This window comes from Cupressus sempervirens, chromosome 8 (genome assembly GCF_028749045.1).
Source record: "Cupressus sempervirens isolate cs-2001-9-10 chromosome 8, ASM2874904v1, whole genome shotgun sequence".
Classification (NCBI taxonomy): Eukaryota; Viridiplantae; Streptophyta; class Pinopsida; order Cupressales; family Cupressaceae; genus Cupressus; species Cupressus sempervirens.
Window position 1 is genome coordinate 377,997,974 of NC_143125.1, and position 72,089 is coordinate 378,070,062.

The 72,089-nt window shown below is 34.3% G+C and overlaps 2 protein-coding genes across 6 annotated transcripts; one reads left to right on the forward strand and one right to left on the reverse strand.

Annotated features, from left to right (window-relative positions):
* The first annotated feature begins 13,751 nt into the window (after positions 1-13,751).
* LOC149542885 (GPI-anchored protein) lies at positions 13,752-58,099 on the forward strand. Of its 4 annotated transcripts, none has more exons than XM_089797800.1 (8): positions 13,752-14,103; positions 43,479-43,727; positions 44,016-44,621; positions 56,196-56,441; positions 56,570-56,584; positions 56,825-56,965; positions 57,053-57,097; positions 57,714-58,099. In XM_089797800.1, the coding sequence occupies exons 1-8, from the start codon at positions 14,079-14,081 to the stop codon at positions 57,788-57,790; spliced, it is 1,404 nt and encodes a 467-aa protein (XP_089653926.1). In that variant the 5' UTR covers positions 13,752-14,078; the 3' UTR covers positions 57,791-58,099. The 4 variants fall into 4 exon arrangements, with proteins under 4 accessions (XP_089653926.1, XP_089653925.1, XP_089653928.1 ...); XM_089797799.1 differs by having other exon boundaries at positions 13,753-14,103; positions 57,050-57,097; XM_089797802.1 differs by having other exon boundaries at positions 13,753-14,103; positions 57,720-58,099.
* Positions 18,766-22,961, reverse strand: LOC149542886 (uncharacterized). 2 transcript variants are annotated; one of them, XM_089797803.1, is made up of 2 exons: positions 19,933-22,961; positions 18,766-19,822 (listed from the first exon to the last, which is right to left on the reverse strand). In XM_089797803.1, exon 2 carries the CDS (start codon positions 19,393-19,395, stop codon positions 18,925-18,927), a length of 471 nt encoding a protein of 156 aa, XP_089653929.1. In that variant the 5' UTR covers positions 19,396-19,822; positions 19,933-22,961; the 3' UTR covers positions 18,766-18,924. Both variants share the same exon structure in this region; 1 of them encodes a protein (XP_089653929.1).
* Positions 58,100-72,089: the final 13,990 nt, after the last annotated feature.

The window sequence follows — 72,089 nt, forward strand, 5'->3', positions numbered from 1 at the left end:
TGCTTTCTCTAGATAAAATAGTATCATCAGTGAATTTCTGGTGTGTGGTATTTTCCATATTTTTGGTGACCTTTACTCCTTTAATTTTATCTTGAAGTTGTGCAGATTTGATTGCTCTTCCAAAGGATTCTGCCAAGATGATAAAGAGGAAAGGTGAAACAGGATCACCTTGTCTGAGCCCCCTAGATATACTAAAGAAACCTTCCAGGTACCATTGATGAGAAGTGAGATTTTGGGGTGGAGATGTATTGAAAGATGATGTTGATCCATTGTTTCAAAAAATTGAAAGCTTCGAGAGTTTTGCAAAGGAATCTCCAGTCTACTTTGTCATAAGCTTTTTGAATATCTAATTTTAGTAGCATACATGCTTCATTGTTTTTTATTTCTAAATGAATCGTTTCTTGGATGATTGAAATACCATCTATGATAGATCTCCCAGGAATAAATCCTATTTGTTCTTCTAATATTGATTTAGGCAAGAATTTTTTTAAACAATTTGTTAGAGTTTTTGAGAAGATTTTATAGATTGTATTGCATGGAGCAATAGGTTTGAAATCTCCTAGTTCATCACACTTATTTTTCTTGGGTATGAGAGTCAAGAAGGTGTGGTTGATTTATGCTACTAGAGTTCCTCTTTTTCTTGATGCTTCCAATGCTTTCCATAAATCTTCTCCTATTATCTCCCAATATTTTTGGAAGAAGAAAGCTTGAAATCCATCTGGTCTAGGTGATTTATTGGGATTAATATTAAAAAGAGTTGTTTTAATTTCTTGCAAGGTAAATGGTTTATTGAGGATTATGTTGTCGTCAAGTGAAATTACCTTATGTATAGTTTTCAACATTTCTTCTTGTTCTAATCTATTAGAAGAATCATAATTGTTAAGGATATTTTTAAAGTATTCCACGAAGACTTTTGCTATATCATTTGGATTTTCTATCGATTCACCTTGCATATTTTTAATTTTTGAAATGTTGTTATGATTTCTATGAAGGAGGGTGCTTTTGTGAATTTTTTGTGTTGCGATCTCCTTCTACCAACCATTTTTCTCTAGATTTTTGTTTCCAGTATACCTCTTCTTTAGCTAGTATTTCTTCTTGTATTAGTAGATATTTTTTTTCTAGTTGATAGGTTTCATTATACATTCCTTTTTTGATGAATTCTTTGTTTAATGTTTCCAGTTTCTCTTCTATGTCTAACTTTTCTTTAAATATATATTTTAATTGTGTATTATTCCATTTTAATATATTTTCTTTTATGATTTTTAGTTTGGATACAAAGCAAAACATCTCGGATCCTTGAAATTTTCCTTCTTGCCACCATTTTTGAATATTGTTCATAAAGTTTTTGTCCATAAACCACATCTTTTCATATTTGAAAGGATTCATGCTTGGCTTAGTCTGTTCCATGATCTCCATTTTAATTGGGAAGTGATTAGATCTTTGCATAGGTAGAATTTCAACCTTGATTTCTTTGTTCAGTTTGCTTAAATCTCCCTTAAAGAAAAATATGTCCAATGTTTCTACTATGCAACTAAAATATTTTTTTCTATTATTCCATGTATACACTCCATTTTTTGTTGGAATGTCAATGAGAGAATTCCTTTCTGTCCATTCTCTAAATATTTCTATAGCTCTAGATATTGTTCTTATCCCTCCATATTTTTCCTCTCTACTTAATATTGCATTAAAGTCTCCCCCAATAATGATGTTCTCATTTTGTAGTGTATTCAAGAAAGGGTTGATCTCTCTCCAAACTGATAATTTGTTTGCTGCTTGTGTTGGCCCATAAACATTAATAATTATCATTTGTAGATTGGTTTTAGTACTGGAAACTCTACTTCCCATCTAGTTTGTGCAGGAGGTTATGTCTTCTATATTGACTTATCGTGAGTTCTAGATAATACCCAATCCTCCTGAGGCTCCTTGTGATGGTTTGAATTCTGATTTCCAATTTCCTAATCTCTAGCCTAACTTTAGACCTTCTTTGTTTAATTTAGTTTCTTGGATTAATAGAATCTCTGTATCAATAGGTGTTAGATTACACTTTAATAAGCATTTTTTGCTAGGGGCGTTTGGGCCCCTACCATTCCATGTAGTGATTTTCATTATTCCTTGGGAAGGTTCTTCCCCTTCCCACCTTGTAGAATATCTATGATCCTAGTTTGTTCCTTTGCTTGTCGTGCTACCTCCCTTAACTCTTTTAATAATTTTTGTCCTTGTTTATATTTTAGTTTACCACAATTTGGAGTCTTTGTTCCTTCTTGGTTCATAGATAAACCCAAAATTTCCAAATTTGTTTGATTATTTACTCTTTTTTCAATTTTAGATACTATTGTTACCTAATTGTCCTCTGCTAAGATTTCCTTGATTAAATGGTTATCCATTTGGTAGTTTTCTGCTTTTGTAGGACTGTACTCATTAGGCTCATTTCCATGTGATGTTAGTAATATATGTTCTTGCCTTTTGAGGGTTATACTATTCTTTTCTTCTTCCTCGATTAACCTGAAGTCCTTTTTAAGATCTTCATAAGTATAGTTGTCTCCACCTAGATTTAGCACTCACTGTATAAGATCCTCTTTCTGTGATTTGCTGCTCTTATCTAGATTCTCATAATCGAATACCTAGATCAATTCTTTACATAAAAATTCCAAATATTCCTTCTCTGCCTCATTTAACACTACCATTTCTTGATCTTCTATCTTTTCCATATCTTTATTTAAAAAATTCTAAAGATCTTGAGTTAATAATCCTTTTGCCTCACTTTGTCCATTATACTTTGCCTTACATTTACATAGTTATGATCTGGAGAATCTATCCTTGTAGAAGGAGTTTACCAAAATTTAGTAAACATGTTTATTGCCTTAATATCAGAGATTATGTGGTCCTTCATAGATCCTTCTAGCTACTTTTGCAAGGTCTTCATGTTTCCTTCCATAAATTTGGTATTTTCATTATTATAGGTTCTAGCAGAGAATAATAGACCATTTTCAATCTCTTTTATGCTATTAGTTTTGTTGCCAAAGGATTTTGTATTTTGGCTCCTAAGCTCAGCATCTAAAAATGTCTTTTCTTTTTTGAGGCCTTTTGGAATTTTACCCTTCTTTGCATACTTTGATTTAGTTTTACACTTTTTACTGCTGATTGTTGAATTTTTTCTTCTTATTTTGGCCATAGCTTGGTTGGTTTCAGTGAATCCTCCACTAGGTTCTTTGCAGTTTATCTCATCTTGCTTAGGCTGGAATTCCTTATTAGGCCTAGTGTCTTTTGATTCCCTCAAGACTATCATATCACTGGAACCTATATTCTTAACTGATAAAGGGGGATTCTCTAGCTCTATATTTTGACTTTTTCCCTTTATGTCCTCTTGATAATGCTCAAGATCTAATCTTTGAACTCTCTTGGCAGTTTGTAGAGGGCAATTGGTATCCTTTGAAATAAGGATTGGTTTAGTTGGCTTGCCTCCTCTTATTTCTCCCAACTCTTTTTCTAAAATTACTTTCTCTGCTATGTTTTGATGAACCTCCATCTTATTAATCTCCATAATGGATTTCTTTTTCTGTAATCTTTGATTTCTAATATTCATCATGGAGAAGGTAGAAGTGAGATTTGTAGTAGATTGAAGCTTTTTGAATGTTATTTTCCTCTTATCATCTAGTTTGATAATTTTTGAGATTTTGCCTTCCCATCTTTGAAAATTTAGTTTATAGAGAGATCTATTGGTAATTATTTTAATGGGATGGATCTCTGAGGTGTTTGCTTTGTATTTAATTAAAAGTTTAATGTTATTATAGAAATTAAAAGAGTCATCTAAACCAATCAAGTCTCCAATTGAAAAATCTATTTTCCTAATAATTTCTATATGCATTAATTCTGGTGGAGTGGATTGAAGGGTGATCTAGGTGGGAATCATGAAATCTAAATTATCTTCCTTACAATCTGGAAATCACTCAAAAAATCTAAGCACATATCCTTTGAAGAAGCAATCAGATACATAGAGGAAATATTTTTTAATAAACTCATCCCTATAGTGAATGTATAGAAATTTGTCAGAATGGTGAGAAATACTTACCTAATCTTTGTAGAAAACTTCAAGCCAAGTAGTAAGATTGAGCATTTCTGATCTAGGCCCATTCACTGACATTTGAGCACTCTTGCCATCATTTTTCACTATCTTGATTGCTGATAATGATGATCTTTTCTTCAAGTTTAGCTGGGGTAGGGGTAAAAGGAGAAAGGGGCAAAAAAGTAGAATGGGGTTGGGGATTGGAGCCCACAATCCTTTTGTGTGGTGGAACATATGATTTAGGGGTTGAGGGGGGAGGACTGATGCTAGAGTTCTCAATCTTCTGGGGGTTACTCTTGAGAAAGGAATCAAGATCCGCAAGGGGATCTGCTAGAAAGCCTGTCGGGTATTTTTATTAAAAACTACATATTTGGCGAAGTTGAAGAAATGGATTTCTCTATCTAGACTAAATGTTGAGAAGATAATCGGGTGGGGATCTCTATTTGCAATCTGAATTGTAGGCAAATGTTTAATAGAATAAATCTTGGCATGGGAAGAAGGAGCCAAAGAAACCTAACTAGGGCACCATTTGGATCGAGTGCTAGCATTGTCATTTGGTGTCTTCAATGTTTGATGCCCTACTCTTTCTTCATTGTTTATCGGATTTACTCCCAAGATTGACTTCACTTTGTGATTATTTTGTTGCTTGTTTAGATGTTCCAATCTGCATGATCGTCTAGGATAGCAAAAAAATTTAACGTTTTAACAATGAAGTTGATTTTTGCTGGATTTTTAGTAGAGGTTGGGCAAAGATTAGAGTCCTTCCTTGCCCTACCCTGTCCGTCGCTAGGTTTTTTTGGCTATATGAATAGGAGGTTCTTTGGAATTCACTGTAAATCCTAATTTATTTGGTTGCCATCTTTGGTTTCTTTGATACTCTTCTTTATTCGTGATGGTCAATTTTTTCTTTTTTTCCTATTCTGCTATGTTTGTCATTTTCGCTCATAGCATGCTTTCTCTAGGAAGACTTGTGAATCCCGCCTATGTATCCTCCTTTTATTAACTAGCAAGCAATGAGAATGATGATTTCTGACAATTTTTGTAACTCACACTCACGAAAAAAATCTCAATTAAAGGGTTTCAACTTCTTCGCTACTCGCTTGCTTGAATTTTACTCTGATTCAGCTTTAGTCTGCTAAAATATAACGATGGTCTTCCCACAAGAACTTTCCACTTCAACCTTCAATAGATGTTCTTCTCTTGGGTTTCAAAATTCAGAGCAATTACAAACACCAAATGAAGCTAACAATTCTCAATAGGCGTAGTGAAAAATGAATCGTGCAACAGTGAATTCAATCTTTGTTCATCTTTACATTAATTTCTAGTGAAGTTTTGCTTGTTTTGTACAAACTTCTTATCATGGGTTTGTTGTGATTTTTAGTTATAATTAAATCAAATAAAATATTATTAAATGATTTAATTTAATGAAAAATTTATAAAGAAAAATCATTATTTAATTATATTTAATTAATTGAGAAATTAATTAAATAAAAAAATTAAATTTAAAAGATTTAATTAAAGTTCTAATGTTGATGTAATTATATTTATTTAATTTAATAATAATTTATTTATGAGTTTCATTTTTATAAAAAACTCTAAATATTATCATTAGTTAGATTAATAAATATTTTATTAAAGACATCTTGTGATTTAATAAAAAAGAGAAAGAAATTTTTTAATAAAGTTTATTTTAATTAACTTGCAAAAGCTTGCACATGAAATTAAAATAATAAAAATAATAAAGAAAAAGGTTTCGTGTATTGCAAAACCAAAACCCTAAGAGGGAGAGAACTCTTTATTAAGAAATTAGAGCACATTTCTCCACACACAAGTTTGAAGGAGCATATTTTAAGAAAGATGGCTTTCAAAAAGACGAGAATTTCTTACAAGCTCCGAGCATTTGGTTGGTTAGCATCAAAGTGAGGTAGGATCTTGTTGAGTTTTGTAAGTACTTTTCCCCTTCAAATTTCTCTTTGTTTTCTTCATACTTGTTTGAGAATCTTGTTTTAGAAATGGTTTTATTTGAAACCCTTATGTTGAAATTTACTGTTCTTGAAATCATTTGTGAAAGTATTTGAGATTGAAAACCCTCATTCGATAAATTTTAGAGATTCGTAATTTGATTGATTTCAATTCGAGTAAAAGACATCAAAATTTATATACAGAATTCAATAGGTTGTTGGTATTAATCCTATCAGATCTATTATAGAGTTCAATATATATATATATATATGGTGAATTATATTATGTTCTTTATTGTTTTTTATGATGAAAAAGGAATATTTTATAATATGGTGGGGGTGGGGGCTTTATGTTTTAATATTCTTAATAACATATTAAAAAATATATATATATATATATTTTTTAATGGGGGATTGAGGTCATCACTTCCTCGTCCCCAGGCTATGATAATAGCTTGGTGCAAAGGCGACCAAAGTTGTCATGAGCAATCAAAGCTGCTATGGCAAGCAAGGTTGCCTTGATGGCCAAGGCTGCTTATCGCATCGACCTTCAAGTTTTCATAAGCATGCGATTAGTTTTTTTTTAATTAATTATTTAATAAATAGAATTTATAATTATGGTTTTTAATACATATTAATATTAATATTATTAATATTAATAATTTAATTATCATATTATCTCATTTAATATTTATTATTATTAATATATATTATTTTATTAATAAGTTTATAAATATTATAATTAATAATTAATGATTATTATTAAATTTTTTATAATAATATTTAATTAAATAAATTTGTTTAATAATATTTTATTTATTTATTTATTTTATATATAAATAATTATATATTAAAATAAATGAATAAATATTTTCTTTTGTAATTAAGAATAATTTTTTATGAAGAATGTTTATTCTAGGAATGATTAAGTTGTTATGAAATATTTGTATAGAAAAGAAATCTTATTATATTTGTGGACTCAGGAAAACTTAGACAGACTGAACACTTGAGGAAAGCAAAATTGGAACCCTGTATGCAAATCAAACCTTTATGATTTTAAGAATGAATTGTGAAAACACATGTTTAAATACTTGATGAGATGTATGTTGTATTGTATGATTTGGGGTTCGGGTTTCGACTTAGTTCATTGACCAGTCAAGAAGTTTACCAAAGGTTTGGGGTTTTTATTCTGTGATGATGTTATGGTTATATTTTTAGTCACGATCTTTTATACCCGACCAAGGTGATGTGTCACGTGTTTTCTATGATGAGTTTTGATCAGTGGCTTGTTAGTGCTTTCTAGTTACTTGATTAGAATTGAGGTGAATGGTATGATTTTTCCTAGTGAATACTTTGAGTTTCGATCAATTACCTTGTGATGCTTTCCAGTTACTTGTATAAAACTAGTGTGATTATTGTGACTTTCTTGTTGTAACCTTTGAGTTTTCAATCAGTTATCTTCTGGTCCTTTCCAATTGCTTGTACAAGACTAAGGTGATCATTGTGATTTATCTTTAGGTGCTTTTCAGTTGTTTGTAAAGGACTAACGTGAATATTGTGTTTTATCCATAGGTGCTTTCCAGTTGCTTGTAAAGGACCGAGGTGAAAATTGTGATTTTATAAGTTGTACTTTTTATGAGCTTAGGGAAGTAGCTTGTAATGGAGGCCACAACCCTAAAGAGGCTGCCCGGGTAACCTATTATAAGTTGTTTTAATAAGTGATAACATTTCATTAAATGAGAGTAAAATGAATTAATAAGAGTCAATGTTTTTCTTCGTCCATGCCTTGAGCTAGTACAGGCTAGGATGGGAGTAGGGAGGACGTTTGTTTGCGACCTTGCCTCGTTAGTATACCTTGTCTGTACAAAAGGATATTGATGCTACATAGAGACACTAGGGGGCCGGAGGCCAGATAGGCTGCCAGGGTAACCTTAGAGTTGGCTCATGTGATGACACTTACCCACTTACATAATAGATTTCCTGCCTGTCTTTGTTGCCTCTAGGTTTAGATGTTATTTGTGTCTTGGTACCTTTGCGATAGATGACTATTAGGTTTTCCTTGACCTAGATGTTGTTTCAACTTTGGGATTGATACTTGTATGGGACTTGAGACTATTTCCTCAACACGATGGGAATGGGCCATTTAGGTTCCACGAGGTCGGGTGGTAGTGCATTTTTCTTACACCGTTGAGATCCGACAACTGGATGTCCTTGTGCAGTTATTCCTTCATTCTAATTGTGTGTTTCTGATGTATGGTTTAATTATGTTGTACTATATCTGATTTTCAAAGTTACTATGACATGATGTATTTTATCCTTGATGTATATTCTTTGAGCTTTTCATACCCTATGACTTGTACAGTGGATGATTATGCATTCTGGTTATGCCAAGTGGCATATTGTGTAATTGTTTATTATTTAATTAGAATTGTACTTGTAATAATTCTTTGATGTGGATTTGTTGTGTATTGGATTTAGTGTTAATAAAACTTATATATATATATATATATATATATATATATATATATATATGGTGAATTGTATTATGTTGTTTGTTGTTTTTTTTGATGAAAAAGGAATATTTTATAATATGGGGGGGGCTTTATGTTTTAATATTCTTAATAACATATTAAAAAATATATATTTTTTAATGGGGGATTGAGGTCATCACTTCCTCATCCCCAGGCTATGATAATAGCTTGGCTGCAAAGGCGACCAAAGTTGTCATGAGCAATCAAAGCTGCTATGGCAAGCAAGGTTGCCTTGATGGCCAAGGCTGCTTATCGCATCGACCTTCAGGTTTTCATAAGCATGTGATTAGTTTTTTTTGATTAATTATTTTAATAAATAAAATTTATAATTATGGTTTTTAATACATATTAATATTAATAATTTAATTATCATATTATCTCATTTAATATTTATTATTATTAATATATATTATTTTATTAATAAGTTTATAAATATTATAATTAATAATTAATGATTATTATTAATTTTTTTATAATAATATTTAATTAAATAATTTTTTTTAATAATATTTTATTTATTTATTTATTTTATATATAAATAATTATATATTAAAATAAATGAATAAATATTTTCTTTTGTAATTAAGAATATTTTTTTATGAAGAATGTTTATTCTAGGAATGATTAAGTTGTTATGAAATATTTGTATAGAAAAGAAATCTTATTATATTTGTGGACTCAGGAAAACTTAAACAAACTGAACACTTGAGGAAAGCAAAATTGGAACCCTGTATGCAAATCAAACCTTTATGATTTTAAGAATGAATTGTGAAAACACATGTTTAAATACTTGATGAGATGTATGTTGTATTGTATGATTTGGGGTTCGGGTTTCGACTTAGTTCATTGACCAGTCAAGAAGTTTACCAAAGGTTTGGGGTTTTTATTCTGTGTTATGGTTATATTTTTAGTCACAATCTTTTATACCCGACCAAGGTGATGTGTCACGTGTTTTCTATGATGAGTTTTGATCAGTGGCTTGTTAGTGCTTTCTAGTTACTTGATTAGAATTGAGGTGAATGGTATGATTTTTCCTAGTGAATCCTTTGAGTTTCGATCAATTATCTTGTGATGCTTTCCAGTTACTTGTATAAAACTAGTGTGATTATTGTGACTTTCTTGTTGTAACCTTTGAGTTTTCAATCAGTTATCTTCTGGTCCTTTCCAATTGCTTGTACAAGACTAAGGTGGTTATTGTGATTTATCTTTAGGTGCTTTTCAGTTGTTTGTAAAGGACTAACATGAATATTGTGTTCTATCCATAGGTGCTTTCCAGTTGCTTGTAAAGGACCGAGGTGAAAATTGTGATTTTATAAGTTGTACTTTTTATGAGCTTAGGGAAGTAGCTTGTAATGGAGGCCACAACCCTAAAGAGGTTGCCTGGGTAACCTATTATAAGTTGTTTTAATAAGTGATAACATTTCATTAAATGAGAGTAAAATGAATTAATAAGAGTCAGTGTTTTTCTTCATCCATGCCTTGAGCTAGTACAGGCTAGGATGGGAGTAGGGAGGACGTTTGGTTGCGACCTTGCCTCGTTAGTATACCTTGTCTGTACAAAAGGATATTGATGCTGCATAGAGACACTAGGGGGCCGGAGGCCAGATAGGCTGCCAGGGTAACCTTAGAGTTGGCTCATGTGATGACACTTACCCATTTACATAATAGATTTCCTGCCTGTCTTTGTTGCCTCTAGGTTTAGATGTTATTTGTGTCTTGGTACCTTTGCGATAGATGACTATTAGGTTTTCCTTGACCTAGATGTTGTTTTAACTTTGGGATTGATACTTGTATGGGACTTGAGACTATTTCCTCAACACGATGGGAGTGGGCCATTTAGGTTCCACGAGGTCGGGTGGTAGTGCATTTTTCTTACACCGTTGAGATCCGACAACTGGATGTCCTTGTGCAGTTATTCCTTCATTCTAATTGTGTGTTTCTGATGTATGGTTTAATTATGTTGTACTATATCTGATTTTCAAAGTTACTATGACATGATGTATTTTATCCTTGATGTATATTCTTTGAGCTTTTCATACCCTATGACTTGTACAGTGGATGATTATGCATTCTGGTTATGCCAAAAGGCATATTGTGTAATTGTTTATTATTTAATTGAAATTGTACTTGTAATAATTCTTTGATGTGGATTTGTTGTGTATTGGATTTAGTGTTAATAAAACTTATTTATATATGTTTATTGGATTTATATATGGATTGCATTGGATATATATATATATATATATATATATATATATATATATATATATATATATATATATATATATATATATATATATATATATATATATATATATATATATATATATATGGTGAATTGTATTATGTTGTTTATTGTTTTTTTTGATGAAAAAGGAATATTTTATAATATGGGGGGGGGGCTTTATGTTTTAATATTCTTAATAACATATTAAAATATATATATTTTAATGGGGGGTTGAGGTCATCACTTCCTCATCCCCAGGCTATGATAATAGCTTGGCTGCAAAGGCGACCAAAGTTGTCATGAGCAATCAAAGTTGCTATGGCAAGCAAGGTTGCCTTGATGGCCAAGGATGCTTATCGCATCGACCTTCAGGTTTTCATAAGCATGCGATGAGTTTTTTTTTAATTAATTATTTTAATAAATAAAATTTATAATTATGGTTTTTAATACATATTAATATTAATAATTTAATTATCATATTATCTCATTTAATATTTTTTATTATTAATATATATTATTTTATTAATAAGTTTATAAATATTATAATTAATAATTAGTGATTATTATTAATTTTTTTATAATAATATTTAATTAAATAATTTTTTTTAATAATATTTAATTTATTTATTTATTTTATATATAAATAATTATATATTAAAATAAATGAATAAATATTTTCTTTTGTAATTAAGAATAATTTTTTATGAAGAATGTTTATTCTAGGAATGATTAAGTTGTTATGAAATATTTGTATAGAAAAGAAATCTTATTATATTTGTGGACTCAGGAAAACTTAGACAGACTGAACACTTGAGGAAAGCAAAATTGGAACCCTGTATGCAAATCAGACCTTTATGATTTTAAGAATGAATTGTGAAAACACATGTTTAAATACTTGATGAGATGTATGTTGTATTGTATGATTTGGGGTTCGGGTTTCGACTTAGTTCATTGACCAGTCAAGAAGTTTACCAAAGGTTTGGGGTTTTTATTCTGTGATGATGTTATGGTTATATTTTTAGTCACAATCTTTTATACCCGACCAAGGTGATGTGTCACGTGTTTTCTATGATGAGTTTTGATCAGTGGCTTGTTAGTGCTTTCTAGTTACTTGATTAGAATTGAGGTGAATGGTATGATTTTTCCTAGTGAATCCTTTGAGTTTCGATCAATTATCTTGTGATGCTTTCCAGTTACTTGTATAAAACTAGTGTGATTATTGTGACTTTCTTGTTGTAACCTTTGAGTTTTCAATCAGTTATCTTTTTGTCCTTTCCAATTGCTTGTACAAGACTAAGGTGATTATTGTGATTTATCTTTAGGTGCTTTTCAGTTGTTTGTAAAGGACTAACGTGAATATTGTGTTTTATCCATAGGTGCTTTCCAGTTGCTTGTAAAGGACCGAGGTGAAAATTGTGATTTTATAAGTTGTACTTTTTATGAGCTTAGGGAAGTAGCTTGTGATGGAGGCCACAACCCTAAAGAGGCTGCCTGGGTAACCTATTATAAGTTGTTTTAATAAGTGATAACATTTCATTAAATGAGAGTAAAATGAATTAATAAGAGTCAGTGTTTTTCTTCGTCCATGCCTTGAGTTAGTACAGGCTAGGATGGGAGTAGGGAGGACGTTTGGTTGCGACCTTGCCTCGTTAGTATACCTTGTCTGTACAAAAGGATATTGATGCTGCATAGAGACACTAGGGGGCCGGAGGCCAGATAGGCTGCCAGGGTAACCTTAGAGTTGGCTCATGTAATTACACTTACCCACTTACATAATAGATTTCCTGCCTGTCTTTGTTGCCTCTAGGTTTAGATGTTATTTGTGTCTTGGTACCTTTGCGATAGATGACTATTAGGTTTTCCTTGACCTAGATGTTGTTTCAACTTTGGGATTGATACTTGTATGGGACTTGAGACTATTTCCTCAACACGATGGGAGTGGGCCATTTAGGTTCCACAAGGTCGGGTGGTAGTGCATTTTTCTTACACCGTTGAGATCCGACAATTGGATGTCCTTGTGCAGTTATTCCTTCATTCTAATTGTGTGTTTCTGATGTATGGTTTAATTATGTTGTACTATATCTGATTTTCAAAGTTACTATGACATGATGTATTTTATCCTTGATGTATATTCTTTGAGCTTTTCATACCCTATGACTTGTACAGTGGATGATTATGCATTCTGGTTATGCCAAGTGGCATATTGTGTAATTGTTTATTATTTAATTGGAATTGTACTTGTAATAATTCTTTGATGTGGATTTGTTGTGTATTGAATTTAGTGTTAATAAAACTTATTTATATATGTGATTCAGCGTCATGGGACTCTTAAGAGATGTAATTTGTTTATGATGGATGTATGCATGTGAGTTATTGCTTCCATTATTTTATCTCTTATTGTTGTTATCTTTTAAAAAACAAAAAAATGTTGGCAAACTTAGTGAAACTTTAAGTTAATTTCTTTTGGGTTCCCTGGCGGAGCGTTACACAACTACATTATTCTACATTGTTATTTTAAACTTGCACTAGAAATTTGCATCGTTGTTAATGACTTTGAAGCCCTGGATAAAATTCTAGAGGTTTTTAAATAGTTGAAAAGTATTTAAAGAAAGTTTATTTTTTATATCTATAAATAAATTTTACCTAAATGGTTTAGTTTAGGATTTAGTCAATTCCTAAAATCCAAAAATTAGAAATTAATGACTAAACAATAATTTTAAATAAATCATTTTTTTTTAACTTTAGAAATTTAACAATATCAAAAGTAATTGTACTTGGTGAATGAAAAAATTAATTGCATACAAATATACCATGCATAGATTGCATAAAAGAGAGACCAATAAAAAGTGTGTAGCATTTTGGGCGGAGTCTTCAAGATAGAGTTGGAGAGGGTCTTAGGAGGACAAAAACAGTGAGCACGGTCGGTGTGGGGCGTACATGGTCGCTAACCGGACCAGTGGCTAAGTTATAAAATAGCGTTAGGTAGAGTTTCAAGTCCGCATCACAGCAACGACATTGCCAAACATGGGACAGCTGTCTAAGGAAAGCTGTGTGTCAAACCTTTCTCACATCTAACCAGACTTTACAGATCTGCGGAGTGAACGGGAATCGACCCCGCGACATTTGCCTGCCTTTCTCTTAGCTGTTCGGTTCCTCACCTGCTCGAATCCCGCCACGGCCTCGCAAGGAGGGCTTATTTTCTTCTTCCTCTTTCTCTTCCTCACGCAAATGTTGATATCTGCGTCTTTCTTAGTCCATGATAGATGCTCGTGTTTTCCCGAGTAGTAGCTTAAGTGATGGCCACTCTGCTCGTTCCCCACGGTAAGAAATATTTCGTTTTATTTCTGTTTAACAGCTTCGCCATGTTGAAAACACTGCACTATCAAAACCTTTTACTTTCTTGTACGGTCAAAACTAGCGTTTCTTAGTTGAGTTCCAGTATATATAATATGGACAATTATATGATAACTGTTTTGTTATCAATTATTAACATTAAGATTGTGCGTTGAAGAAATGGTATGTGAAAAAGGGTTCGTGATAGTAGCCCGAGACGAGGATTGCAAATTAGGGGCACTTATAAAGATTAACACTTTGAAAGTAACCGAGGTGTTCATTGATTTATTTGTTAAACTGCGCACAATAATGCTCCTTATACTTCATCGGAAGAAGTATCCGCATTGAGTACTGTCATAAAGCACCCAGTCATAGATGGTTCGTGATATTAAAGTCAGACCAATAGTTCTAACCATAAACGAGGACGAACGATTTCCAGCGGAGCAGCTAAAGCTTTTTTTGCAAGAACAAATTCTAAATTTTGAACAACGGAGTTTCATGCCAAGCCTTCAATTAGTGGTTTCATTGAAGAACTCTCGTCTACAAGTAGTTGGTTCTGGGCCATATAAAAGACTTAGATCTCAATTGCAAGCAGGAGGTTCTAGCGTCTAGTCCAAACTTTTGCTTACTAGCTTGTCCTTTGAAAATCAACATGCCCGATCCATCATTAACATGAAGAAGACCTATTATAATTCTGCATTGCAGATCCTTTTATGATTACTTCTCACAAGTGCACGGATGTCTTTGTCTTTTTTAAATTTCCACGTCAAGTGTTGAAGCCATTTTCTTTGTTACTGTTATGTGCCGCAATCAATGTTGGGAGCGACTTGTACAATTTAAAGCTGCGCTGTATGATGTTGTGTAAACATAAAATCAGGCTTTATTTTATTAGTGAATGAATGGTTACAACTTACGGCTATCCACTGGTTAGCAATTTTTCGCAGAGTTGCTTCCTTGTCTCAAACCTATGACCAGCGATGTTTAAGCTATCTTTCAATACCATTGAACCAGAGCTGCCAGGCATGAAATCAAGTTTTATGTTATGGTCCCTATCTCTCACACATATTATAGCCATAGAAAACAGGCAAGGATTTTTAAAATGAACCTTGACAAGCAAAGGTTTTGATGATCCACCTTTTACTGAAGATTAATGAAAAGAAGCTAACAAGGTTTAGCTCCACATACATAACTTTCTGTAAGGAAAAGACAACGTTATTTATTTTAAAGCATTGCATAGATAACCTTTTATAAGGTCAGAATGACCTTATTTATTTCGCAACTTTGCCTGCAATATTTTGCTAATTGTTTTTATAACATCACACAGACAATAAGTTTTACACACAAACCAGTTTAAGTTTTATATGAAAGATAAAATATTCACGGTTTTTCTGTGACATATTTTAGAAAGTATAAGCACGTTTATGTATGCTAAGGACTGCCCAAATCAAGTAGGTACTTGGCCAAGCAAGTGATGATCCAAATGACTGCTAAGCATATTAGACAAATTGAGAACCCATAATTATACTGACATCATAATTTACTATGTGTCACCTATTTGGCTCCGCACACACTTATTTATCTGTGTATCGTCTTCAAGAGAAGACAAAGGGACAAAGAAGGAATGATGAAATGGACAGTTAGACTTCACATACATCTCCCACTTGAAGCTCAATTCATGTTGCGACTTCATATTTGAACAACTTCATGACAAAGCTTGGGATTGCAATAAAGGAGAAATGAAGATATCAAATGTGGATCTGGTGTTTGAGTCTTCAAGGTTGTTGACTATCCTCTTTGACATCTTAGTGTTCCTTTGAGCTTGGAGGATGGATAATTAGGGTATCTTACCAGACTTGTAACATGCTTATCACGATACCATGAATAACTTGGTATCACACTTCAGTGGGAGATTTTGATATGAGAGTTCTTTTCTCATGAAATAGTTATCTATAGTTGGAGATGTTGATTCTTGCTTATAAGATGTTTTTATTTTGTCATGGTGGACTCTTGACTCTAGATTAGTGTGTTGGCACAATACAAATTCTCTTAATAGGCTGTGCTTTTTGGAGCATGCAGTCTTCCTTTGTGGAGATGTTAGATCATGTTGTGTTTGCAAGTCATGCAAACGTGTCGTGGAAGTTTTGGCCATGTTGATTCTCTTGGTATTGAGTACATTTGTCATTTACTTGTTAAGCTCATGATGGTTTAGTGTTGTCTTTTGAAGCTTACCGTAGATCAATCATGGAGGTGCTCATGAATTCTAGAAGACTTGGGTGAAGATGGACTTCTCTTGGAATTAGAAAACAGTTGTTGAGATGGTTCCTTTTTGGAGGTTTCAGCAAGAAGATTGAGTAGCCTACACCTAGTGATGGACACAAGGAGATTGTTTTTAGAGAGAGCCATCGTGACTTGGTGTATCCTACTAGAGCATTCTCACTTCCCACTCTTGGTCTACTTGGCAGATTTATCTTCTAAAAGGAGATGTTGATTGGGTTGGTGCCTAGTTTTGGAATGATTTTGAGTTTGATCTTGCTTGTTTAGAGAGGCTTACATGTATGTTGGTTGGTCATTGTTAATGCCTTCATTTGGAGAGGCAAAGGAGATCATACTTGTCGCAACCAAGTGTGATGGTCTTGCCAAGGACTAGGCCCATAAGCTATCTAATGAAATAACCCCTCTTATTCAACAAAAGAAGCATGGGTAACAACTTATTCAAAGGTGACTATTGAAAGAGTAAATCAATCAACGAAGGATTTAATATGATGAATGGAGGTCAAAAGTCAATAAAACACCATGGAGGGGTTTATTCATTGGTTCTCATACAATAGTCGGTGTGGCCAAATATACACTTGAAAACATAAGACATCCATTCAAGTAGTGATGAATATTCCAACAAAAGGCATATTAAAAATTTATCATTGAGCGACAAGAATAGATTTCCACAATCAGATAAAGTATGAAGATGCACATTCTGGATTCGATTGTGTGCCATTTTTTTTGCATCAACGTTTCGAATCACACTCTGTGATTCATCATCAGGATATGAATAGCTGGAGGAGAAAAAATGAGCGTTCATCTTGGTCATATGCTATTCACAATGAAGAGGAATATCAGTCATGGAAGACTGTAAGTGTTGTAAGTGCTAAGAATGCCAGTCTAGAAGCTAGAAAAAAGTCAGCTGAGATCTAGTTGATTGGTTAGTAGACATTATTAACCATTAACTAATGCTTTTTAGGATTATGTCAATACCAATAAGCATGTTATGAAGTAAAATGACAATCACAATAAAGACCAAGATCATCATTAAACAAACACTGCTATAGTTCTTACTTGATAGTGATTGTTGTCAAGATAGAGATAGCTATTCAATAGTTACAATGTAACCAACAATCTAATTAAAGAAAGTAATTATTGGTATATAAGAGAGGTACGATTTATTTGTTATGAAGAGATATGATTTGGAAAGGATTTGCCCCATCAACCTTAAGGGTTCAATCCCTTTTGGTTTTACAAGATATATAAGGACCAACTTCAAGGAATCGGAAGGCATGATTGATAGAAAGAGAAATAAATATAAAGGAAAGAGGAATGGTTTTTAGACTACCATTATCCTGGTATGCGTACCATTTGGTGCAAATACTTGATATGAAGTGTTTTGATGATTATTATTTGGGCTTTGTATATTAGATCAAAATTATAATGAGTATCTATCTATCTATCTATGTATCTATTTATATATATTTATGAATTTCATAACTTAATGATAAGCATATTATTGGTGTAAAGATGTAATATAAAAAGTATGTATAAAATGTTATTTTCTTGTTGTTGTATACACTATACAGTCATGGTAAGGAAAGTGTGGTAGTCATGATTGGGAGAACGATGATGAGACCACCTTCTAAATATCCCAATGTCTAAGGAGGACAAAGTGGACTTACTTTGGGCTTAGGAAGGATAGATTTTTGGGGCAGTTTATTGTGAACACTCCTTACATTCCCTACCATGGTGAAGGGGTGCTCAATCATTAGATATAAGCTAGGAATGGCAAGATGAAGGAGAACAATGATATGACCCCACATTAGGTAGCCTACCTCATATGCATGGCAAGGGCCACATGAGGCCAAGGGGGAACAATGTATCTGCCCTTGGGTCTAGAATATAGGAGATTTTTGGGGCACCTCATCAAGCCACCCTATTTTGTCAACTATATAGTTGGGTTATCCTCAAGTTAATTCCAACCCCTATTGAATTGATTTACATGTTTGAGTTATCTCATGAAATCTAATTATGATATTTTATGAACCCTATTGTGTTGTATGGGATTGCATATCTAAAAAAACCCTATTTGCTGTAAACCCTAACCCTAATTTTGGTGCAATTGTCATTTTAGAGTAAAATTGTAGGGCAAGGCAGAAAGGGACATTACACTTAGCACTTGGTGGCATAGTTGGAAAACTCGCCAAATGCAAAAACTCGCCAAGCCCCCCAAAAGTTTAATCGGGGAAAACTCGGCGATTTAAAAAAAAAACTTGGGAAAAACTCGGGAACCTAAAAAACCGCTGAAATTTAATTAAAAATACATTTATTTTGCAAAATTTAATGAGAAGATGCATCTAATAAGTTAATTAAAGACAATACAAAAGAAAGAAACAAAGTTTAGATATATATAAATGCATAATGCATACAAAATTGCATTCTCATGCAGAATGCTCATGGTAGGAAGCAAAATAGTAAATTACTAAATAGTTTCAATCTGTCAAACTAGAAGTAAATACTAAAAGTCTAAATACATCAATACAATGTTAATCACATCTTCCTCTTTCCACTTGCACTAGCAAGAAAGCGAGGGGGTCTAGTCCTAGAAGAAGTGCCCCACACTGGGATAGGGCGTGAGCTGTGTGACTGTGAACTCTTTGGCTGTACCCCCTCGCTCGACGTCCCTACTGACTGGCTCGGCGTCCTAGAAGAGGATTCATCTCCTCCTAATGGTAATGCCTGATCCTCGCCTGAATCATCATCATCCTCGTCCTCATCCTCAATGTCATCCATAGTGAACTGAAAATCAGTGTCAGCCTCCCCCTCCATAGCCTGCCTCTCCAAATCAGCGATCTCATCTGGTGTAAACAATGGACTTGGCTCCTGTGCTGTCCAATCAGAATAAGGATCTATCTCATCTAGATCAAGCGGATCAGGTAGTTCTAAGAGCTGTGACTTTTTTATACGCAACTTAAGATTATAGTGCACATAAACAAGGTCATTAAGCCGTTTTTGAGTCATTCTGTTTCTTTTCTTTGTATGGATGGACTCAAATAAGCTCCAATTGCGCTCACAATGGGATGAGCTACAATGTTGGGATAGGACTCTGAGAGCAAATTTCCTTAAATTGGGGGTATTGCCACCCCAACTTGCCCACCAAGCATCTGCAAAACAAAATTAAAAAAGTTATAAAGCAATAAAAAACAAAATCAGAAGCACAACTTATCAATTAGCAAAAGTTTTAAAGTTTGATGCTTTACCTGGTGCTTGAATAGATCTTGCTCTCTTTGCTAGCATAGAAGAGAACAAAGGACCCCTTGATTCCACATAGATTTGTTGTTCGGTCACAATAAGGTCTCTCTCCTCTTCACTTGATATCATTCTCTCAATGCATTTAGAGAGACCTTCTATGACCTCTCCATTAGGATCTGAGTAGGAATCATCAGCCCTAAAACAAATAGAAAATGATATCAAGTCTTACTACACAACCTTAAAAAGTAAAGTAAAATAAAGACTTATTAAAATCCCAACTTCAAGGACAATCAATTATCATAGTACCTGAATTTGGGATTGAGGAAGTAGCCTGCTGCATGAATAGGTTGGTGGAGCATATTGTTCCACCTCCTATCAATTATTTCCCAAATGGGGTCAAATTTGAGACTGTCCCCGTGATAGTAACTTCTAACAGCCTCTTTCGCCCTATCCATGGCCTCATAAAGACCTCCCATTGGAGATTGCTGCCCATCACATGTGCGCAATACTAGAACCAGGGGCAGAGACATCTACATTTGAAATTTGAAAAATACAAATTAGTTAATAACCTAGTAAGTTATGAATTGATAATGAAACTTGAATAAACTAAAAATATAATGAAGTTACCTCCACAATCTCCTTAGCCTTTGCAAAAAAGCTATCATCAAAGACTATTCGTGCCACAGCTTCTCCTTCAGGCTTCTTTGAGTAAGGTGAAGCAACCCAATCAACACACACAAACATTTGCTTCAAAGCCAATATGTGGTCAAGAATACTTTGCAACGTCAAGTAGACCGTTGCAAACCTTGTCATAGCAGGTCTCATCAAATCTTTGCCTTTAGTGGCTTTTCTCATCAAACTGAGAACCCATGGGTGATTATAGATATATTTCGTGACTCGCCTAGCATCTTCCACAACTGGACTCACCCAATCAAGTTTTCCTATGTCCTCCAAAAGAAGGTCAAGGACATGTGCTGCACAAGGTGATCAAAAAAGTGTGGGATGCCTCTCTTGGAGGATTCTACCTAAAAGATTAGCAAAAAATCAATAATCAGTAACAAACTTTCCATATTTAGTATTTACAAATTACATCAAATCTAAATTGAATAATACCATAGCATTACATTCATGATTCATATTGATTCAAATATAAAAAATTAAATCTACCTGCTGCCACATATGCTGCTGCATTATTTGTGATTATTTGCACCACATTCTCTATTCCCACCTCCATGACAACATTCTCCAACATTAAAGCCAATGTGGCTGCATTTTTCATTTTGTTGGAGGCATCGACAGATTTCCAAAACACCACATCATCTTTGCAAGCAATCAAGAAGTTAATAATGGTTCTACTTCTTCCATCTGTCCACCCATCAGATAAAATGGTGCAGCCATACTTCTTCCACTCTTTCTTTTGGTCTTCTATCAACAATCTTGCCCTACCAACCGCTTTGTCAAGCAACCTACAAAATTTAAGTGTAATATTAAATAAAGTGTAAGTGTTAGTAAAAAATTAGGAAATAAGTTATAACAATTAAGATTTAAAATATAACAATGAACTAAAGTGAATCTCAATTATTTACAATTACTAAATAGTAAAATACTAACCTTCCACTTATATCCTTGCGATTAGGCGGCTTGTACCCTTTGCCTGATATTGTCATTGCATTCACCATATTGACCCAATAGGGACTATCAGCGGCATTCATTGAGATATTGTTGAAAAACCAAAAATCAGCTGCTGCAATATTAGTTTGCTCATGCACCTCCTTAAACCATGCAGTGCCCTCTAATGATGGCTGTGCTTCAGGTGTGTTCCTGGGCACAAAATAACCACCTATCCCTGATGGGGATCTGGATGGTGATGATGAAGAAGTAGGAGATGTAGAAGAAGTGGAACCGGTAAAAGAGAAATTTTGTTTGTGGATCCGTGGGCCACGAAGAGATCCTGGTATGTTCTCAAGTGCTTCTTCTTCCTCTTGCATATCAAAAGGAGCTCCTTCAGATTCAGCTATGGCTGCCCTCATAGCTATTTTTGCCCTCTCCCTATTCAATTTTTTCTCTTCAGCAGCTGCAAGTAGGGCATGGATGAATCTTTTTTCTTCATCAGTTACCTTGAGACAAGGATTTGAGTCATGTTTCTTTATGCCTGCAAGGTGGTATTTGAGGCAGTTTATGCCTCCAGAAATAATTCTCTCACAGGGAATGCATATCACCTTCCCAATATCATTTGGACTTGGAGCTTCATAGGCATACCGCCATGCCTTATCTCTTGCATTTTTAGGCCGAGTGCCTATATATCCAGATGGGCATGGTGTTTGTGGCCACTCTTCTTGTGGGTTTGTCATTTTTTAAATGGTTGACCGCTGCCCTACACATAAATATATAGAGAAATGAATAAACAAAGTTAGAACTTAGAAGCTAGGGTTTCAAATGATTCAAACTTCAAACTTGAACCATATCCTTAGCAAACAACAAACTTCAACCATATCCTTAGAAGCTAGGGTTTCAAATGATTCAAAATGATTTTAAATGATTTGAAAACATTTACAAAAAACAACAAAAAAAAAAGAACATTTGTTATAAAACTATAAAAAGTTTTCAAACTATGATAAGATGAACATACCTGGAAAGAAATTTGTCTTCTAAAATCGGTTAGAATCCTCTACAATTCACTCAAATCCGCCTTGAATCACTTGCAATCAGCCAAGAATGCCTCCAAACCTTCTTCTCTTCACTCCTCAAGGTTCTAAACAATGCAAATACAAGAAAGAATGAGAAAAAACACACTCACTGCCGCTTAAATCCGTCACAGGCGTTCACCAGTAAATCGCGAGTTTTTTTACCAGATTGCCGAGTTTTTAAATCGGCGAGTTAACTGGTTAAAAACTCGCCGAGCTAGGAAACTCGGCGAGTTTTCCATCTATGCTTGGTGGTGTTGGTAGAAGGATGAGATATGGTTTGCATCTTCTCTTTGGCATTATGTTTCTTGCCACAGTCGCTTATTCCCTAGTTTGTGGTCATCAATTGTTGGTGTACTTAGTTGTTTTTTAACAGAAAATATGTGATTTTCTATTGAGGACTTGAAAAAGTGAGATTGAAGGCAAGAGAATTGAACAACAAATTTGTATAAATAAGCTCTTTTTGCAGCAGGTCGGTTGCATTTTGCAGATCATTGTGATTTTTATGTAAGTTTCGATTGATAAATTTGAGTTGTTTTTGGTTGACTTTTATTATTATTGGAAAATAGCTTAATTTGTTTATAATAAAATATGTTCTATGTTAAGTATCACAGTCTGAAATTTCAAAACTGCCATAAAAAAAGAATGTCTCCAATTCCCCAAAACCAAATTTCACTTATGGCTACCCACATGATTTTTACATTTGGCTATCAACAACCATATATCTTCAAAAAGACTAAAATTTTGACTCAGTCCCAATAACAAAATTGGGATCCACCATACAAATTTTCTGTACTATTTAAAAAAAGGAACAATGGACCAAAGTGGACTACACAGTAGGGTTGGAAGGACCTGGGTCAGTCAGTACCGCCCTCCTTTCCTGGTTCATTCCTTCGTTTTGCTTTGTGCTCGCCGCCTTGACCTAGTCGGCCTATGTTCTGTTGCAATCCTCCATTTTGCCCACCTTAATCACTACCTCACCATGCAGTTCGCCCTCGTCCCCTTTGGCCCCTTATTGGTCCAACCCTTCTCCTTTAATGCACCACTCCATGTTCAGCTTGTGGAGCCCTCCAATAGTCTGCAACCTTGTGTGTGAGGGTAGCTCTGTCAAAGTGTTCCTTGTCCAAACCAGAGGCAATCGCCCGCTCCCAATCCTCCGTATACTGGACATACTACTCTCCACATGTCCCTGGCTTCAGTTTTTCTTGCAACCTTGTTTTAACTTTTGAGCTGTGTGGTAGATAAAAAATGGATGGAGATGAATGGGGCACCCTTACATGGATCCAAATTCCTCTCTGGGTATGAAATCCAATCCTTGGTTCAGCAACACAGAGGAATGTTTAAATATTTTGTGCCCACTCTTCGTGTACACACCTTGTCAACAGTCAGCAACGATCGCAATGTTGTTGAATTTAAGTTGCCATGTGCAAAACAGAGAGGACATGTTGGTATTGATCTTCCATTTGTCTTTGCTTGCTGCAAGTTGATGCCAAACGTGCCTTGTAACATCAGGAGGAAGAAAGGTTCATCTGTTGTTAAGACATTTTTGAGCCTCTCCTCCGTTACCACCCCCTCCCACTCCCACCAAAAAGAAAGTCATCTGCTGTTTGGCAGCACCGAGATTGAAGTTGGCCTCCATTCTCTTCTTGTTCTGTGAATTCCTCCCAACCCCAATGCCAAAATAATCTGTTTGAGGCTTTTTGAAGGAACAAATACTCGTATGGTGTGTGCATTTACTCAATGTCCTTTCCAATTTCTCGAGAGTCCACCACCTTTCAAAAATTTATTTGGGTACTGTACACACAAGCCACATCTTCAATCCATGTACCTTTCAAAAATTTATTTGGGTACTGTACACACAAGCCACATCTTCAATCCAGGTGATTGAATTCAATACCTGGAATCATAACATTTTAGTCGAGTCACATCCATGGGTAACCAAACCATGTCATCATCCACCAAGGTGTTGGGGTGGCACTTGTGTTGCCAACTTGGAAAGTGCATCAACAACTGCATTTCCTTTGTGATATATATAGGAGATTTTGAAGTGGGCAAATTCAGTCCGTTTCCTTTGCATTATAGTAATTATCTTGTCTAATTTCCAAACATGGGATTGACCTGTGGAAATTGCATTTACAATAATCTGTGAGTCACCTTCCAAGTGAATTAGTTCCACCTTCAATTGCTTGGTCAAGTCAACCACTAGTAGTGCAGCTTTGGCCTCTGCTTCACTATTAGGTCCATCCTCCAATTATTTGGATTCAGTTGCAAGTATGTGCCCTGCACTGTCTCTTGCAACACAACCAGCACCAGAAGGGCCCGAATTTCCCTTTGATGCACCATCGAAATTCACTTTCACCCATCCATCCAGGGTTGGAACCTAAGCAACATCATCCCTTTTTTGTCGGCTCAAATAAACCCAAGATAGCCCATTAAAGGGCCTGTTTTTCTTTGGCATTGTTCATGTGACATGTATATGGTTTTTGAATGGATTACACTACGAGGGTCTTCAGATGTTCTGCACATCAATGTTTTTTTGGTGTGTTGTTTCTGCAGGATATTGGATTGTATACTGATAATTGATAAAGGGTGTTGTATGGGTGGATGTGTTGGCATGGATTAATTGATTTTGTATGCTTAGTTGGATGTGAATAGCAACTAGCTGTCATTGCAATTTCAACTATGCTGATTTATGGTGATTTATTCTTGGCCTGTCATTGGATTTGGTGTTTGTGTTTGACATAAAGGCCATGGAAAGCAGGTTTTAAATGCTGCAGTTTTACATTTGAACAACCTTTCACTTGGTCTGTTTCCATGGCTTTTATCTCAAACACAATCACCAAAGTCCATGGTAATAAATAGGCCAAGAATCATCACGATAGTTGGAAAATTAGCTGCAACTAGTTCCTAATCCCTCCCAACCAACCATACAACATTAGTAAATTCATTTCAACATATCTAGCCCATACACCAACTCTTAAAATTGTACAATCCACTGTCCTACCATAATGTCCCCTCCCGAGACCTAACTTAGTCTGCCCTAAAATTCCTGTTTTAGGGTTTGAATAATGCTTAGGAATGGCGATTGTCACATCACTATCTTGGTATAGGTCCTACAACTAGGTTAGTATCACAAGATAAATAATCGTATAAGCCAACATTATGCAGATAGAACTCCAATTCACTACTGTTATTCAACTTATGGGATTTCCTTGATGTTCTATCTATCCAGCTTGTTGTCATGACTCATTATGGAGCACTAGTTTGGAGACCATACAAGGTGCCTTGAGTTGTTCCACCCAGCCCAAAAGCATGGAATGACAACCTTCATCCAGCCACCCAGCCTCACTCAGGGTGTCTCTATCGTCGTGGCTTCTCTAGCTACTTGCAATCCTTTGTATGCACCATGTGTCCACTCTAAAATGAGATAGCCCAATGGATAAGAATCATTAAGGGAATCGTCCTATGTGTCACATTATATACAGGGAGATATAAAGCAAGTTAGAAACATATAATGTGTATATCAACAGTAAGGTGTAACATTCTACATCAGATGCAAGACCAATAGGTATTATGCAATTCTCTATAATATGCACCATAACACCTGATGGAGCCTAAATATTTTGCAAAACTTATAGTCTCCATTTAAGGAAAAAATGTTAGAGATTCATGATGGAAATAATAGATACATACACAGTAAACAACCCAAACAGCAGGGGCATTGAAATCCCTCTAAAATGAGATAGCCCAATGGATAAGAATCATTAAGGGAATTGTCATATGTGTCACTTTATATACAGGGAGATATAAAGCAAGTTAGAAACATATAATGTGTATATCAACAGTAAGGTGTAATATTCTACATCAGATGCAAGACCAATAGGTGTTATTCAATTCTCTATAATATGCACCATACCACCTGATGGAGCCTAAATATTTTGCAAAACTTATAGTCTCCATTTAAGAAAAAATGTTAGAGATTCATGATGGAAATAATAAATACGTACACAGTAAACAATGCAAACAGCAGGGGCACTGAAATCCCTCTCTTTTTATGTTTGCTCAAGTGAGCATATACCTTTTAGCTTAGTTACCGATTCGGGATACGAATCCGATTTGGGCACGTGAATCGGATCCGTGGATTCGTGATTTTTTTTTTTTTTCCCGATTAGGATTCGTGGAGGATTCGTGAATATATATATATATATTACTGATCTTGCCCAAGCCCCAACTAGTAACAGATATATATATTTATTTATTTGTTTCTCTCATTTATTAGTATATATAATGCATAAAAAGGTCATTTTAGCACTAGAAAGCAAAAATATATATTTAAAAAAGTCATATTAAATAACTTAGACTCACTTAAACCTGTCGATCCTTGAGGATTCATGCTGGATCCTTGAGGATTCGTGCAGATCCGGGCAGGATCCTTGTTTTACACAGTGGATTCGTCAGGATTCGTGGCCCACGAATCCTGACGAATCCACTGTGTAAAACAAGGATCCTGCCCGGATCTGCACGAATCCAGGCACGAATCTGGATCCGGATCGGACCCGAATCCGGATCCGGCCTCTAGGGCACGAATCCGGTAACTAAGCCTTTTAGCATTAACGTGGTACCATAGGAGCAGAATAAACAAACAAACCAGATAACAATATTGTACTCATATAGATCAAAGGCAGCTTTTAAACAGTGATAGTCACATCTACAAGCAATCAAATTCAAAACCAAATCAGCAGCTTGATCATTATATATATACACCGGCAATATAGTCAATCCTTTGGCTCTTGCATAATACCAGTTGCATAACTTCGGGCTGAGGCTGTAACAAGTGTTTACAAAAGACATGGAAGAGCATGGGTTGCCGACACATGAAAATGTAACAAAAAAATTATTTTGTAAAGTCAATATCATTCAGATTCAGTCAGGATCTCCACGGTGATAAAAGAGTATATGGTTCGATTGCAAATAAAGGCTTCAAGTTCAAAACGAACATATATGAAGAAGTAAGAAGTATTATCCATCTGCATGTGATAGCAAGAACAATGGAAATTGGTGAGCACTTAGACATTCCCCTGAATGAGACCCTTGCAGTGATAAGTCATGTCAAGTATAAGAAGCGCAGCTTTATGAGAAGCATAGAATATGAGAGGATCCTGGTTGCATAATGATATCAAACTTGGCATTAGAACAGTGAGATAGATCTATACAGCCCGTGGAAATATGTTTTATCAGACCGCCATGAATTCTTGTCGGATGGGGCAAAGCCTAAGAAAATATTAAATTGCCGGAAGTTTGCTATTTGAGATGGTTTGAAGTGATGGCTTTCATAATTCTGCAGCAATGATAATGTTCAAGCCTGGTAGCAATGAAGATTTATATATACACTAAGATGAATAGACCCGTCACAAGAACATATGGAGCAATAAAAGGATGCAATAATGAAGGTAATATTTCTGGAAGTCTTCATGGGTAAAGACGGCATATGGAAGTTGCAATATATGCAATCCTTTGAATTGAATTTGCTCCTCTCAGCGTCAACGACGTCCACAGGATCTTTTGGGTAAGTATTTCCCATAATTTTTTTATCTATATACTTATAGCGTTTTGTATATGTTTTGGCAAGTGTACATTTAGATGTGGGAGCTATCATGTGCAGGAGAATCCGGAGAAGAAAATGCAGAAGTCGTGGGATGTTTGACACCTGAAAGATGGAGGAAACGTCAGAAATGGGAAGAACAACACACACCTGGGCAGATAAATGACAGGCAATGAGAAATCGATGTTTATTAAGCAAATCATAGTCGTGTGTTGTTTCAAGGAGCTCATATGAGTCCATCATATATTAATTTAAACCGTTGGTCATAGAATGCCAAAATTATATTAACACCTTATGTAAAAGATGAACGATTATGAGTTAGGAAGAGGTGCAATGTTTGGAGATGTAACTGATGCCTCTTATTACATGATAAATATAAGATGTAATATCAAACAAAGAGATTCATATTATAAAATTTATACATATCTTATGCACTTATGATATATTATATTTTTCATTTGCAAAGAAATGATTTTTTGGACGAAGCCTGTGGATGGTGGATTATCGAATGAATTCTTGTGCAATTCTAGAGTCAAACTGTATTGGATGGATCATCTGTAAGAAGTGTCTCCAGTACAATTTTATTTCCGGATCAATAAGAAATATCTATCTAATTTATTTGCCTTAGAGTTCTAAATTATTATTAAGTCGTCTCCTTTATAAATGTTTTTTATTTATTTTCTATGAACATTTTAAAATTCGGATAAGTGGATTGGGTCATTATTGCATTTTAAATTTGATAAACATAGATATTGTGAAATATTTAATTGTTTCCTATTTATGTCTAGTTTGTCTCCGTAGGAGTTAGAGTGCATCCTAGACTAGTTTAAAATTGCATTTATATAAATCATCCGTCATGTCTGAATTGTTAAAATTGTTTATAGTTTAAATATATTGAACTTTATAAAGTTGTACGTTTCAACTAATAATATTGACTTTGATTGTCCATTTAATTAAGCACTGGTCTTTTACTCTTGATTCATAATCCATATGCTGGCAATTGTTTCATTTCTTTCTATTGAGAAAATAATATATTCATTTGTTGCAATCATCTATAATAATCACTTTTTGTAAAAAAAATCTCATATATTCTGTTATTATTCTTAATTCGTAATTCACAAATTTGAAATTTTCTATATTTCTTGCCATTAGGAAAATTTTTATTATATTCGTGTTTTAACCGATTTGCTTTAAGCATCTTGGATATAAGGTTGTTGTCCAGGATCAGGTACACCAGCCTTGGTTTTGCAAAGCCGAAAGCTTAGAGGATTTGGATTGCATCAATCAATGCCGTCAAGTTGGCCTTAATCGGTTGGGTATCTCAACATCGAGCAGGCAAGACTCGTAGGATTCTAATCTACGGTTTTGGGAACCAACAGATTGGCGACTCTGCTGGGGAAAGTTGCAAAACAAACCCTAAGAGTTTTTGATTTCAGGATCGATAAGAGTTAGGTTCTATTGAAACATTTTGATTTATTTAAAATTCTAAATTGATAAGTTTTTAACGGTTCATTACAAACTCTCGTAATTGTTTTATAAATCTTAAAGTGCTTTATGAAGATTTGATCTTGTAGAAGCATTGTATGTTTTTCTTTAAGCTTTTTTTGCAGATTCGATCATTGGTGAGGTATACTCTGCTGGAAGGAAGAACTCGGACTCTTGAAGATTATTCATTTCCTCCATTTGGAGCTGGCGACTCTATTGTATTTTGATTGGTACTTTAACAAAAGGAGTGCTTGGATCATCAGTGACTCTACTGAGGGAGAGGACTTAGAAGGAAATGGTAGATGGTCTTTCAAATGTACCGATCATTTGAAAGAAAGCCTTTTATTCTAGATTGCACCAAGCCATCGGATTTCAACAATTTTGATTATGAACCTAGCAAGTTATCTCCAAAGCTTTCACCACGGGTACCAAAGTTCCATGGAAAATGGGATGAATCGGCGATTCAACATTTGGATGCATTTTACATATTTTTAGAAGATTATGAGATTTGTATAGAAGATCAAGTGATGAAGTTGTTTGCGAGAACATTGAAAGACAATGCAAGACAAGCATATGAATCATTACCGACACAATGCATCTCATCTTGGAAATAATTCGAACAATGGTTTCTTGCTATATTTCATGATGTGGACCAAGAAGAAGAGATTTGTTATGAACAATATGAAGATCAGAATTGCAATATGGAAGAGGATCCTGATATATCTCCACTTGATGCCTTTTTCAATATAGAAAGATATGAAGGCGAGACTTGAGCACATTTGTTTTTGAGGATGCTAAACGCATACCATGAGATTTCATCAAACCTCAAGCCTCATTACAAGGAATTTCTGAACAGAATTGTCAAGTTGAAAATCTCGCCAAAGGACCCTGATGTAAAGCTACTTCTTCAGATATGGGATGAAGCTATTAAAGATGAAGAAAAGGATGGCAAAGTAAAACAAGAAGATAATGATGTTTTAGATTCAAGTGTAGAAGAAATTGAAGAAGAATCCGGTCATGGTGAGACCGGTAAGGAATTAGATTGTGAAGAAAATGGAAATGATGAGGAGGATTCTCTTAGTGTGGATGAGATTTCGACCTTGTTGGACATAGAATATCAAAATTATGTCGAAAAGGGTGGTCAAGTTTTTCTTCCCATATACAAGGAGAAACAAATTGATGTGTCCTATGAAACATTTAATGAACAAGAAAATCTGTTCATTTCTACAAATGCATATCACTTTCATGAGGAGGAAAATAACGAACTAGAAGAAGCATATAGTTCTCATGATGATATATTTGTTGAAGATGTGCATTATGGTTCAAGTATAGAAAGAGATCAATTTGGATACATTTTCAAAGAATTTTCAGATCCCATATATGATGAATTAACACAAGGGAATGAAGAATATAATTCTTATATATTTCTAGATTTCAAAGACAATGTGAACATTTGTGAAGAGGAAGAAAGTGCATCCAAAATAACATATGAACATGAAGAAATTTCAGATGAAGGTTCTCATGAAGATATTCCCGAGGTTGCTTTCTTGAGTCCATTGTTTGAAGAAGAGTTTTTTCAAATATATCAGCACTATGATAACATGCCTAAGGATGATTTTGAAAATAATGAAAATCATAGCATAAGTGGAGAAATATATTCAGAGGAAGAGCCATTTTCCAATCCATTTTATGATCAATCTTTGCATTTAAAATGTGAAGATGAGATGGAATCAAATGTATATAATGAGGAGGATGTGTTGGAAGTTAGTCCTGAAAATTTTCCAAATATCTCAATTGATCAGATTTCTGATAAAAGAGAAGTAATAGAAGACAGACCTGAATTCTGTATATTCTCAAATCCATTGTTTGAGGAGGATTTTCTTTGCGATCAAGTCCATCAGCATCATGATGAAGGTAGCAGGTCTGATTTTGAAGTTGATGAAACTCATGATATGCATATAGAAGATGAGATACCTTTCAGCTCATCCCATCAGCAGGAAATACATCAGATGTGAAGGTGATATATATATATATATATATATATATATATATATATATATATATATATATATATATATATATATATATATATATATATATATATATATATATATATATATATATATATAAAGAAAGAAAAGAATGTGTTGAAAAACAGTGCTGAGAGTTTTCCAAATGTACTATCTGATCAGATCCTTGATGAAAGTGAGGTAGCATTTCATAAAGTTAAGCTTTTTTGTGAGGAGACAATTTCTTGAGCATGGTGATGGGGCAGTTTGTGTGGAGAAGGATGTCCAAGAAGATGTTTGTACAACTGCTCAAAGGTGTTACTCAAAGGAGCTTCTATTCAGCAAAGACCACGTTGATGAAACAAAGACAACACGTATTGTCGATAAAGATGATTCACCTAATGCATATTTGAAAGATGGACAGCAAACCAAGGCAATGAAAGAAAGGTATATGTCACATGATGATTGTTTTCCAACATTTGCTAATGGATCAGATTTTACTAAGGAATAGTATGATTTCATGATCAGCAGGTCCAAAGTGTTACATAATCAGAACTATGTGTTTGATAGAGGAAAAGAATCAATGTTCATTTTTGGGGGGCCTGGGGTCACCCAAATTTCACTTTGCACCATGTTAAGCATGGATGCTCGGTTTGCTCCTCCAGAGATAGATGGAATCTCATTATGCCCACAAGGAGCATATGTCCCCAATCAGAGCCACTGATGGAGCCTAAATATTTTGCAAAACTTATAGTCTCCATTTAAGAAAAATGTTGAGAGATTCATGATGGAAATAATAAATACGTACACAGTAAACAACCCAAACAGCAGGGGCATTGAAAACCCGCTCTTTTTATGTTTGCTCAAGTGAGTATATACCTTTTGGCATTACCTGTGGTACCATAAGAGCAGAATAAACAAACAAATCAGATAACAACATTGTACTCATATAGATCAAAGGCAGCTTTTAAACAGTGATAGTCACATCTACAAGCACTCAAATTCAAAACCAAAACAGTAGCTTGATCATTATATCTATACACTGGCAATATAGTCAATCCTTTGGCTCTTGCATAATACCAGTTGCATAACTTCGGGCTGAGGCTATAACAATATAGTCAATCCTTTGTCTCTTGCATGATACCAGTTGCATAACTCAGGTTGAGGCTGTAACAAGTGTTTACAAAAGACGTGGAAGAGCATGGGTTGCTGACACATGAAAATGTAACAAAAGAATTATTTTGTAAAGTCAGTATCACTCAGATTCAGTCAGGATCACCACGGTGATAAAAGAGTATACGGTTCAATTGCAAATGAAAGCTTCAAGTTCAAAATGAACATATATGAAGAAGTAAGAAATATTATCCATCTGCATGTGATAGCAAGGACAATGGAAATTGGTGAGCACTTAGACATTCCTGTGAATGAGACCCTTGCAGTGAATTACCATGTCAAGTATAAGAAGCTTAGCCTTATGAGAAGCATAGAATATGAGAGTATCCTGTTTGCATAATGATATCAAACTTGGCATTAGAACAATGAGATAGATCTATATAGCCCATGGAAATATGTTTTATCAGATCGCCATGAATTCTTGTCGGATGGGCCAAAGCATAAGAAAATATTACATTGCCGGAAGTTTTCTATTTGAGATGGTTTGAAGTGATGGCTTTCATATTGCAGCAATGGTAATGTTCAAGCCTGGTAGCAATGAAGATTTATATATACACTAAGATGAATAGACCCGTCACAAGAACATATGTAGCGATAAAAGGATGCAATAACGAAGGTAATATTTCCAGAAGTCTTCATGGGTAAAGACGGCATATGGAAGTCACAATATATGCAATCCTTTGAATCGAATTTGCTCCTCTCAGCGTGAACGACATCCACAGGATCTTTTGAGTAAGTATTTCCCATAATTTTTTTATCTATATACTTATAGCGTTTTGTATATGTTTTGGCAGGTGTACGTTCAAATGCAAGAGCCATCATGCACAGGAGAATCTAGAGAAGAAAATGCAGAAGTCGTGGGATGTTTGCACCCGAAAGATGGAGGAATTGTCATAAATGGGAAGAACAACACACACTTGGGTGGATAAATTACAGGCAATGAGAAATTGATGATTATTAAGCAAATCATAATCGTGTGTTGTTTCAAGGAGCTCATATGAGTCTGCATTATTTTGTTTGATTATTATATATTAATTTAAACCGTTGGTCATAGAATACCAAAATTATATTAACACCTTATGTAAAAGATGAACGGTATGAGTTAGGAAGAGGTGCAATGTTTGGAGATGTAACCAATGCCTCCTATTACTTTATAAATACAAGATGTAATATCAAACAAAGAGATTCATATTATAAAATTTATACATATCTTATGCACTTATGATAGATTATATTTTTTATTTGCAAAGGAATGATTTTTTGAACTAAGCCTGTGGATGGTGGATTATTGAATGAATTCTTGTGTGATTCTAGAGTCGAACTGTATTGGATGGATCATCCATAAGGAATGTCTCTAGTACAATTTTATTTCCGGATCAGTAAGAAATATCTATTTAATTTATTTGCATTAGAGTTTTAAATTATTATTAAATTGTGTCTTTTATAAATGTTTTTTATTTATTTTCTATAAACATTTTAAAGTTTGGATAAGTGGATTGGGTCATTATTGCATTTTAAATTTGATAAACATAGATATTGTGAAATATTTAATTGTTTCCCTATTTATGTCTAGTTTGTATTGGCAAGAGTTAAAGTGCATCCTATACTAGTTTAAAATTGCATTTATATAATTGATTTGTCACGTCTGAATTGTTAAAATTGTTTATAGTTTAAATATATTGAACTTTATAAAGTTGTACGTTTCAACTAATAATATTGACTTTGATTGTCCATTTAATTAAGCACTAGTCTTTTATTCTTTATTCATAATCCATATGCTGGCAACTGTTTCATTTCTTTTCATTGAGGAAATAATATATTCATTAAGCATCTTGGAATAAGGTTGTTATTTATGATCAAGTACACTTGCCTCGGTTTTGTAGAGCCGAAAGCATAGGGGATTTGGATCTCATTGATCAATCCTGTCAAGTTGGCCTTAACCAGTTGGGTATCCCAGCATCGAGCAGGCAAGGCTTGTAGGATTCCAATCTGCGGTTTTGGGAACCAACACCACCGACGAGAATAGGGGTTACAGATTAATGTATATGTTCTTTCTAAAATCGTATCCTAATCTGATTACTCTATGATCTTATTTCTTATTACAATATTTTCATTCATTTTTGATCCTTTTTGCATGATCTCCTCGAATGAAACCTTCTGCTCTCTATATCTTCCAATATGAGGGATTGTCCCACTCCTTTGCAAGGGTCACGACCTTTCACAATTACCATCATAACCTTCTATCATTTATACCCTTTGAGAGTTGCAACCTTTCATCATTTTTGCTTATTGAAGTAACCAATTTCTTATTTTCCTCTCATTCCTCCTTTGTCTTCTATTTTAGATTCACATCTTCCATTCTTCCTTACTCCATCCTTATCCCCTTTTCAAATGAAGTCCATTCTCCTTTTTATATCTCATCTTTGAGGGAGTCACAACTTTTCATCTTATGCCTTTTGATCATTCAGTAATCATAACTAAATTTTAGTTATGGTTATATTTTGTTTTATTCTTTTATATATTAATTTTATTTGTAAATCCTGTTTCGAAAAGGGGACATTTCAATCTGCCCTTCCCAAAATTGCCTGTCCTCAAGCAGTGTTCATGGGGTCTTATTTGTAATCTACCTTTTGTCGTGCTACTTTGATATTAACCAAGGCACCGAGAATTTGCAAGATTTGCAATTTCAAGATAAGTTTTTTCTCATTACACTAAGAGAAGGAATAAGGTCACCTTGTAATAGCATTGAAACTGATTTGGTTTGACCCAATGTCTGGAGGATTCTATGACCCATATCTATGACTTCAAATGTCATAAATTCCGATTTTTTGATTCACATTGGGTATTCTCATATTCGAGATTAACTAAAATTATAGAACAAAAAACGAAACATATGCTTGATAACACGGCGTATACACATGAATGCATGAAGACATGGAGCATACACAAAGTATAGACTTGGTATATGTAGACACAAAGCATATGTGTGAGTACATGCATAGTTAGAGCCTTTGTACTGCCTAGAATGCGTTTATTGATCTATCTTTTACCCTTTAGGATGGCAAGATCAATGCTTGGATACCGATTGTAATGTCCCCTACCGTGAATTAACTCATTCTGCCCTAAAATTCTCTTTGTAGGGTATGAATAATGCTTAGGAATGGCAATGGTCACTTTAGTGGGTCCTGCAACCAGGTCAGAATTACAAGGTGAATAAGCATATAAGCCAATATTATACAAATAGAATTACAATTTGCTACTACAATATTCAACATACCGGATTCCCTTGACCCATCTATCTAATTTATCGTCATTATGGAGCACCAAATGGGAGACCATACAAGGTACCTTGGGCTGTTCGACCTATCCCAAGAGCAGCAAGGAATCACAACCTTCATCTGGCCTCCCAGCTCCACCTGGGGTGTCTCTACTGGTGTGGCTGCCTAGCTACTTTCAACCTTTCAAATGTACCATGCCTCCCCGCGAAAATGAGATAGCCCAATGGATAAAGAATCATTAAGGGAATTGTCATATGAGTCACATTATGTACAGGCAGATTTAAAGCAAGTAAAAAACATATAGTGTGTATATCAGCAGTAATGTGGAATATTCTACATCAGATACAACACCAATCATTATCGTGCAACTCATTGTAATTTACACCAGTCCACTGACAAGAACAGGTGTTGCAGATTAAAACACTCCAATTAATCCACAAGTAACCCATAGTTCATGAAGCAATAGGTATGATATTCGTATTTGCAACATCCTTTTTCATAACAAGAACACATAATCTAATCTACCAAACATTCACAAAACATTATCACACTATGAACACATCAAAATACACAATAACCTAACATAGTTATCATAACAACAAAACATCATCATATATTACTTAAGGTTTTTCCAAGACAGATTTTTTTTCTGCAGGGCAGGGGATGACAGTGGGAACAGCTATATAAAAAATAGGGAATATTTAAAATATATAGGGTATTTTTAAATATTCCCATAGAAACATGGAGAAAACATGCATATATGTATTATAGAACCGTAACATATAATGGTCGTGTTAAATATTTTGACTTTAGAGTTCACATGAGAGTGGAAATCAAACAAATTTTCAAAACTGAAACATTATTTTTGCGGGACAGCCAAGTGAAAGGTTTCCAGAAGTTTCTGAATTTCTGGGATGTCTTGGAAATTGGGACTGGTCATATTTTGCTGGAAATGCGTCCTGGGTAACATTGTATCTTACAAACATATGTAGTGGAGATCAAACAAACACATTCAATGCACTCAAATCAATCATGCATAAACAAACTTGGCTATTAAGTAAATACCAAATAAACATTGCACTTATCTCATACTACCACAGTCACCACTTTTCAGTATCATGCATCTTAATTATCCCATTAAGCTCAAGGTAGAAAATAATGCAACTCATACTACATGAACTTTTAACACCTTGACACAAGAATTTGTAGCATCCATATTAGACACTATTCATACGCACTGAACACCAACATAATGATACCTAACAAACACATATACAATACAAAAAATGAAGATGTGCCAAATAAAACACATATTGAGGAAGTATACACTTTATTCAAGCCAGAATACACATCAATCATCAAACATATATAAATACAAGACATTTATCAACATAAATAAAAGACAAGACATGCTAACATGAATAAAAGACATACAAATAACTAGGCAAAGGCACAGAGGCAGGGCCCCGTAGGGGTAGGGTTGAAAGTAGAGTCACTAAAGTCAGTTCCTCTCCCGCCCCTAACCCTCCCTATGGTTGGAGGATCCGAATAATCTGAAACAAGACAAATATAAATGCACAAAACTATCTTTTACTAACACTATGATACTTCTTAGTGTAAAGAATAATAACACAATGTATGCTAGCTTCTATTTGCTACATGCTTTCTAGCCACATGGTAGATTATTGGATTATTTTCAATATCAAATGCATTAGGGACTTAATAATTTACAGACTCTTTGGAAATAGTGATAGATGTACATAAGAATATAAAGACATGCTTGCTTTCTTTTTACTCCATCCACTAAAATCTCATGTGATATAATGTATCTGGAGATGAGCAATCTCATAGTTTAGTATTTATTGGTAGCATAACCTTGTAGATTTCACAAGACATCACGATCACACACGTGTAGCTATAGCACCTGGTTTACCATCCTATGATAGGGCTCACACTCATGGATAGGACATCCAAACTACCAAATCACAAGTGGAGAACGATATAGCAGTTTTCTCTTGGGAAAAACTAGGTAACATCCTGTGCATTAAAACATTCATTTCCACTTAGGGAAGTACTCACTGTTTAATGGCAATCATAAGTAGCAAAGCATAAAAATACAGACATCAGGGACTTCCAACCAATAGTTCTGACCAGAAGCTTGGGTGTGGAAGTGATGCATGGGATTGAAGCTGTAGAAACAACCCATGGGTGTAGAGATTTAGAGTATGATTGCTTAGAATAGCATGCTAGGACTTCTAAGATCCTATTTACATAGGTTTTTACTTAATCTTTTGGCAAACAATAATATCTAAAAAAGGTCCATAATCATGCAACGGAGACTACCAAAAAAAAAATGCTGAGAATGCTATTAGATCTTTACATTTTATACAATCCTAAAAATTACTTGGCAACCATAAAACATATAAACCATCAGTTATAGATACTCCAATTTATTACAACATCAAAACTAATTCAATTTTCCGAAACACAATTTCCAATGAAATTGAAACCACAGCGTGGTCTATTTTAGTTAAAAATCATTTCTAAGTTCATTGCAATCATGTAGTTTCATCCATAAGTCCAATTTTATCTTATACAGTCCTAAAATTTACTCAGTGAGCATCAGCTATTATATCTTGATACAATCCTAAAAATTACTTGGGAACCAGAGAACATACAAACCATTGGCTATAGATACTCTAATTGATCAGAACACGAAAACTAGTTCTCTTTTCACAAAACACAATTTCCAATGAAATTTATATGAAATTGAAATCACAACATTTTCTATTTCAGTAAAAAACTAATTCCCACGTTCATTGCAATCACGTAGATTCATCCATAAGTTCAATTAGATAAATTTCCAATTTTAGGGTTTCAATTTTTGTTGTAGAGTTTTTGTTGCTCTTTCTGAGTTCCATCAAGCCAAGCATTTCACATTCAGGGTTTGAATTCTGATTTAAGCTATTCAAAATCAGTCTCACATGTCTACAAGAATCCTCATGTTTAGTTTACATTGATTCCCCTAAATCACTGGTTTCCATGGATTCAGCTGTCTAGTTCTCTCACTACAATTCCACCATAGTTCATAAATTAGTCCTTAAACTTTCCTGAGGCTGACAGCTCCAGCCTCCAACCTTACATGTAATTCCAATGATTAAGTTGAATTTGAGTTGAATTTGAAAGCTAAAACATTTACCATCTCATTTCTAGTTTTTGAAAATATGCAGTTGCATGTAGTAGTAATGTTCTTTTTGTTGAATCCTAGAATCTTGTTTAGTTTGCTTTATCTTCAAATTTGTCAGTCCAATTGATTCATTTAAATATCTTTCGACTTTAAACTTAATATTTTTATTTTATTCTCGTCAAATCCTTGACAACTGTAGGGTTTTTAATTGATATTTATTATTCTTTACTAATATCTATCCTTGAATCCAATTCAAAATTAGATTTTATTTAATTTAATATTTAAAGAATATAAGTCATTTGTTCAGATAATTTTAGTTCATCCATACACTTTTCAATTCTAATTTATTAAAAATAAAATAAATCTAAATAATTACAATTCCAATTTAACTAATCAAAGACAAGGGTATTGCTTCATAACCAAGATCAAGTCTTTATCCATTTCACATACCGATATAGTTCCACATCTCCCCTTTAGAGAACATCCATACACAAATTGAAGCAATTATAGAAAATCCATACATTTTTCATTTCTAATTTCAAATTAAATAAATATAAATTATAAAAATAAACTAAATCTAAATAATTATACTTCTAATCCATCTTAAGTTTTAACTAATTGAAGACAAGCGTATTGCGTCATAATCGAGATCAATGTCCATTTCACATATTAACCTAGTTCCACATTTACCCACTGCCTGTTCTTTTTTTAAAAATGTTTTTTGGGGCTCAGTGAACACTTTGGACTGGAGCTATGAACCAGTGGGGTCGTATTGGGGCACCCCATCCCTGTGGTGAGTACATTGATAGTGCTGAGCCGTTAATGCCTCCTGAAGTTGTCTCATGCTTATTATATCCTTTTTACTTCTTGTATCTCTATTTGAGACTGTCAATCTCATCTCTCTGATTTTAACCTCCTTAGCACTCCATATGAATACCTCACCTTATGTCTCCTTTCATTTGATTTCCTCATTTCTCACGTGTTAGTCATTTACAACTTATATCTTCTTGCTGCCTTTATACCCTTATCGCTACAAGAAAAAGCTTGTACAGGCTCTATATCGGTCGCTAATCTGTCCTTCCAGCATGCCAAGACTTGCTATCAACAGTGGTATTTCACGCAAGTCTTCGAACAGTGGTAGTGGGAGTCGAACACAAGATCTCCCCATTGGAAGGTGAATGCCTTCACTGTCACATGGCTGTGTCATCCCCCACATTACCTGTTCTTCAATACTTAAGTATGGGCTACCCAACCATATATATTACATTAAATTACATGAAAGGTACATTCAGTAATGGATATCAAACTATCCAGTCAAACATCAATTGCCCATTCAAACCTGCTGCTTGATGATCACGTTCTCCTACTGCCACTAAGTACTTCACACCAAAAGAAGCCAATGTAATCCTCATGACAACCTCTTCTCTCCATGTTTCATTATTGGTGTAGTTTCCAAGGAAGAGAGAGTCAACCTGTATGAAGCTTCCATTTTCTGTTTATAAATCTAGACCCACAACTGCACTGCTCAGATTGCTTGTAGAAGTCCCATCAAAGCTAAAGTGTGGTAAAACTTGGCTGAATGATGAGCCAGGCATCCTTATCACTTTCTACTGATCTCATTTTTTCTTGAAAGACATGAAAAATTCTTATGTCTTTCTTACTGATGGCCTCTAACCATTAAACAGGGGCAAGGGTTTTGCTTGTTGTTCTTAAATTCTTGGAAATTATGACTTGGCTTGATAAATTGAAACATGTCTTCACCATAGAAAATAGGTTGATTCTTGCTGAAGCTGAAGATTTTGTATGGATGGGTCAGGTGACTGGAAAATCACACTGCTCAGAGTGCTCCTAGAAGTCCCATTGAAGCTAAAGTATAGAAAAGATAGGTTGGATGATGAGTAAGGATTTTCCTTGTTTTTCTTAACTGACAGGAAAGTATGACTTGGCTTGATGAATTGGAACATGTCTTCACCATAGAGAATAGTTGGATTCCTGCTGGAGCTGAAGATTTTGTATTGATGGCTCAGGTGACTGGAAAATCTGATCTGATAAATAGGAGATAATTTCCACAGCAAGTCAAATTGTGATATTGCTATCAGGATTTAACTGTGTGATTTTTGAGTCTAACTCATTGACCCATGTTTCATGAGTTGGACTCAAAAATCACACAGTTAAATCCTGATAGCAATATCACAATCTGATCTGAGTTGATGCACTGAAATATGTCTGCAAAGTTTGAAATGCTGGTGTGGTCTGTTGCACGTTTATCAACCCATATGTTGTAGCACTCTTCCAGTTATTATGAGACTGACAACTAGATTAAACTCATGAAACATGGGTCAATGAGTTTGACTCAAAAATCACACAGTTAAATCCTGATAGCAATATCACAATCTGATCTGAGTTGATGCACTGAAATATGTCTGCAAAGTTTGAAATGCTGATGTGATCTGTTGCACATTTATCAACCCATATGTTGTAGCACTCTTCCAGTTGTTATGAGACTGACAACTAGATTGAATTGTGTGCTAGTAAAAGCTAACAGGCGACCTATCTATGCTTTAGTCATATTTTATTAAAGAGTTTTTACATGCCTGTCACAAATTCTCTTATTTCTGTAAGCATGACAAATGTTGATGACCGCATTTCACCCTTCTTTGCACAACAATTCTTCTGGTCAAGCATTTACACCCTGAGTATTGGCTTGCTGAAGGCAACAATCCCAAAAGATAGTGTCACCTAGACCCTATGGTTGTTTCGCCATGGAGATTCAAGCCTGAAGATTCATGCATGCAACAAATATGAAACACAAAGGCTAAACAAAAACTAGTGGATGACCAAATGTGAAAGCTTCTCATAAACATCACAATGAGCAAATCACATGCAGTGGTCTCCCTTGCCCAAAGGGGCAGCTCAAATACTCGCTTCTCAAATTTCAAAATCAGGATTGTCTCCTCAAAGCTTCTCCCTTAGCTTTTATCTCAAAACCTCAAATTTCCTCCTAATGGATAGGAAATATGCACACTTATATTCGTAAAATCCTTTTTACTACAACATTTCATGTTACTATATTTTTGAGATGTCCTGAACTAGGATATTGTTTCAATGTGATGCTTCATTTCATTGTGAAATTGAAAATAACAGCATGCAAACATGCATACCTAACATGCAAAGAAAATGATATAGATTTCCAAGGAAATAAACATGCACGGCTGTTACATCAAATATACTGCAGTTAAAAAGCTAGAACATGCATAAAATTATCATGCAACATTTCTACATGATTCCACTCCAATATCATTAAACCCCTGTAAGATATGATCATTTTGCATATGGAAGAAGATTGAATGACATGCAAGAAGAGTGACCAATGCATAAGTGGGCCTGCTGCTGGAGAGGTGCGCCAACACCAACATGCAAGGGGAAGTCAATATCAATCAAACCCACAAATAATTGCTGCAATATGAGGAACGATCACTGCACAAAATGGAGAAGTGCTACTACACAATCGCCCACAAATAGAGCCAAACATCGATGAGAATCTCTCCTCACAATGGCACCATGAATATCTCAATGTCACAGCCAAGGATGGTATAATTGTCCACAAACTGAACAATGTAATGCATCTATGAATCCTGAAGTGAATCCACCAAACCATCTAGGGTTTCTATCCTAGGGTTTAACTAGACCTTCAAGCTCAGGGAAAAGACTCAAAATAATAATAACCATCTCCAGAATGCCTTCACAATTATTTTTTTCCTCCTTTTATTATAGCCTTTTCCTTATTTTGAGAGAAATACTCCAAGAAGCAACTTTATTTTATAATAAAGTCACTTAATAAATTTAAGCGACTTTATCAAAGTCACTTCTAATTAAAATAATCAAAATAAAGTCATTTTTGAAAATATTTAATTTATCTTGACAATTTAATAATTTTTTTCCACCAACATTTGGGGACATTACAATTTTTAGGAATAACAGACATAATTCTTCCACAGTCCATTGAAATAAGTTGAAAGAGATTCTGGGTAAAACCATTTATAAGTGTTTAGCATCAGTGTTTTGGATTGCACTCCTCTTCTTTATAAAGCACATGATTTGCAATCTATCTAATATTTTTGCTTTTCTTCATCTTGATGATGAATCAGAGTGTGATTTGAAATATCATTCTAAAAAGTTGAAAACTTATACACAGTTTTATGTGGAAACTCTTTTAATTAACATTTTCAGGACTTCAATTAATTACATAATAATTTTGTAGCATTGGCCTACTTTGGTGCATTAAATGTATTCCAAGTTCATATTATCATATGTATATATTAAGAATCCTTGAATTATTCCATGTATGCTATGCTTATAATTTTTTTTCCGTATCTTTTTCTTTTCATTTGGATCAGTCCTTTGCTTACCAAATGCTGTATATTTGGACTGCAGGTATGTTCTATTTTTGGTTTTTGATATCCTTCATGTGTGTAAAGGAATTTGAGCTGGGGATAGTGGCTGGCATATCTATTAGCTCTTCTCCTGGTAGTGTCTATGCAACTGCACCTTCAGATATACCAAGTGATCTCTTTGGTCCCATACAAATTTCACCTTCTGTTGTCCCCCATGAAATACCTCCAGCAATGCCGATGCCACCTATGTATCCATATTTCCCTACTGCACCCAATCCTGTTCTAACAGGTAAGTTACATTCATTGCATTGACCTTTTTAATATATCAATTTACTTGATTCTCATGTAAATTCTTCTCTCTCTTTATTTGCAAAAGGGGTTTTGGTTTTTCAATGAAATAGTGTCTGTTTAGAACTTCTGGGTTGTCATTTTAGGATAGATCTTGGTAATGGCATCTAGTTGGTTAATGTGAAATACTTTGAAATTTGTCTTAACATGGTTTTCTGAAAAAAATGGTTATCTTATATGAGTTTTCAAAGCTTCTCTAAAATTTGTTTTGGTCTTTTTCCTTATGAAGGAAAATGTCCAGTGAATATCTCTGCATTCACACAAACTGTGGATCTGACAGCAGCTGATTGTTCTGCACCTCTTGCCACATACCTGGGGAATGTCATTTGCTGTCCACAGGTTCATAGTATGCTCAGAATATTTCAGGGAAAGCAAAGTTTAGCTAGCGGTTCCTTGGTGCTAAACATAACAACTGCAAAGTATTGTTTAAAAGATATTGTGAGTGTCTTAACCAGCAGTGGAGCAAACAATACAATTCCAGCCCTTTGCTCTGTCAAGCCTTCTAATCTCACTGGAGGTTCTTGTCCAGTAAAAGATGTGCATAGTTTTGAGCAAATAGTGAACACAAGTAAACTGTTAGATGCATGCAGATCTGTTGATCCTTTGAAAGAGTGTTGCAGGCCAGTTTGTGAGCCTGCTATTATTGAGGCTGCAGTTCATTTAGCCTCAAGAGACTGGAGCTCATTGGCAAAAAATGCTGCATTAGCTTCCCCAGCAGAGCAAATTACATTAAATGATTGCAAAGGCGTGGTTTTTTCTTGGCTTTCAAGACACCTTGACCCAGATACAGCAAATAATGCATTCCGGATTTTGTTTAGTTGCAAGGTTAACAAAGGTTTGTCAATCTAATTCACTCAACAGAAGTTTGATTTCTGTCTCAAGTTTATTTTATTTTGATATGTTTGAAAGTGCATGGTTTAGCCTTTTAGTTTTCTTAAACCAGTTTTGGCTTGATAACTTCTAATGCAAGCTCACCATCAAGAATGCATTACTGGTTTTTGTTTCTGTATTTTTGAATTGGAGAGGTTATTTTATACATAGTTTGAAACTATAATGTTGGACGAAAATTAATTACTCTAGATATCCTTTAATTCAATTTGTATGTTATCCAACAGCCTTCTTTGATGTAGTTCTTCAATGAGTTGATTATAATCAAATTAAATGAAAAGCATTTAGGTAATTGGCTAATAAGGGTAGTTGTTAGTTGACACCCCCCCCCCCCCCCAAAAAAAAACTGAAATACTAGTTGCAAGTAGAGTTTCAGAAAGTATTTGTCCAGAAAACATCAACAGGATACCATATGATGACAAACAGAAGCAGAACAGACTTAGACTAACTCAAAACTGATTTCTCAATACCAATCTAGACTAATACCAAAACAGTAAAACTTTCTTGTGTCGCTCCAAAGGTCAAGGGAAAGAGTTTTGAACTTAGAAAATAAAGTGTGCTGCATGCAAGTATATAGAGGAAATGGACAAAAATTATGCTTTTCCTTTAGGCTGACATGGCCTATGCATGGCCCTTCTGCTGCAGCGTGTTTACTTTGAAGCTCATGTGCTTTAAGTTCCTACTCTTAAGGAAGGTGAGAGGAAATAAACACACATTATGCATTTATTTAGTCTGACATGCCCTTTGCATGACCATTCTTCTGTGAAGTGTTTATCTTGAAGCTTCTGTTCTCTAAGTTTCTGCCCTTGAGGAAGGTGCTTCAACTGTGTGAAGGATGCTGTCAGCAGATCATTCCTTGTGGTCAGGACTGTCGGATGTTCTCCCTGTTTTGCAATTGATAGGCAACGGAACTAGAGAAAGAATATGTGCGCCACCAAAAATCCAAAGGAATCATTATTTTCACTCAAAAGATACTGGAGTCTTTCTGTTCTGTAAAAGCTTAAGGCTGAACATGCACTAGGATGTGTGGATGATTAGCATTGTTGACAGTGTGATGAATAAAACCTCAGAAGCTGATGTGGGCTTCCTGGCTTGAGATGTGGAGGAGGAGGCAGACGGATGTGGATGCCGGAGTGGAGGCAGGTGGACGCCACTCAAAAGTGCCTCCCAAGCATCCAAAGCTGTGTGGAAGCCATTGTGGGTCTGGGTGGCTTACATGAACATCCGGGAGCTGCCACTAGCATACGTGGGCCTAGATGCCTAAAAAGGCCTTTTGTTTTTGCCACTTAAAACATTCATCTAGCACATGGGAAAAAGACTTTTTGAACCTATTTTTTGCTCCTGAACCATAAAGCAACCGTAAAAGAGGTCATTCAACCACAACTAGATTCTTTTCTCATTTGGTCTCCATTTTGGCATTTTGAAGGTAAGGTGATTATTTTCGAAGTGAGTCATTTGTAGGGCAAGAGATAGCTTCCACAAACAAGTTTTAAGCATCTATGGTAAGCATTTGATCCCATTATTGAGTTATTCAATGATTTTTGTGAGATTTGGATGAATTTCTTCAATTTTGTGAAGAAATTTTTCTAAATATTTTTCATTTAAAAAAAGAAAATGAAAAAAAGAAACAAATTCAGCTATCTATTATAGTAGTGTTGTATCATTATTTTGCACTTGTATGTTTGATTTTCATAGTTTTTTTCTAATTTAAATTTATTTAATTTCTTATTATAAGCATTTCAATAAATTAGATGTATTGTGCAGGAATGGCCACCACCGTTAGTCAAAGTTTAGTGGGAGGGCAAGGAGCCTATAGTTTTAAAATTGATGTAGGATCTCCTTTATGGAGACATACCACAAGAATCTCATAGGTTTCTAGAGGCGGCTCATATATTTGGAAGTGTAATTATTTTCAAAGTTACAAAGGGAAACCATTCAATAGATCATATTCTTGGGACAAACTTCATTTTATGGGCCTTGTTGGTAAAGGATTTGCAATGTGCAAAGGCACAAATTGGAAGGGGTTGTCTAATACACAAATAGCTTCATTTGTAAAAGAAAAAGAAGTTGCTGATAAATTGATAAAAATATCAAAAATATTTTTTCAACCTTTATCCTAAAAAAAAAACAATGCCATTACCCATAGAACCAATTGTATCCTTCAAACACTCATAATTGCAAGTATCTATACTGGGAGTGAGAGGAAGAAGTAAAAACTATTGCCCACTAAAGAGGTCCATTGGACACTCCATTTAAAATGGAGGTAAGATAGCTTGCTGATCAAGCTATTGCATGTTGTCTCTATACCAACAATTTTCTTTTCAACTTGGTGAGATCACCATATTGGAAGAAATGGTGGCAGCCATAAATAAAGCATCGAATGATACACGTCTCGGGAATGAAAAGGTGCGTACTACTTTATTGCAAAAAGAGATGGCTTGTGTAGAGAAGCTATTTAACCAATTAGAAATTCATGGAAAACTTTGGGTGTTTCTATTGTTTTGGATGGAAAGATATGAGAAATCAACCATTAATTACTGTGATTGCAGTGTCGCCCAAAGGGGCAATGTTTTTGAAGGCAGTTAATTGTGAAGGGGAAGTGAAAGATTAACACTTCATTTCCAAAATTCTCATTGAGGCCATAGAGTTGGTGGGTAGTGAGAATGTAGTCTAAATGATTATAGATAAGGCAAAAAATTGTAGGGGTGCAGGTGCTTTGGTTGAGGGCTGGTATTGACCATATTTTTTGGAAACCATGCACCATATGGCCCCTAAACTTGGTCATGCAACAGATTGCCACTCAAATGGATTGGGTGAATCAAACACACGAAGAGTGAGAGGAGATACAAATGTTTGACCACCACATGTTACAATTTATATTCAGATCATTCTCCAAGTTGGAGTTGCTAAAGGTAAATTGTAATTAGTAAGTCTCATTTATTTGTTTAATTTGAATATATTTTATGTCCAATTATCAAATTGTGTATAACTTTACTTGGTATTTATTGACATTGTTATGGTTTACTTACTTAGGTGGCTGAAACCCGATTTGCATCTGAAACTATTGCTATGAGACGACTTGTCAAGGTGCAAGGGGCATTAAGCCAAATGGTTATTTCTAGCTAGTGGGGTATATGGAAGACTACAAATTTAGAGAGGGTACAAAAGGTCAAGGCATTGATCTTGGGTGATAGTTGGTGGGCTTGTGTGCAATTTGTATTAGATTTCACTAATCCTACCATGACTAGGCTCAGCTTTGCTGATTCAGATCAGCCTTGTTTGGGAGATGTCTATGATGACATGGATACAGTGGTAGAGAAGGTAAAACTTTCTATACAAACACATGAGAATGACCCCACAAAATGTGAAGCCATATGTTATCAATTAGAAACAATCATTCATTACCATTGGGAAAAGATGACTATCCCATTGCAACTCCTTGCATACGCCTTATCTCCAAGGTACTACTGTGAGGAAGTATTTGGTATGCCTGATAAAGTAGCACCATATGTGGATGGAGAAGTTGCTAGTGGGCGCTACAAAGCTTTTGCAATACTTTTCCTAGATGATGTCATTCACAAAAAAGTTAGGACAAAATTGCTAAGGGACCAATGTGACATGGGAGCTATCACATGGTGGTACCTCTATGGTCAACCATAGCCATCTACAACCTCTCACAATCAAAATTCTCTCACAAGTAAGTTTTTTTTGTTTTTTGTTTTTTTCATTTTTATGTTTAACTTTAATAATTAATTTTGTAATTGTGAACATTGTCTAGGTTGCAAGTTCTTCAGCTGCTGAATAGAATTGGAGAACTTACTTGTTTATCCAGTCAATGAAGCATAATTGGTTGGGCTCTAAAAAAGTTGAAGACTTGGTTTACATTCATACCAACTTACTCTTTTGTCACATAAGGAGGATCACTATAGGGAAGGGGCAGCCAAGCATTGGGATGTAGAACTTAATTGTGCAAACATGGGATACAACGATTCAAGATCTTACTACATTCAGGGATGACGATGAATCTTACTACTTTCATGGATGATGAATGCTGATAACATCATGACACATGGTGCATCTAGTTAAGTGGAACCGTTCTCGGTTCCAATGATCTTGAACTTGCATCAATTGGAGGAGTTGGAGACAAGGAGAAATTTTTTGCGAATTGATATGATTTGGATTCGTATTGATGAAGATTGAATCATTAATTATATTTTGATTTTGTAATTGTGATGATTTGTTGATTTTCATTGGAATCGTGAATATAGATGTATATGATATTGTTTCATAGTAACACGAGGATGCGTCCCTGCTGTTTTTGGCTGCCGCACCTGAGACAAGGACACATCTTGGATGGTGGGACGACGCTCCCGTGTCCCCAGTGGCGCCACCAACTTGTTGCTGGGAGGGGGATGTCCTTGCGTCTCCGTTTGGAGACTTGGGGACAGGGACACATCCCCCAACCCAGTTGGGGACATCTGGCAGTCCCCCTTTTTGGCACAAAAAAAACACAATTTTTTTAAAAAAGGTTTTGTTTTTGTTGTTTTTTATTGTTTGCTAACCCTGGGGTATGTGGGGTCCATTTAGAGGTCAAAATCTCATTAAATCTCTATGTTTTCTCATTTATATTCATTTCATAGTTTTCTCATTTTAGCAACAGTAGCAAGAAGAAAAGTTTTCATAGTTTTCTAAGTTTGTAGTTTGTATTTGAAACTTGAATATTTGAAGTTTGAAACATTGAACATTGTGACCATATCATGGTTGTTGCTATTTGATGTAATTAAGTGTATGATGTCATTGAAGGATTGATGAGATAATGATACTCATACTTTTGCTAAATTTATAATATGATATATTATAATAGATATCTATGACTTTTAAGTTTTGAATTTGAATCTTCTCTTTATTATTTAAGTTATTTGATAGAAGTTAGAAGTTAGATCCCTTTCATAATTCATTGTTCACTGTTTAGTGCAATGTAAAACAAAAGTAGCAATAGCTGATTTGATGAACATATACTTCATATTTATGTCTTATATTTTTATACATCTTTTCATAATTAGCATTTTAAGTATCATATGTATAGTAATATACTATATACCCCCCGTCCCCCCCTCCCGTCTCCTGCTGCCATCCCCTCGTCGTCCCCAAATTGAGGCCCCTTTGTCCTTGTCTCGAAAACTTGTCCCCCCATCCCCCTGTCCCCGCGCCCCCCAGGCTGGTGTAACTATGTATTGTTTAACTTTATACTCCTATTGAATATTTGAATTTGAATATGTAATGGTGAAGTTGCAAGTATCATACTATCAAATGTTTTAATCTTGTATATTTCTTTCATTTCTTTGCACATATATATATTTAAAATATACATGTGTGCATCCATATGCATCCACATCCCCTCCCTCCAAAAAAAAAGAAAATTGCGCATCCATGCACCCGCATCTGCATCCAAATCCGAATCGTAATTTAAATTATTTGTTAACACTAGTCCCCAAATTTCACGTTTGTATTCAGAAATACATCCTTCTGTATGCTTAACCCCATGCTTGAAACCTGGACCTTAATACATAATTGTGTTAAGAATATTAACCTGATCACCTATAGGTCTGATAGTACAGACCGTAATTCTTCTTCTTAGTATAATATATCTCTAAATTAGCATTTTATATATAACTCTAAGGGCTGGCGACTTCTCAGGAAACAAGAGTATAATGTTTAACTAAACTAATAAATAGTTAGTTAAGTGTTATTAGTTATGTCTTCCATGAATCGCCAACTAGGAAGGAGTTTGATTAGTGCTTATTTAGGAAGGGTTATGTCCCTTTAAGGGACATACCCTTTAGGAAGGATATATTATTAGGTTGTAGATGCAAATTAAAGGACATAGTTACATCAGTCTGCTTCTCTAAGTATTTACATTCTACGATGTATATCTGAGATACTCCCTCACAATAAAAGGTTAAATATTCAGTACTGGATCTGCATCATAATAAGCACTAACTTCATCAGATACTCAAAATTTTAGAAGACCATTCTCAACAAATAAGATTGGATTAAAAGCCTGATTCAGAGACAAGGATTAAGTAGAAACTTTACATGGTATCAGAGCCAAGTTATCAAACCTAGGGCTCTACAAAATTTAGTTATTAGACTTCATATATATTTAGTAATTTTCTCCGATCTTCAATGGCATACACAATTAGACCCGAGGACAGGTTTGATGGGAAAGAACACTTTGAAGCCTGGAAATTCAGAATCATGATGATTCTTGAAGAGAACGATGTAAAACAATTTGTTGATGGAGCATCCAAACAACTCTTAGTTGAACCTCACAAATCCATATGGAGCAAAGGAAATAGAAAAGCTATTCAAATCATTTTGGATGGAGTTAAAAATGATATTGTACCTATGCTTATAAAACATCAAACTTCCTTTGATATGATGAATGCATTACGAAATGCATATGAAGTAAACAATGCAACTAGGGTTCTTGCACTAAAAAGGCAATTGAATTACATTCAGATAAAGAAAGGAGAATCAATAAATTCTTATTTCCTAAGAGTTGCCGGCATTAGAGATGAATTATCAAGCATAGGAACCATCATTAGTGAGACAGAATTAATGCTTATGGCTATAGATTGATTGCTAGATTCATGGGAGACATTTGCACAAGGAATAAGTGCCAAAGATCAGCTTCCATACTTTAACAGACTCAAGAATGATTGTCTTCAAGAGGAATCTAGAAAATTAAAGAAATGAGAGAAACCAAAAGTAGAAGATGAAGAACTTCAAGTTCTTAATGCAAACTCCTACAAGGGCAAGAAGAAGCATTTCAAGAAGAAAAAGGGAAATCAAAAGAATGGAAAGCCCAAGAAATATTTATCTAAAATAAAGTGTTTCAAATGTGAAAAATTTGGACACTATAGATCTAATTGTTCTAAAAATTCCAAACAACATGCAAATTGTACAAATGTCATTAGAGAAGAAGATACTTATGATCTTGAGAACCATGTTTTGTATTCCTCTCTATCAAATGAAATTTCAAATAAAGCATGGGTGATTGATAGTGGATCTTCTAGACATATAATGGGTACAAAAAAACTCTAGATTCTTTATTAGAGAAGGTTAACGGTGAAGTTACCATTGGTGATAACTCAACACACGCCATTGAAGGAATTGGAAATTGTACTTTGAAACTAAAATCAGGAAATACTCTTCTTCTTAAAGGTGTACTCTATGTACCAGGGATTAAAAGAAACCTGATCTCAATTACAACACTTGAAGATGATGGACACAATGTTGCATTCGTTGACGACAAAGTATTAACTTGGGCTAAGAACTCTTCTATCAAGAAAACAAAGTTAATTGGTCAAAGAAAAGGATATTTGTATGAATTAAATATAGAATATAGTTGATCCATTCAAGCCCTAGTCCACGAAGCTGTAGATACAAATGAAAAATGGCACAAAAGATTAGGGCATCTAAATTTTAAAACCTTATCAACTATGGAGAAGATGGTTACTAGATTACCCAAATTAAATAAAGACCATCCTAGTATTGCAAAGGCTGTGCTTTGGGTAAAAGCATCAGAAGTCCCTTTCATGATAGTATTAGGAAAACAAATAATGTACTAGAATTAATTCATTCAGATTTATGTGGACCTATGTTTGTTCCTTCTCTTGGAGGATTCTGGTATTATATCGTGTTCATAGATGACTTCTTCAGGAAAACATGGATTTATTTTTTAAAATGCAAGGAATCAGAAGAAATCCTACAAAGATTTAAAGAATTCAAAGCATTAATTGAAAATTTTTCAAGACATAAAATTAAAACCATTAGAACTGATAACAGGAGAATATACCTCAAACTTGTTTAAAAGGTTTTGTAAAGAATCAGGGATTAAGAGGGAGTACACTGTTCCTTATAACCCAGAGCAAAACAGAGTAGCAGAAAGAAAGAATAGGACAATTATAGAAGTTGCTAGGGCTATGATTTTTGACCAAAATCTAGAATACTATCTTTGGGCAGAAGCCTCTTGTACTGCTGTATATATTCAAAACAGAAGCTCTCACTCCTATTTTAAAGATTATACCCTTGAAGAAGTATTTACTAAAGTAAAACCCAATAGAAGTCATCTTAGAATTTTTGGATGTCCTGTATATATCCATGTTCCAAAAGAAAAGAGAACCAAGTTAGAACCCTCTGGGAGGAAAGGTATTTTTGTAGGTCATAGTGAAACTTCTAAAACATATAGGAATTTCATACCTGGACAGAAAACCATTGAACTCAGCAGAGATGTAATCTTTGAAGATCTTGCATTCAAGAGAGCAATAAGTTCTGATGAACCTTCTCCGTTATCTAGTTCTGAAAGGAATAGTGAATTTGGATCCCAAAGGGAGAACCTAGAAGAAATTGAAGATGAAATTCAAAATATGAACCTTGAAGAAAATTCAAAGAAAAGACCACTTTGGGCCATAAAAACAGTTGAAGCAGCTCAAGACTTTGCTGCACCTTTTGGAACAGTCAAAGAAAGCAAAAGACCTAAAAGATTCTCCGGTTATACTATAAAGATGAGTGATTTATCCAAAATAGAGCCAACCAATCCTTTTGATGCTCTTAAACATACAGCTTGGAAAGAAGTTATATCAGAAGAATACCAATTTATTATGAAAAATGATGTTTGGGAAATTGTTCCAAGACCTAAAGGAAAATCTATTGTTTCTTCCAAGTGGATATTTAAATTAAAGCATGTTGCTGACGGTAGTATTGAGAAGTATAAAGCCAAATTTATAGCTAGAGGATTTTCTCAGAAAGAAGGGATTGATTATGAAGAAACCTTTGCTCCTGTTGCCATATATACCTCTGTAAGAGCAGTCTTAGCAATTGCCCCATCAAAGGGATGGAAGGTACATCAGATGGATGTGAAAACAACATTCCTAAATAGAAATATTTGAGAAGAAGTATATCTAGAGCAACTTGAAGAATTTGGAACTCATGATCCTAACACTTCTGTTTGTAGGCTCAAGAAAGCTCTCTATGGACTTAAACAGGCTCTTAGGGCTTGGTATGAAAGAATTGATAAGTATCTCACCAGCTTAGGATTCTCCAAGAATGAAGCTGATCCAAATTTATATTTTAAAAGAGATAAAGATGATATGGTAATTTTGATACTGTATGTCGATGATTTACTAATAATAGGTGATGATCACCTTATAGATCAGTGTAAGAAAGATCTAACTATATAATTCGAAATGAAAGATTTGGGACTCCTTCATTACTTGCTAGGATTGGAAGTACGACATAATTTTGACAGTATCATACTTAATCAAGGAAAGTATACATCAGACATTTTGAAGAGATTTGGAATGTGGAATTGTAAACCTATGTCTTCTCCAATGGAGACTAATCTACATAAACTTAAGCAGCAACAGAATCACCTTCCATAGATTCTACTCTCTACAAACAGATGATTGGGTCCCTTATGTATTTAGTAAATACAAGACTGGATATTTGCTATGTAGTTAATGCCTTATGTCAGTTTATGTGTGAACCAAAGGAGATTCATCTAGTTGCAGTTAAACACATTATGAGATACTTACAAGGCACTCTTAATTATGGACTCAAATATGAGAAAGTTGCTTTAGACTTATATGGATCCACTAATTTAGATTGGGGTGGAAGTGTTAAAGACGGGAAAAATACTTCAGGATGCTGTTTCAGTTTAGGATCAGTAATGATATCTTGGATATGTAGAAAGCAGTTTTCATTAGCACAGAGTTCCACAGAAGTCGAATACATTGCAGCAGTTATGGCCTCTCGAGAGGCAATCTGGCTAAGGAAGTTATTTGTGGGATTATTTAGGCAAACTATGAATCCCACGATTATTCATGGTGATAATCAAAGTTCCATCAAGCTCTCAGTGAATCTTGTTTTTCATGATAGGTCGAAGCATATTGAGATTCCTTACCATTATGTAAGAGATATGGTAGATAGGAATTTTGTAAAATTGGAATACATTTGCACTGCAGATCAAATAGCAGACATAATCACCAAACCTCTATCTAGAGTAAAGATAGAGCATTTCAGGAGGAAACTTGGTATGGTTGAGTTGTAATCCATTTGTATTCTTTTGATTATTAATAAAATAATTTTTATTTTGTCAGGCTATTGACTGTTACGGGCTCCACCATGCGTATTCATTATTTATAGAGGTGACGATCTCTAAAATAATGAATACTTGTATAAAAGGCATTATGAGAGATGGCGATCTCTTAGATAATTTACTAAATAGTAGATTTTACTGTAAGATCTAGATGAGTTTTTAGATGATATTGTGATGTTGACATTGCTGTGTTCACAAGTCACAAATTGGATAAAGGAAGAATCTTAGTATTCTCCAGGTTTATCCTACATTCTGGTAAATTTTATAACTCAGGATCTTGTTGTGATATAGAATTACCAGTTTCTATGAAATCACAGCTTGGATAAATGAAGAGATTACTCTTCAGATTTATCCTGTATAATATCACTAGTAGCAGTGATTTGTGATGTCACAGGTTTAGTAATATGACTTTGTATCATGTGTTCTATGATACCACATACTAAGAAGAATCAGACAGATAGAGTATTAATTCTTGCTTATTCATTTGTATTGGTGTTGCTAGATATAATATCTCTCTGTAGGATTATCAGGTTAAGAGGGAGTGTTAAGAATATTAACCTGATCACCTACAGGTCTGATAGTACAGACTGTAATTCTTCTTCTCAGTATAATATATCTTTAAATTAGCATTTTATATGGAACTCTAAGGGCCGGCGGCTTATCAAGAAATAAGAGTATAATGTTTAACTAAACTAATAAATAGTTAGTTAGGTGTTACCGACTAGGAAGGAGTTTGATTAGTGCTTATTTAGGAAGGGTTACGTCCCTTTAAGGTACATACCCTTTAGGAAGGATATATTAGTAGGCTGTAGATGCAGATTAAAGGACACACAGTTACATCAGTCTGCTCCTCTAAGTATTTACATTCTGCGATTTATATCTGAGATACTCCCGCATAATAAAAGGTTAAATATTCAGAATTGGATCTGCATCATAGTAAGCACTAACTTCATCAAATACTCAGAATTTTAGAAGACCATTCTCAGAAAATAAGACTGGATTAAAAGTCTGATTCAGAGACAAGGATTAAGCAGAAACTTTACAAATTGCTGTGAAATTTTTAATGCCGAGGAACTAGTCTCTAATATTTTTGGTGTGAGTTTAGCATTTAAATGGTTGGTGCATTTTAAATAAATTTGCAGCGATGGCATGAAGCGAGAATTTTTATATTTGGTTTATGGCATGGCATTCTAGTCAAATCCGTTCATGTTAACATTACATTACTTGACGATTTCTGAATTGTATTTGCTAAGCTGGATAGCTTTGTGAAGGTTCTTAATATTCCAAAATTGTAATAAGTTTTTGACATTAATTTCCTCAATATTAAAATATGATAATTTGTTTTTGTTGATTTTGCAGTCTGTCCTTTGTCATTTGAGGATACATCAGCAGTAGTTGAAGCTTGCAGTGGCTCATTTCCTTCTAATTCTTCATGCTGTAGCACTGTGAATAACTACATTTTGACAATGCAAAAGCAAATGCTAATTACAAACAAGCAAGCACTGAACTGTGCTACAGTTTTTGGATCCATGCTACAGAAAAAGGGGGTTGCTACAGATATTTATGAACTGTGTGATGTTGACTTAAAAGACTTCAGCCTTCAAGGTACTTTTAGCCTCATATGTCGAAGATTTCACTGCAGTTTTCTCACAGATTAGAATTTACATTTTCTTTAAATGGTTGCTAATTTTATGCTTCATTACTGGTGTTGCATGGGGCACAATTGAGAGCAGCAACTGGGCAGCAAGGTATAAATTGTTCTTTTTGTTGGTCTATTGTATAGCTAATAAGCCTTTATATATAAATATAAGGTGTTACTTATAATGCTGAGGATTTTATATGAAGGTACAATTTAAGCATAAAAGTTGGTCTTAACTCTCAATCTTCTAGATTACAGTTAACATGGCTGTGATAAAATGTAAGAGTACGACCACATTTATTATAAATTTTTCCTGATCACATGATCTTGCTATTATAATTCCACTCAGGTTGCCTACTCCGGAGTTTACCAACAGATGTGGTGGTTGACAGTTCTTCTGGTGTTAGTTTTACATGTGACTTGAGTGATAACATTGCTGCTCCCTGGCCTTCGTCTTCTACCATGTCATCCTTATCTACTTGTGCCGCAGGTGTGCATCGCTAATGTAAAGAGTTTCTTGGAACTTTTATTACTTTTTAAGCAAGTATGCTGAATTTTAAGTCTATTATTGCAGCAGCTTCATTGCCGGCATTGCCAACTTCTGAAACCTCAGACTATATAGGTAAGCAAATTTATGTTGTAATTGAAACCCTGCTTTAGTCAAAGGAAATTATAAGCTCTCTCCCTTATTTTTTCTGGTTGCATTCATGTTTAATTACTGTCTTTAATGCAATGATGTTTTCCTTGTGCTAGCATTTAATATTATTTAAGCTATCACTGAATTCTGGTTGGGTTCGCAAGGTTAAATAGCATTTTGAGTGCACTGGGTGATGGCTAATGATGTTACTCGCATTTTGAGGAGTTCTCATTTTAGTTGTTACTAAATTGCATAAGATTGGAAACATTGGCATGTAATTTGAAAATATCAAGAACCAATTGATCGAATCCATTGAGACTACTGTTTCCAGAGAGCTCTTTTAATAAAAGTAAAATATTGTGAATAGATAAGTAACATGCGTTTAAATAAATTTTTTACGTGATTTTAGGACACCTGTGCAAAAATGTTATTCTTTTGCAGTCAACTATGTATGTAAGCCAAACTTATCAAAATATTTCATCGTTGCATTTCATGTAACAACTTTGTATTGAAGTTGAGAAACATATTTACCTATTTTCAAGTAGACTGCGTGTGTTTTCATTGCTTTTATATGCTCTGATTTTTCATGACATTGGGAAAGTTGCAGGTGATTGCAGCATCGCTGTAGAATCCTACCTTATCAGTTCACTCTGCATCCTTTTCATCATATTCTTGTAGACAGGTGTTGCTGGAAATGTAATATTATTCATTTTTACATCTATATGGACACACAAGCTAGGTAGAAACTGGTAGTTGTCCCTTCACGGGCTTTACTTGTAAATAGAATTGAGTATAGGCTAGGTGTTAGTTTATTATCTTACAGGCATCCTTGCTGCCTTTGTTGGAGGTTTTTGACCCATTAGCCTCGAAGTGTATTTTACTGTGTACGCATTATGTTAGCACTGCTATTGGTGCTACAGCCAAAGTTACATTTCTTGTACAGTGAGCTCCTTTTGAAATACCACCTTCTTTGGAAGTTTATTTGCAGTGTTTTTTCTTTCTGTACATATCATGGCAGGGGTGGAGGATAGCTTGCTAGATCCTCTTGCATGTGGCTTCTAATATCTGCTGCATGCAATTATGGCTGTTTTGGCGACAATGGGATATGAAATTTTGAGCATATAAGATTCAGGAATTACATAAACTAAAATACTCACTGTTTTGTAACAGCTATCCGTGCTTGTGCAGAATTTCTCCTTTCATCTCATTGGCTTCATTGTGAAATCTGCAAGAACTTTATAAATCTTTTGTGAATTACCTGCTTGAATAGCAGAAACAAGGATCTGTATAACATATGTATAGTCTCGTTTTAATCTCTACATGATAGTAAATGTTTTTAAAAATAATATTTAGAACATGTGCTTACCCTTGCTGTTTAAGAAAACTATTTGGCTCAAGCAGCAGTTGGGCAAAGTTTGTCCCGTCTTTTTGGAGTTACCTGAGGGTGCTTATGTGATTGTTTTTTTATTGATTAGAATTTGCTCATGCAAATACAAAGCTTTTGCAGGGAGCAGGCTATTTCAGGGCAAAAGGCAAAATCACGGGTCCAAAAATACACCTAAAATTATGCTTATTGGTGTAGTACAATGCAACTCATATTTATGTGGTCTCTTTTCTTTTTGTAAAGATGCTATGGAGAATATATAAATCTATCACAATGGATGCCGTGAAAGAAGTGTATCTGTGTTTTTTATGTTCGGCAAATAGCACGTAAATGACATCAACAAGACTGATCAGTTTAAGGAACCAAAGAGATCACAGCTTTAAACTATCTTCATTTCGCTTTCAATGTCTGATCTGCTGCTTAGCAGTTTGGTTTAAACTTTATTTTATCTTTGTAAAATAAATGATGCATGTTGAAACTTAAGATGAATCTTATATTTTATTGGGCATCCTATCCTTGGAACGGCTGACATACCCTCATAATTTTGTATAGAAACTATGAAGTGACTCTCATAATTCTTTTGTAGATATTAGAAATACTTGAGATTTCTTTCCTTGCTTTGGTAGTTGAACTGTGACACCGTGCAGATTTGTATGCATATTTACACCCAAACGAATTTGCCAGGGCCAATAATTACCGGACATCTCAATAGTCAGATGGGAATCTATTCATAACATGTATAGTTGAAATAACACGACAGAGAATTTATTAACGATGCCCTCAAATTCGCACGTAACTTCATAAGAAGAAGTTGGCTTTTGACTTTCGATCTAACAGAGGACAGTAGTCCCTTGTGGCTAAAAGAAGATGATGACAATATCAGCAAACAGACTTCTCAGGATGAAAAAGGTGGTGTCTCACTTTGGCGCTGAACTCATAGGGCTATGCAGCCTCCACGGGTTGTGTGTAATGGTATGAAGATGCGGCTTAAATCAGAGAAATTTACTTGCAAAATGTATAACGAACCCACTGTGGTAGACTATGTAATATGTTTGCAATCAATCATCACTAAAGTAGTTGATTTCAGAATTAAACAATGTCCCATAGAACTAAATTGAGACCATATGCCTCTTGTATTAAATACAATATGAAAGTCAAAAGACTTGAAAGTGATCAGGTCCTAGATAAAAGCACAAAAGGACATAAAGAGGGCAAGGTTCTTGTAAACAACGATGATAAAAAGATATTTTGCACCGCTCTTGAACAACAACTCCAAATGCATAATGACATCGAGAATATCAAGGAAAATAGTGATAAAAAAAATCATCAGCAGTAGTTCTCTAATCCCACTAATTAAGGAAGCACTAAAGGGTTGCAAGAGAACAGGGATGAAGAAGAGCATCTCAAACACCTTTCTTGCTAATCCATGGTATGACGAAAAATACAAGGTCGCAAAACAGGAAATTTAAAGGGAGAAAGGAAAACAAAACAATCATAAGAGAATACAAACAACTAATCAAATGCAAAAAAAGAGAATGTGATTAATCAAAGGAAGGAGCTAATCATGTTAGGAAAGCACAATCCAAAAGATTTTTGGAGGAAGTTACAAGAAGCTAAGGAAACATGTTGGAAATAAAATTATGGATTCTTAGTGATCAGAGTATGCAAAGACTCTTTATGAGAGATTAAAGGATGAAGTTTCACTCTCCACAACCAACAATTCGGATGAACTATTTTCTGATGAAGACATTACTCTAGGGATAAGGAGATTAGCGAGTGAAAAAATTCAAGATATTGATGGGTTGCAGGCTGGATTTTTAAAGCGGGGGACAAATTTGTTGACTCCACACATTAGAGAGATTTTTAATATGGTCACACAAGGTTGCTTTCCCATGGAGTGGACTACCAATGTAGTTATTCCTCTCCATAAGAGCTAGGATGTCAACAACCTTTTCAACTACCACACCATCATGTTTAACCCCCTATTAAGTAGACTCTACAGGAGTATGGTAGAGCAGAGAATCAATACATGGGCAAAAACAAAAGAGAAAAGAGCTATGGGACATGTGGGTTTCAAACCAAAACATTCCACCACTGATCACTGCATTACCCTAAGGTTCCTCATAGAAAAAACGTGGGATAAACAGGGGGATGAAGCTTTTTGTTACTTTGTTGACTTTAAGAAAGCTTTCGACACTGTCCCTAGGGATAAGTTATGGAATCAGATGGAAGAATTAGAGGTTCCAACAGAGTATAGAGTCGTTGTTTATAAACTTTACGAACAAGTTAAAGCGAAAATCAAAACCAAAGTGGGCATGTCGGAATGCTTTGGCAGTTACAGGGGTCAAACAGGGATGCTCGTTATCGCCTACCTTGTTTGGCCTCTATATTGACAAGTTAGAGGAGTGACTAAACAAAGCCAACAAAGAGGGAATTTAGTAGGCTGAATATGTGATCAGATTGCTTTTATATGCCAATGACTTCATTCTCATTGCTAAAACAACACAAGGGTTAAGAGAGCATTTGAAGAATTTAGAAACCTTTTGCACGGAAGTAGGAATGGAGGTCAACACTTCTAAGACCAAGATCATAGTCTTTTCCTTGAGGAAAAGAAAATAACAATGCACTTTCATATTTAATGAGTGTTAGAAATTGTAAAAGAATATAGGTATTTGGGATATATTTCTAATACTGGCTTAGTTGGGAAACATGCAGATAAAAAAGGATACAAGAGGGATGGAAGACATCTTATCTTTTTCAAAACAGGTGCAAGACAATAGAGTTATGGGATTGGAAGACTAAAAAAACCCTCTTTGGGTTGTTGGTGATACCAATTATTTTATATGGTAGTGAGGTATGGGGGAGCAACGTATCAAACCATAAATGGTGACAAATTGAAAGGATTCATAAATACTTCATCACAACTAATCTCAAAGTCAAATCCACAGTCCCATACGAGATTATTTTAGCGGAGGCGGACATGTTCCTGATGGAGGCCTCGGCAATTGTTAGATTGCTGAGCTATCTAAAGAAGGTGAGTAAAATGGATGCACATCGCTGGCCTAGTAGGGTGGTTGACAGAGAATTGGCTCGTCGGAGGAAGACATGGAAGAAACAAAACAATAAATGGTTCAATAAGTGGAACATTGACTACCAAGAATGCTCAGAAAACAATTCTAAATAAAAAAATGAGTGGCAGGAAAAGTTAGATCTGTCATGTGGGCAAACCAGTTAGGTAGAAAACAAAACCTATTATGTCAAAGAATTTAATCCCACATGCGAACATGATGACAAAGAATATTTAGGAGCCGAGATCAAAGGAAAAACAAAAATTTTAATTGCTCAATTGAGATCTGGTTTGCATCGTTTGAGATGTGAAACTGGTAGATGGAAGGTTCCTAAGGAAGAGTGGAAGGACAAAATTTGTAGATTTTGTAACAAGGGTGTGGTGGAAATAGAGTGGCACTATCAGAAAGATTGTATGGCATACAAAAACATTCATAGCTAACACAAATAAATGTTAAAAGTGAATGACATAAAAAACCTTTTTGAAGGACAAATAGTCCTCAAGGGGCTATTTTACTTATGCAGATTCACAACAAAAGAGACAGGCTGGAGAAATCACATCATATTGACTAGGAGTTCTATGTTGGGTCCATTAGGCTTATGGCCTCGTGGACGTCATTAGAATCTTTCATTCATTTATTCACAAAAGATGCAAGAAGCCTTTGTAGTCTAAGACATTATTTGGGGTTAGTTTCAAAAATGATGTAACCGTTAGCAATGCATTTGTCAAATTATATAAAAATTAGAAAGTTATTAGCTGATAGACTTTTGCTTGGGCGAGAGCCCGCCATGTTTTCCTCATGCTATTGCTTATGATGATAGGAAAATTTGGTGTGCAGTTGAAAAATAACATGTAAAAAGCGGTGGTGGGTGAAAAAGCCTTCATTCCAATTTCTCACTTGTCACTTCAAACTTACTAGCCGACATGATGACCACCCAGATGCCCCAATTACCCCATAAGAGAGGTAGTGACTATTGGGGCATGAAAAACATCGATGTTACGAAGGGAAAACACAAAGATTGTTTAAAAAAGTTGTGAAAAGCATTGTAAGCAAAACGGTTCTCGTGGCTACATAGCCACTCCCCAAGAAATAATATTCATGTCAATAATCTTATCATTATTTGTCTTCTCATATAGGCTATGTGTGACGAGGTATAATTAAAAAATGCTTTATTGATGATAGTATGCAAAGGGGAAAAAAGTCTTTTTATTAAATTAAAATTAATATTTAATCATAGTAAAAAATTTATAGTTGCAAAATATTGAAATAAATAAAATAGTAAGAAATAATGTTAGAGAGTAAGAAGTAAATTTTGAAAGATTTTAAAAATAAATATATTAATAAAATTATTAATACATTTTAAAAAAACTAAATAAAATAGGTATGTTATTTAAGCAATACATTAGTAGTGCATTATTGTGAAAAGAAATAATGAATTATTTTTTTCAAAAATGAATTATTGTATAAAGTTGACATTTTTGTTATATTCTATTGTAAGAGTTTTAGTTTTTTTTTTAAAATTATTTTTTTGGAATGTATATGACTTCATATTCATATATTTTGATGTAGTTTTAATGTTTCTAGATTAGTTAAAATGATCTTTTCAACTCTGTATTGTTCAATTGTTTTAACAAAAAAAAAAAAAAAAAGTGAAATCAAGTCGTAGAATAATTTTAGATGAATTTTATAGAGGAATTGGTCTCCTCGTCATTTAACCTAGATTTTTATTATGTATTTCTCACCTTGATTTATGTTCAATGTTTAACATGGTGTGTTGACATTAAGTTTCAATAAGAGCTTACTATGTTCAAGATATTTTGTAAGAAATTCTATTGCTTATGAAATATATCATTTGGATGTAATAAGTTTCATGTGGAACATTCATTCTTATTAAAAAATAGATTTACATTAACAAATACTAATTAGAGTAAGATCAATAAAGATGAATTGAAAACATATTTGCTTCCTTTAAAAAATAAATTATTTATAACCTTCTCTTCACTAGTACAAATGTATCTTTTAATAATTTTATTTTAAATATACTTTTCAAAGGTCTAACACACATACTATGTTGTGTGTTAGACCTTTGAAAATATATTTAAAATAAAATTATTAAAAGATCTTAAATGTACAAATATGTGAACAAATATTAGATGTCAATAAATATTAAGAGATCATAAGCTTTTTGTACAAAGTTCTTTCGTGAAAAATAACCTTATTAAATTCTTTAATAAAAGAAGGCTCAATGAATTGTTATCAATAATTATGCAATACGGCCTGTTCATGGGTGTGTTGGGGTTAATCTAATCTCGAAAACGAAAAATGCACTATGGATACCTCTAGAGGAGGGACAAATCAAAATAAATTTTGACAGGGCTGCAAGGGGCAGCCTAGGTGTATCAAGATGTGAATGTATGGCAAGAGACCACAAATGCAATATCATTGCATTTACAACCAAAAGATTGCTGGATGAAACAAAAAATATTGCAAAATGTTTTGTTCCTAAGGAAACTTTGTAATTAGGAGTAAAGATCAGAGGTGGAAGAATACATTTTGAAGGTGATTTAGATCATCATCTATGGCATCAAGAAAGGAAAGATGTAAGCATGACATTTGGACCAAAGCATTAGGCAAATTAAGGAGTTGCTATTGGACTTTGGGGATTTTAAAGTTTCACATTGTTACAGGGAAGCAAATAAAGTGGCGGATCGGCTAGCCAACTTAGGTGCCAATTGGGTCCTCAACATATATAATTTGTGAGGACTTCCGCCACCTTGGAGAGTAATTTAAGATAGAAAAGTAGACAACCATTAGTGTAGATATCCAAATCATGGTACTCCATTTTGGATGTTTGAAACATTATGTTTTAGACTCACAAGGACATTAACCACCCCAGGGTATGCATAAACGATCATGATTTCAAAGCATCCTTCATGCGTGGCAAAGATGTGTGGTTGGCTCAGGTACATTTTCCAATGTTTCCAGAGAGTTTCATGGGTACTAAATCTAGGTGGAAGACAAGGTGAGACCATTGTTTTACATAGAGAACAAAAATGGAGGCAAATTTTCTTGTTGGCTCTGATTCGCAAATTCAGACTTACAAAGGACAGAGTTCTTTGCTGCAACTGAAACACATTTTCGTCATTGAGGATCCAAATTTTATGAAGGGCATTCAGATGATATTTGAGCAAAGAGTATTTGAATGACTTTTGGAAGAAGTAGTCCAATTTGGATGTGGCCTCTTTATTTGTGGCGATTGCTTTGCTGGTGGGGGATCAAAAGATGAAGTTCAGAAGGTGGTTGCTGCTAATGTTGATAGACAATGGCTTTTGGGTTTGGATGAAGTCATTGAGCGAGTGGTTTTGAGGGTGGACATTGAACCTTGGCATTTGATTGGCAGAGGGGATTCCTCCATCCAGCCATTGGTGGTTTGGCTGTCCTCAAACCCGCAGGGAGTGCATATCCCAAAAGCTGCCGAGGGATGGAAATTGATATTGGATTTTCTAGCTGAGAACATCTGGAAGCCGAAGGAGGTGGGGCGTGGTTTTATGAAGGCGATGGTGAGAAAAAGCACACTGGCCCCTGGACAAAAATCCCACCACTGGATTGTGAAGAAATCGCAGCCAAAAGATGGGGCGTCTACTACAGAGGGGATGTGGGTTGATACTTCCTTGATTCCAGAGAAGGGAGATGGCAAGGGCAAGCGTTGTAGGTTGGGGCAGGGACTCTCGGTGGAGGATGATCGCGCTACCCCAACATTTACTCGGGAGGAAGCGACCAACAGGTTTAAGATGTAGCTGATGATGGCAGTGGTGACACTACTAGTTTGGTTTATGTATGATTAATGTATGGGTGGGTGTTAGTATGTTTTTGGAGAGTTAAAACTCCTTTTTGGGTTATTATTACCAAATGGTATATGTTAGGGGATGGGTAGCTATAAATGCAAGGCTTATGCCATACTGAAAATGTACTCTTTTTTTCAACATTAATACAATCAATATTACCAATCAAAAAATAATAATTATGCAATAGGTCAAAAAATAACTTGAAATTTTCAAATTATAAAAAAATCAATTTATTAATTTATAAAATATAAATGATTAAGATTCATGAAATAATTTTTAGTTTTATAAAATTTTAAATCAAAGTTAATAACATATTTTTTAATGTAATTAAAAATAATAATTTATGATATTGTAATATTTAATTTAAACACAAAATCTAAAATTTTGAACTAAATTAAAAAGACCATTGACATTGACATTAGCTTATTAAGCCTTTCTATTTCCAATTTTTTTTTCATTGACTTCGGCAAAAGGGCTCATATCACAATTTTTTTAGCCAATTAGATTTGAGAAAAGTAATTTTTGATAATAGTGTTGTTAAAAAAATCGTAACTTACTTTACCAAATATGAAAATGTCATATTATAAAAAAATTTGATGAAGTTTGATTGGATAAAATTGTATAGTTTAATCACTTATAAAGAATTGTTCGATGCCTATAGTTCCAAAAAGCCTATGGCTAGAACTAAAAACTAATTAGTATACAAGTGAGTGAAAAAGTACTCTTTTTAGAATGACAGTCTTACCATTAAAATATAAATTTCTATTGTTAAGTATCATACACAAATTCCTATTTAATATACATGTATTTAGAACTGAATCTACACTCTTCATATATTAAATTTAAACAAATTTTCCAGTTAAATCAGAGACTTTACTATAATAATTAATAATAATAAATTAATGACTTACAATTACCTAAGAATCAGTTCTGAATTAACCGGTTTACCAAAAAGCATCAATGGCCAATTAGCTGGTCTAGACATATCCTTTTGGCATTGTTACCTTGAGCATATGGGTCAAAAGCCTGTTATTCATCAAACATAGAGAAGACTTGACGGTTTGTAATTTATTTATTTTAGTCAATTTCAATTTTAAAATATATGAAAGTGTCTCTCTGCACTGTCAAAATAACCATATTAAAATATAAAAAATACTATTTGTATTTCCAATTTAAATAATAATAATAATAATAAATTGCGATATTGCTATCAAGATTTAACTGTGTGATTTTGAGCCAAACTCATAGACCCATATTTCATGAGTAGTGATTCAACATGAATCCATCTCTCATGAGAATAAATGAAACACTTAGCACTCATTGGATCTAAGTGATGCTCACAAGGGTGAAGCACTGTGACTTCCTATGAGGTCACCCATCCCAGTACTATTCCAGCCTGAGCACACATAGCTACAGAGTTTCCTCCATGGTTAAACCCAAAGCTTGCAACCCCATTTGCAAAACCTTCACCAAGTGTTGTGCCTTATGAACCATTCATTAGAAAGCCCCTTAAGCTCATCAATTGATAAGTCGTAGTTAAGCATGCTCAGGCTGGAGTAGTACTGGGATGGGTGACCTCCTGGGAAGTCTTGGTGCTTCACCCTTGTGAGCATCACCTAGATCCAATGAGTGCTAAGTGTTCCATTTATTCACATGAGAGATTGATTCATGTTGAATCACTACTCATGAAATATGGGTCAATGAGTTTGACTCAAAATCACACAATTAAATCTTGATAGCAATATCACAATTTGACTTGTTATGGAAATTATCTTCTACTTATCAATTGATGAGCTTAAGGGGATTTCTAATGAATGGTTCATAAGGCACAACACTTGGTGAAGGTTTTGCAAATGGAGTTGCAAGCTTTGGGTTTAACCATGGAAGAAACTCCATAGTTAAGCGCACTCAGGCTGGAGTAGTACTTGGATGGGTGACCTCCTGGGAAGTCCCAATGCTTCATCCTTGTGAGCATCACCTAGATCGAATGAGTGCTAAGTGTTCCATTTATTCTCATTAGAGATGGATTCATGTTGAAACACTACTCATGAAATATGGGTCAATGAGTTTGACTCAAATCACATAGTTAAATCCTGATAGCAATATCACAATTTGACTTGCTGTGGAAATTATCTCCTACTTATCAATTGATGAGCTTAAGGGCCTTTTTAATGAATGGTTTACAAGGCACAACACTTGGTGAAGGTTTTGCAAGTGGGGTTGTAAGATTTGGGTTTAACCATGGAGGAAACTCCGTAGTTAAGCGCATTTAGGCTGGAGTAGTACTGGGATGGGTGACCTCCCGGGAAGTCTTGGTGCATCACCCCTGTGAGCATCACCTGGATCTAATGAGTGCTAAGTGTTCTATTTATTCTCATGAGAGCTAGATTAATGTTGAATCACTACTCATGAAATATGGGTCAATGAGTTTGACTCAAAATCACATAGTTAAATCCTAATAGCAATATCACAATTTGACTTGCTGTGGAAATTATCTCCTACTTATCAATCATAATAAAATTAAGAAATATTATTTCAATTTTAAATTAAAAAATGACTAGAATTATTATGAAAATAAAATGGAATATTGTCACATTGTGAAGATGGTTGCACAATTTGGAAAGCATCTCAAATTCTTGTTTAAATAAGGATGCAACGTTTGCCAATAAAACAACACTATAAAGTAATTGATCCCATACAACTATTGCTATACCTTGCATCTGTTCTTGGTACAAGTGCTAGTTATATTGTACACATGCACCAAGATACATAATATCATGCTCTTTCACCATACAATTAGTTTCCTTGAAATGTTGAAAAAACCCAAAGCCTCTCGCTCCACAACACCACCAGATCACACTCTACAACCCAGATCACCTATTAAGCCATCTTCCCAACAAAAGGAAATTAGATTCATTACAAAAGCTAATTAGATTATTACCAGTTGACCAAATTCTTGGCATAATTTTTAGTTTTCTGATTTAATAATTAATTTTTATTTTGATTTAATAATTAATTTTAAAATCATTTTACAATGGTTTCTATTTTATTTTATTTATTAAAATAATAAATGGAATTCTATTGGCTAGTTAGCCACTAGCCTTGCACCAATAAGATGAGGTGGAATGGTTAAGTTGATAGAAAGATATGAAAGTTAGAAATTGTCAAGTTTTTAGTTTATGATTTAATAATTAATTTTAAAATTATTTTACAATGGTTTCTATTTTATTTATTAATTAAAAAATAATAATAAATGGAATTCTATTGGCTAGTTAGCCACTAACCTTGCACCGATAGGAGGAGGTGTAATGGTCAAGTTGATAGAAATATATGAAAGATATGTATGTTAGAAATGGTCCAACCGATAGAAAGATATGAATGTTAGAGATATATGTAACACTAATTAGCCACTAGCCTTGCACCGATAGGAGGAGGTGTAATGATTAAGCCAATAGAAAGATATGTTAGAAATGGTTAAGCCGATAGAAAGTCATGTATGTTAGAAATATATGTATGTTACGTAATGTGTTGGAAGGTACACATCAAAATAATAGTTATTAAAATAATATTAACTAATTAAATGCTATGATTTACAATGTTGGATTATAGGATGTGGATTAAGCATTCAAAATTAATGAATTTTTAAATTTGTTTTGATGCCTAATATATAATAAGATTAATTATTTTTAGGGATCAATCAAGTTAAATAAGTATTTGAAAGAATTGTAGCCTCAACAAATTATTCTATTTTAAAACATCTAACAATAAAATAAATTCAATATACAAAGTTTCACCTTATAGTATGAGAGAAATGCTTGATTGTTTTTCTTGGCATGTTTCTATTTTACTTCTCTAATCATGGCAATGAAAAATGCATTCTCTTTTGTCATCATTAAATTTTCAATATTATCCTAAATGTTAAAATTTAAAACTTATAATTGATTTGTTTACAAAATTTATATTTAAAAAAAAATATTTTTAAATGGTGGATCTAGAGATCATGAAATCTTAACAACTATTTTAATAAAAAATTCATTTGTATAATGTTACTAAAAGTATGGTATTATTATTATTATTATTTAGAGTAAACAATTTTATTTGTGTCCACACACACACACACACACACACACACACACACACACATATTTATCATTACAAATATTTTTATAACTTTTGTGAAGGTTAATCATGTTTTTCATAAGAGTTTATTATCATAAGAATTGTTTTATTATAGTTATATATTATGGTATTGCTATTAAAATTTACATGTGTATTTTTTTAATTACACTAGTGAACATGGGGTGCAACACTTTCCACAAGGTTACTCATCTCAATACTCTACATCAAGTGCACTTAATCATGGAGTTTTGGAAGTTCACTTTTTTTTCTTTGCTTGATTGACTTTTGGACCTTACTTGTGTGATAAGGCAATTTGGCCGAGTCTAGGATGTTTTCTATGATCTTGTTGCGCCCACAATGAGGAAGGTGATTGGGGTCCCCAACTTTCTTATGAAGTTGTTCACAAGTTTACCAATTTTCTACCTAATTTTTGATGGAAGACACACTGGAGTGGGGGGTGATTCCTCCATAGAGATCCTAGGACTTTCTTACATTAGGAAGTTAGGATAATCAAAGTGATCTTGTAGGAGTTGACGGTATCAAATTTAGTTTTGTTCTCATAGCTACTAGTTAATGGATACAAAAAAGTAGGTTCACTTTTATAAACCCTTATTCCCAAAAAATCACAATGAGAGAGAGACTTGAGAGACAACTTATAGCTTCCTATCTATAACATGCAAGAGCTATGAGATGATGACTCTCAAATGAACCAACTTATGGAACCCTTGCAAGGTGCACCATAGAATGGAAGATTCAAAGACAAGAGTAAGGATGCTAGTATCCAAGAATCAATATGCAAATGTGATGCAAGCTAAATGAAAGATGAAAATGCAAGCTAAACTAACAAAATGAGAGTATTGTAAAGCCTTCCTATTAAGACTATGCGAGCTAATTTAGAGCATAAAGAAAGCTAAACTAAGCATGACATGAAGCTACTATGAGAATGCAAATATAAGATTGCAAGTGCAAGAATGTTCCAAGTTCTTTAAAGCTCCAAAGTCACCTAGAAATCCTACAACATAACGTTAGTACAAAATATAAGATAGAGAATGAGAAGAGAGCCCTTCCTTTTAAAGAGAAATGGATGATTAAGATTAAGAGATAGAAGAGACTCAATCAAGGGTGGAGAATGCATCTCGAGTGATCTATGTGCACAAGCACCTCACCTAAGCAAGATGAACATTGATGTTTAAAAGGCAAAAGATGTATGCAGGAGATTTTAGGCTATTTTGAAAATAAAGATTCCTCTCACATAGAAAATTGTGCATCATGTGTATACAAAAATGCATTTTCCTCTTATTTTGAAAATAGAAATAATGCTTTATGTGTGCACACTTAGAAAAAGTGCCATATAATGCTTTATGTGTGCACACTTTAATAAATTTATTATAGTATATATAATATTTAAATTAATAAAAATATTATATAGTATTTTTATAATAATACTAGATATAATTGTTGGAGTTTATAAGTGGGAATATTTACTTTTGAGGGTTTGGGGGGGGGGGGGTGTGAATCAGAAGTAAAAGTATTTAACCTCTAAAACTTTTAACTGATATTATTCGTATGCATCTAACATCTCTAATAATCATGAAAGTAAAGACATGCATGAAAATAGATAACACAAGATTTTGGTCACCCAGAAACCCACCAAAATGAGAAGGTAAAACTGGGGTGGGGATGACACCCACAAATTATCATTGCAACAATATGTAATTGGTTAAGGTTACAAAGTTTGACCATCAACAATGGTCTGCACTGTGAAAGGCTTGCCCTATTAAAGGCTTTACACCTTGTTAAAAGTGACCTGTCTAAAAGATTTATAAGCACTCACTTGGAATGTTACCATGTTAAATGATTTACAACCCTGTTAAGGATCTACAATATAGCTGTTAAGCCAACCTATCATCATAGGATTTCCATTCTCCTAATACAATGGTTAGAAAGTATAGTAGAATGACTTGATCTGATGACTTACAATCTTCAATTGCTGATTCTAGATCCTTCTTCTGCTCAATCTGATTTGATCCTTCTTGATCTGATAATTCTCTATTCATAATACTGAAGCTCTATTCTAAGAAACTTGATTATGCAGTGCTACTCTTTCCTCTAAATCCTTACACTCCTTAAAACTTTGCTAACATTCTTTCATGCATTCCCATATGACTTCTTACTCTTCCATTCAACTCTCTCTCACACACATGAATTATGGTGTATCAACCTCCTTTTAAAGGCTTTGAGGACTTAGGGGTAGGTATGAATCTACGATTGATATTCATCCATCTTTTCTCGCTCAAATCTTTACACTTTTCCTATTGGTTGCATGCTTTCTCCATTTTTCTAATTGGTTGGATGCTAATTACATAGGGAATGTAAAAGATTCGATCTTATCTTTTAGATCCTTCGAGATTCATCTTGAGTCGGCTCAAAAATAGTATACATCTAAATTTGTGAAGGCACAAACTCATATGTTGATTCTATGTTACTCAACACTTACTAATTACTGATGCTCAATACATATAGCATTTTTGTCTTGCTCGGCTCCTATAGTAACTTTGTCT

Bases quoted from the DNA above. Each gene is read 5' to 3' on its own strand.
- LOC149542885 (XM_089797799.1), top strand. From the start codon at position 14,079: ATGGCCACTCTGCTCGTTCCCCACG. The intron at 44,622-56,195 runs GTTTGTCAATCT...TTGATTTTGCAG, and splicing joins TAGTTGCAAGGTTAACAAAG to TCTGTCCTTTGTCATTTGAG. The intron at 56,966-57,049 runs GTGTGCATCGCT...CTATTATTGCAG, and splicing joins CTTATCTACTTGTGCCGCAG to CAGCTTCATTGCCGGCATTG.
- LOC149542886 (XM_089797803.1), bottom strand. From the start codon at position 19,395: ATGACTCAAAAACGGCTTAATGACCTTGTTTATGTGCACTATAATCTT.